General features: G+C 37.1%; 1 protein-coding gene and 4 pseudogenes across 1 annotated transcript; all 5 read right to left on the bottom strand.

Annotated features, from left to right (window-relative positions):
• Nucleotides 1–3,984, bottom strand: part of LOC125095219 (olfactory receptor 5H2-like) — a 13,548-nt pseudogene extending 9,564 nt beyond the window's left edge.
• Nucleotides 3,985–19,516: 15,532 nt separating this feature from the next.
• On the bottom strand, nt 19,517–20,446 carry LOC125096042 (olfactory receptor 5K1-like). Its single transcript, XM_047722675.1, has one exon. It carries the CDS (start codon nt 20,444–20,446, stop codon nt 19,517–19,519), a length of 930 nt encoding a protein of 309 aa, XP_047578631.1.
• Nucleotides 20,447–29,572: 9,126 nt separating this feature from the next.
• On the bottom strand, nt 29,573–32,684 carry LOC125095171 (olfactory receptor 186-like; annotated as a pseudogene).
• Nucleotides 32,685–46,029: 13,345 nt separating this feature from the next.
• On the bottom strand, nt 46,030–47,004 carry LOC125095121 (olfactory receptor 5H8-like; annotated as a pseudogene).
• A 16,444-nt stretch (nt 47,005–63,448) lies between these two features.
• Nucleotides 63,449–64,378, bottom strand: LOC125109336 (olfactory receptor 5K3-like; annotated as a pseudogene).
• Between the last annotated feature and the right edge of the window lie 7,711 nt (nt 64,379–72,089).

Raw genomic sequence — 72,089 nt, 5'->3', positions numbered from 1 at the left:
TTTGGCAATGTTTCTAGGAAGAAGTTGCTGCAGCAGAGGTCGAAGAGGTTGCTGCCTGTGTTCTCAAGGATTTTAATGGATTCCTGTCTCACATTGAGTTGTTCATCCATTTTTGAGTCTATTTTTGTGTGTGGTGTAAGGAAATGGTCCAGTTTCATAGTTCTGCATGTGGCTGTCCAATATCCCAACACCATTTGTTGAAGAGGCTTCCTTTTTTCCATTGGATATTCCTTCTGGCTTTGTCAAAGATTAGTTGACCAGAGAATTGAGGGTCCAATTCTGGGCTCTGCATTCTGTTCCATTGATCTATGTGTCTGTTTTTATGCCAGTAGCATACTGTCTTGATGATTACAGCTTTGTAATAGAGCTTGAAGTATGTAACTGTGATACCATCAACACTGATTTTCTTTTCAACATTCCTCTGGCTATTTGGGGTCTTTTCTGGTTCCATATAAATTTTAGGATTATTTGTTCCATTTCTTTGGGGGGGGGGGAAGGTGGTATTTTGATAGGGATTGCATTATATGTGTAGATTGCTTTAGGTACCATAGTCCTTTTCACAATATTTGTCCTTGCAATCCATGAGAATGGAATGGTTTTCCATTTCTTTGTGTCTTGCTCAATTTCTTTCATGAGTAATTTATAGAACAAGAAAGGTCTCAAGTACACAACCTAACACTACACCTGAAGGAGCTGGAGAAAGAACAGCAGTACACAACCTAACCCTACATTTGAAGGAGCTGGAGAAAGAACAGCAAAGAAAGCCTCAACCCAACAGCAAAGAAAGCCTCAACCTAAACCAGAAGTAATTAAGATCAGAGTAGAAATCAATGAAATAGAAATCAAAAGAACAATAGAACAAATCAATGAAACTAGGAGCTGGTTCTTTGAAGGAATTGAAAGATTGATAACCCCCTGGCCAGACTTATCAAAAAGAAAAGAGAAAGGACCCAAATAAATAAAGTCATGAATGAAAGAGGAAAGAGCACAACCAACACCAAAGAAATATAAACAATTATAAGAGCATATTATGCGCAACTATACACCAGAAAATTTGACAATCTGGAAGAAATGGATGCATACCTAGAGACATAAACTACCAAAACTGAACCAGAAAGAAATAGAAAACCTGAACAGACCCATAACCAGGAAGGAGATGGAAGCAGTCAACCAAAATCTCCCAACAAACAAGAGACCAGGGCCAGACGGTTTCCCAAGGGAATTCTACCAAAGATTTAAAGAAGAATTAATAGCTATTATCCTGAGTCTGTTCCAAACAATAGAAATGGAGGGGAAACTTCCAAACTCATTTTATGAGGCCAGCATTACCTTGATCCCAAAACCAGACAAAGACCCTGCCAAAAAGAGAATTACAGACTAATATCCTTGAGGAACACAGATGTGAAAATTCTCACTAAAACTCTATCCAATAGGATCCAACAGCACATTTAAAGGATTACTCACCACGATCAAGTGGAATTTACTCCTGGACTGCAAGTTTGGTTCAGCATCCACAAATCAGTGTGATATAATACATTAATAAAAGAAAGAACAAGAACCATATGATACTCTCAATAGATGCTGAAAAATATTTGACAAAGTACAGAATTCTTTCTTGATCAAAACTCTTCACAGTGTAGTAATAGAGGGTACATACCACAATTTCAACAAAGCCATCCATGAAAATCCACAGTGAATATCATTCTCAATGGGGAAAAACTGAGAGCTTTCCCCCTAAGGTTAGGAACACAGCAGGGCTGTCCACTATCACCACTGCTACTCCACATAGTACTAGAAGTCCTAGCCTCAGCAATCAGACAACAAAAAGAAATAAAAGGCATCTGAGTTGGCAAAGAAGAAATCAAACTCTCAATCTTTGCAGATGATGTGATACTTCGTGTGGAAAACCCAAAAGACTCCACTCCAAAACTGCTAGAACTCATACAAGAATTCAGGAAAGTGTCAGGAAATAAAATCAATGCACAGAAATCAGTTGCATTTCTATACAGCAACAGCAAGACAGAAGAAAGAGAAATTAAGGAGCTAATACCATTTACAATTGACCCATAACTATAGGATAACTAGAAATAAACCTAACCAAAGCAGCAAAGAATCTGTACTCAAATAGTAAATTTAGATAAATAATAAATTCCTATATTTGAGATAAACATTTCAGTTACCTGAGTTCAGATGGGGATATCCGAAAAAAGTTGATTACAAGCTCTATATGGTCAAAGTTCGGGGCTTTGAAAAATGTTGATCCAGGGACACCTGGTTGGCTCAGTTGGTTAAGTGGCTGCCTTCGGCTCAGGTCATATCCCAGCGACCTGGGATGGAGTCCCACATCAGGCTCCTTGCTCAGCAGGGAGCCTGCTTCGCCCTCTGCCTCTGCCTGCCACTCTGTCCGCCTGTGCTTGCTCACTCTCTCTCTCTGACTAATAAATAAATGGAGTCTTTAAAAAAAAAAGAAAGAAAGAAAAATGTTAATCCAGTCTTCTGCGGTAGTAACAAAAGTATAGGTATCATACTAATGAAAATAGTAGGAATTATGTAGGGGTTGGGAGCACTGGCCCTTTCACACAGTCAAAAATCCACGTGGAGCTTTTGACTCCCCCAAAACATAACCATTAACAGCCTACTGTTGATCAGAAGCCTGACCAACAACATAAAACGGTCAATTGAGACATATTTTGTATGTTACAAGTATCATATGCTGTATTCTTACATAATGTAAGTTAGAGAAAAGAGAATGTTTACTAAGAAAATCATAAGGAATAGAATATACATTTACAGTACTGTTCTATTAAAATTCTGCATATATGTCAGCCTGTATACTTAAACCATGTTATTCAAGGTATTCAATTTTGTATTGCAAATATATAGGAAGAAGTTTATTATTGACAGAGTTTGGAGGAAAACTGGAAAAAAGACTTGTGTAGTTCCAAAAAGTAAAATGAGCCCTAGAAAATGAAATTTGGTTTAGAGTTGATATTAAGAAATTACTAATAATTAAAATAATGTAAAAATGGGAGGGGTTGGTTTGTAAGGTTATCATCTATCTTCCCATATTGTTGAGAAAATTATGGTAATTAAAGCTGCCATTTATTGAGTGCTGAGATCCTCTGCTTTATGCTTTATGCATATTCCTTCAAGGGTTTTTCATGATCAACATCATTTATTTCTTATTCCTGCTTTGAGATCTTATAAGGATATAGATTTATTTGTATGTGGAGCCAGAAGCTTTTGCTTCAAATGCTGGATCTACCACTTACTGTGTTACCTTGTACAAGTTATTTGTACCTCTTGCCTCAGTTCCCTCATTTATAAAATGTATAAATCCCTCATAGGCCTTTTGGGAGGATTAATATGCAAAGCATGTGCAAAACAGTGCCTGACACAGTGAGCCTCAGTAACTGTTAACTGTTTGTGTCATTTTACTTTTATTGGGTAGCATCTGAACAAAGTGTTTTAAAGAAGAATCCCCAATATTAAAGTATTCCTTTCTCACTTTTTTAAAAAAATGTTTTAAAATTAATTTTAGAGAGAGAGAGAGAGAATGAGAGAGATAGCATAAGCTGGGGGGAGGGGCAGAGGAAGAAAGAGAGAGAATCTTAAGCAGATTAAGAGAATCCCCACTGAGCATGGAACCCAGCACAGGGCTCTTTCTCAAGACCCCGAGATCACCACCTGCGCAGAAACCGAGAGTGAGATGCTCAACCAACTGCACCATCAAGGGGCTCTTCCTTTCCTTTCTCACTTTTTGAGAAAAGATCAAATTAGTCCATGAAACTGTCATTGTGAAAAAACTGTCTGAAATTGTGATGATATATCTTTCTTTTCCCGTTTCTCAAAATCAGATCTTCGGCCTTGCCTGTTTCTTTCACCTTTTTTGTCCAGATTTGATGTACTTTGGGGCTGTGATTGGATTTTAATGCTTGCATTTGCCGGAGTTAGTATCCCACCATTGCCACAGGCATTCTCCATCTCCTTACAGGTGAGTCTTGTCATTATACTTACTTTTTATCTTCTTCCTGTTTTCATAGAGACAAAGAGTCATAATTCTTAAACATTCACATATTGTTGCCCTGTCGTGTTGCCTGAAAAGCTCTTACTATGCTCTTACCTAGTTATGTTTTGTTTTCCTCCAAGGTCTGTGTACACTGGGCTCACTGAGTTGTTATGTTGCTGGAACTGAGCTACTCCACCAGAAGCTAGAGCTGCCTGAGAACATGTCTGGTGAATTTGGATGGTTCTTCTGCCTGGCTTGTGTCTCAGCTCGCTTACAGTTCATGGCTTCTGCTCTCTCATCTGGGCTGCTCATACCAAGAGGACAGAGTAACCTTAATGAAAGCATATCATGTGGGATGGGTGGGAAGCTGCCTGCTTTGCAATTGCCATTTTTGTTATCTCTCAATATTAATATTTCCCCTTGTCTCCCCCCCCATTGTTTTTAATTTACTTTTTTTCTTTGTGGATATTCCATTTTATCCTGAAAATCCATTCTATTTATTCACAGACATTTGTTTCTTAATACCACTAAAACTTATATGGATTATTCTGAATGAGTCCATCTTTTAAACAAACTAATCTAGGTTTAGAGTCCAGACAGCAAGAAATGGGTAGACACTTGCTACATATTTGTGAAAGAAAACTGATAGTGGGAAATTAATCCAAAAACATCTACTGAAGTCTGTTGGGCTTTTCAGTAAATAACTATCTGTTGAACTAGAAACTCTTTAGTGTCTCTGAGAAACCTCTCATTGTTGTCAGAACCTATGGTCACTTTGCCATTGTAGATAGCAAGTCAGCCAGAGCATTAATGCACTTTTCAAAGACTTAAGTGATATAAAATAAGGAGATTATCTAAGGTCCTTTTCCCCAAATATGGGCATACAGCTTTATTCAAGGTGAGGTATGGCAGCTGTTTACCCAAACTGTGTCTGTCTACAAGAATGGAAGTGAAAAATACACTGTTTACTTGAAATTTTAACTTTGTAAGCTGTAAGTATTCTAATTCAGCCAGATGAAAGGATTAACCTTATTTTACTTCACCTTTTTTTAAGCTTTCCTTAATGTCAGTAGAATTTTCAGTTTTTCAGTGCAGCCAAACCATTTTGGATTTTTGCTCCTTGCCTCCTCAAACATCAGGCTTATTAAGAATGCTTTCTTTCTAACATTACTTTGGGGTCACAGAGTAAAATTTTCCAACTCCTATCTTATTTATTTATATCTTATTTATTTCAGCTCAGTACCATGAAGAAGTTTCCTCCATAATGACCCTCTGGAGCAAGGAAAACTACCACAAGACCTAAAGTTTGGGTGGTCATTAACTTTCAACTAAGGTTTTTGTTTTTGTTTTTGTTTTCTGAATTTGTATCCCAACTCTTTTTTTTTTCTTTTCAGCATAACAGAATTCATTGTTTTTAGGTTTTTATTTCTTGTGGTGAAATAAAGTGCCTTCCTTGTCTAAATCCCTTCCTGGGGTGTATCGATGTTATTTAACATCTATTTCAGTCATTTTTTAAAATAAATATGTCTATAAACATTGAACTTTTAAAAATCTTATTTATTTATTCCATTACTGTAGACATGACAGATTTTTAAAAATGTAACTTAGTAATTTCTTTGTGTAACCTAAATCTGTCTTTTTAAAAAATATATAATAAAAAATGAGAAGAAACTCAATTGTGTATCATTTCTGAGTTTATTTAAATCTCAATATTTTAGGTTAAAGAAGTACAGGATTCTGAACGAGTATCTCTGTGGTTCTTCAGAAAATGCCTTGTTTCTGGTGTCTGTTTTATCTTCCAAAAAATATGGGAACTCCTTGCCCCATTGGAAAATAAGAGCCTCTTTATTCATTATGTTTCAGAGTTTTAAGAACATGTTTTCAGAGTATTTTTGTGACCCTGTGTGTCCTATTTAATGTTGCTAGATTTTTCAAGTCATATAAAGGAGTGAGTATTTGTGTTCTATAGCACAGCAATAGTCAAGTCTGCTTCTGACTTACAGCAGAGCCAGTACTACTCTGCAGCTGATTATTACCTATGCAGTTGCTGCTTACTCACTTTTCTACCTCTTCCTCACACTTCAAGTATCATGCCTTTCAGCACTTTCGTGGAAGGCAGAAAACCTAAACAAAGATGCAAAGCACTTGGACATGGGGTTTTTAAAAAAATTACTGACTAACATGGTATTTTTGTATTAGGAAGTTGTTTATTTAGGACAATGTCCCTGCCTCTTGTCAGCCCAAAGCTGTCTGTGAAGGTCAGTCCAATGTCAGTCTTTAATATGCACTGTGGAAAGTCAGGCACAATTGGACTTTGTGAGTTATAGCCTTACTGGTAGCATCCTGAAGCATGGAAACGCGGCACCGTAAGTCGTGGTGTTGAATATATGTTGTGGTTGGTACTTCAAACACATTTCACAATTGCTGAGGTCATCCTCTCTTGCAAAGACTTTATTTGTTAGAAACAGAGGCTGGGGGCGCCTGGGTGGCTCAGTGGGTTAAGCCGCTGCCTTCGGCTCAGGTCATGATCTCAGGGTCCTGGGATCGAGTCCCGCATCAGGCTCTCTGCTCAGCAGGGAGCCTGCTTCCCTCTCTCTCTATCTCTGCCTGCCTCTCCATCTACTTGTGATCTCTCTCTGTCAAATAAATAAATAAAATCTTTAAAAAAAAAAAAGAAACAGAGGCTGGTTTGTTTCGTTTGATGTGAAAATTAGTTTTCCAGCTATCTCTTGCTTCTAATTAGGTAGAACCATCTGAAATTGCTGATATTTGACTATTTTTGATTAAAACTAATAGTAGAAAATCAGTTTCAAATCAAATTTTGTTAATCTCTTTTCACCTAATCTTGATAGCAACCCCCAAAGTTAAAACATAATTTTCAGATATTTCTTTTTTTTTTAATTTTTTTTTTCAGCATAACAGTATTCATTATTTTTGCACCACACCCAGTGCTCCATGCAATCTGTGCCCTCTACAATACCCACCACCTGGTGCCCCCAACCTCCCACCCCCCACCCCTTCAAAATTCTCAGATCGTTTTTCAGAGTCCATAGTCTCTCATGGTTCACCTCCCCTTCCAATTTCCCTCAACTCCCTTCTCCTCTCCATCTCCCCTTGTCCTCCATGCTATTTGTTATGTTCCACAAATAAGTGAAACCATATGATAATTGACTCTCTCTGCTTGACTTATTTCACTCAGCATAATCTCTTCCAGTCCCGTCCATGTTGCTACAAAACTTGGGTATTCATCCTTTCTTTCTTTCTTTCTTTCTTTCTTTCTTTCTTTCTTTCTTTCTTTCTTTCTTTTTTACAGCTTTATAAACATATATTTTTATCCCCAGGGGTACAGGTCTGCGAATCGCCAGGTTTACACACTTCACAACACTCACCATAGCACATACCCTCCCCAATATCCATAACCCCTCTCCCAACCCCCTCCCCCCATCAACCCTCAGATTGTTTTGTGAGATTAAGAGTCACTTATGGTTTGTCTCCCTCCCAATCCCATCTTGTTTCATTTACTCTTCTCCTACCCCCTCAACCCCCCATGCTGCATCTCCTCTCCCTCATATCAGGGAGATCATATGATAGTTGTCTTTCTCCGATTGACTTATTTCGCTAAGCATGATACCCTCTAGTTCCATCCACGTCGTCGCAAATGGCAAGATTTCATTTCTTTTGATGGCTGCATAGTATTCCATTGTGTATACATACCACATCTTCTTTATCCATTCGTCTGTTGATGGACATCTAGGTTCTTTCCATAGTTTGGCTATTGTAGACATTGCTGCTATAAACATTCGGGTGCATGTGCCCCTTCGGATCACTACGTTTGTATCTTTAGGGTAAATACCCAGCAGTGCAATTGCTGGGTCATAGGGTAGTTCTATTTTCAACATTTTGAGGAACCTCCATGCTGTTTTCCAGAGTGGTTGCACCAGCTTGCATTCCCACCAACAGTGTAGGAGGGTTCCCCTTTCTCCGCATCCTCGCCAGCATCTGTCATTTCCTGACTTGTTAATTTTAGCCATTCTGACTGGTGTGAGGTGATATCTCATGGTGGTTTTGATTTGTATTTCCCTGATGCCGAGTGATATGGAGCACTTTTTCATGTGTCTGTTGGCCATCTGGATGTCTTCTTTGCAGAAATGTCTGTTCATGTCCTCTGCCCATTTCTTGATTGGATTCTTTGTTCTTTGGTTGTTGAGTTTGCTAAGTTCTTTATAGATTTTGGACACTAGCCCTTTATCTGATATGTCATTTGCAAATATCTTCTCCCATTCTGTCAGTTGTCTTTTGGTTTTGTTCACTGTTTCCTTTGCTGTGCAAAAGCTTTTGATCTTGATAAAATCCCAAAAGTTCATTTTTGCCCTTGCTTCCCTTGCCTTTGGTGATGTTCCTAGGAAGATGTTGCTGCGGCTGACGTCGAAGAGGTTGCTGCCTGTGTTCTCCTCGAGGATGTTGATGGATTCCTTTCTCACATTGAGATCCTTCATCCATTTTGAATCTATTTTTGTGTGTGGTGTAAGGAAATGATCCAATTTCATTTTTCTGCATGTGGCTGTCCAATTTTCCCAACACCATTTATTGAAGAGGCTGTCTTTGTTCCATTGGAGGCTCTCACTGCTAGGATAAATGAGGCAGAAGAAAGAATTAGCGATATAGAAGACCAAATGACAGAGAATAAAGAAGCTGAGCAAAAGAGGGACAAACAGCTACTGGACCACGAGGGGAGAATTCGAGAGATAAGTGACACCATAAGACGAAACAACATTAGAATAATTGGGATTCCAGAAGAAGAGGAAACAGAGAGGGGAGCAGAAGGTATATTGGAGAGAATTATTGGAGAGAATTTCCCCAATATGGCAAAGGGAACAAGCATCAAAATCCAGGAGGTTCAGAGAACCCCCCTCAAAATCAATAAGAATAGGTCCACACCCCGTCACCTAATAGTAAAATTGACAAGTCTTAGTGACAAAGAAAAGATTCTGAAAGCAGCCCGGGAAAAGAAGTCTGTAACGTACAATGGTAAAAATATTAGATTGGCAGCAGACTTATCTACAGAGACCTGGCAGGCCAGAAAGAGCTGGCATGATATATTCAGAGTACTAAATGAGAAAAACATGCAGCCAAGAATACTATATCCAGCTAGGCTATCATTGAAAATAGAAGGAGAGATTAAAAGCTTCCAGGACAAACAAAAACTGAAAGAATTTGCAAATACCAAACCAGCTCTACAGGAAATATTGAAAGGGGTCCTCTAAGCAAAGAGAGACCCTAAAAGTAGTAGATCAGAAAGAAACAGAGACAATATACAATAACAGGGGGCGCCTGGGTGGCTCAGTGGGTTAAGCCGCTGCCTTCGGCTCAGGTCATGATCTCAGGGTCCTGGGATCGAGACCCACATTGGGCTCTCTGCTCAGCAAGAAGCCTGCTTCCCTCTCTCTCTCTCTCTGCCTGCCTCTCCGTCTACTTGTGATCTCTCTCTGTCAAATAAATAAATAAAATCTTTAAAAAAAAAATATACAATAACAGTCACCTTACAGGCAATACAATGGCACTAAATTCATATCTCTCAATACTTACCCTGAATGTTAATGGGCTAAATGCCCCAATCAAAAGACACAGGGTATCAGAATGGATAAAAAAACAAAACCCATCTATATGTTGCCTACAAGAAACTCATCTTAAACCCGAAGACACCTCCAGGTTTAAAGTGAGGGGGTGGAAAAGAATTTACCATGCTAATGGACATCAGAAGAAAGCAGGAGTGGCAATCCTTATATCAGATCAATTAGATTTTAAGCCAAAGACTATAATAAGAGATGAGGAAGGACACTATATCATACTCAAAGGAACTGTCCAACAAGAAGATCTAACAATTTTAAATATCTATGCCCCTAACGTGGGAGCAGCCAACTATATAAACCAATTAATAACAAAATCAAAGAAACACATCGACAAGAATACAATAATAGTAGGGGATTTTAACACTCCCCTCACTGAAATGGACAGATCATCCAAGCAGAAGATCAACAAGGAAATCAAGGCCTTAAATGACACACTGGACCAGATGGACATCACAGATCTATTCAGAACATTTCATCCCAAAGCAACAGAATACACATTCTTCTCTAGTGCACATGGAACATTCTCCAGAATAGATCACATTCTTGGTCCTAAATCAAGTCTCAACCGGTATCAAAAGATTGGAATCATTCCCTGCATATTTTCAGACCACAATGCTCTGAAGCTAGAACTCAATCACAAGAGGAAATTTGGAAAGAACCCAAATACATGGAGACTAAACAGCATCCTTCTGAAGAATGAATGGGTCAACCAGGAAATTAAAGAAGAATTGAAAAAATTCATGGAAACAAATGATAATGAAAACACAACGGTTCAGAATCTGTGGGACACAACAAAGGCAGTCCTGAGAGGAAAATATATAGCGGTACAAGCCTTTCTCAAGAAACAAGAAAGGTCTCAGGTACACAACCTAACCCTACACCTAAAGGAGCTGGAGAAAGAACAAGAAAGAAACCCTAAACCCAGCAGGAGAAGAGAAATCCTAAAGATCAGAGCAGAAATCAATGAAATAGAAACCAAAAAAAAAAAAACAATAGAACAGATCAACGAAACTAGGAGCTGGTTCTTGGAAAGAATTAATAAGATTGATAAACCCCTGGCCAGACTTATCAAAAAGAAAAGAGAAAGGACCCAAATACATAAAATCATGAATGAAAGAAGAGAGATCACAACTAACACCAAAGAAATACAGACAATTATAAGAACATACTATGAGCAACTCTACGCCAGCAAATTTGACAATCTGGAAGAAATGGATGCATTCCGAGAGACATATAAACTACCACAACTGAACCAGGAAGAAATAGAAAGCCTGAACAGACCCATAACCAGTAAGGAGATTGAAACATTCATCAAAAATCTCCAAACAAACAAAGGCCCAGGCCCAGATGGCTTCCCAGGGGAATTCTACCAAACATTTAAAGAAGAACTAATTCCTATTCTCCTGAAACTGTTCCAAAAAAATGGAAATGGAAGGAAAACTTCCAAACTCATTTTATGAGGCCAGCATCACCTTGATCCCAAAACCAGACAACGATCCCATCAAAAAAGAGAACTACAGACCAATATGCTTGATGAACACAGATGCAAAAATTCTCACCCAAATACTAGCCAATAGGATTCAACAGTACATTAAAAGGATTATTCACCACGACCAAGTGGGATTTATTCCAGGGCTTCAAGGTTTGTTCAACATCCGCAAATCAATCCATGTGATACAACACATTAATAAAAGAAAGAACAAGAACCATATGATACTCTCCATAGATGCTGAAAAAGCATTTGACAAAGTACAGCATCCCTTCCTGATCAAAACTCTTCAAAGTGTAGGGATAGAGGGCACATACCTCAGTATTATCAAAGCCATCTATGAAAAACCCACCGCAAATATCATTCTCAATGGAGAAAAACTGAAAGCTTTTCCGCTAAGGTCAGGAACACGGCAGGGATGTCCGTTATCACCACTGCTATTCAACATAGAACTAGAAGTCCTAGCCTCAGCAATCAGACAACAAAAGGAAATTAAAGGCATCCAAATCGGCAAAGAAGAAGTCAAATTATCACTCTTCGCAGATGATATGATACTCTATGTGGAAAACCCAAAAGACTCCACTCCAAAACTGCTAGAACTTGTACAGGAATTCAGTAAAGTGTCAGGATATAAAATCAATGCACAGAAATCAGTTGCATTTCTCTACACCAACAACAAGACAGAAGAAAGAGAAATTAAGGAGTCCATCCCATTTACAATTGCACCCAAAACTATAAGATACCTAGGAATAAACCTAACCAAAGAGACTAAGAATCTATACTCAGAAAACTATAAAGTACTCATGAAAGAAATTGAGGAAGACACAAAGAAATGGAAAAATGTTCCATGCTCCTGGATTGGAAGAATAAATATTGTGAAAATGTCTATGCTACCTAAAGCAATCTACACATTTAATGCAATTCCTTTCAAAGTACCATCCATTTTTTTCAAAGAAATGGAACAAATAATCCTAAAATTTATATGGAACCAGAAAAGACCTCGAATAGCCAAAGGAATATTGAAAAAGAAAGCCAAAGTTGGTGGCATCACAATTCCGGACTTCAAGCTCTATTACAAAGCTGTCATCATCAAGACAGCATGGTACTGGCACAAAAACAGACACATAGATCAATGGAACAGAATAGAGAGCCCAGAAATGGACCCTCAACTCTATGGTCAACTCATCTTCGACAAAGCAGGAATTTTCAGATATTTGTAAAATGAGTTTTATGGTAATTAAAGAAACACGTTTGAAAATCTTAATTATATGGTTCCTAATCTTATTAAATAATGTGAATAAATATTTTATATCCTTTTGGGAAAGGATTCATTTCACTTTTAAAAATTTTTTTTATTATGTTCAGTTAGCGAGCATGTAGTACATCTTAAGTTATTGTTGTAGTATTCAATGATTCATTAGTCATGTAGAGCAACCGCCAAAGTGTTCTTCAAAGAAAGTGACTTTATTGGCAAAAGATGATTAGGTGGAGATTGGTGGAACCATTGGCGAAACATCTTGCTGGTATGCCTGGAAAAATGCAGGAGATAATAGGGAGGAGCTTGCCTCAATTTAGAAAGAGCCTCAAACATTATCCTCAAAAACCATGCTTCACAGGGGCTCAAATTTAATTGCTTATGAATGTAGAACAACTTATTTCCCAAGTCATTTGAGAGAGAGCGAGCGAGTGCTCATGCCATTGCTAGGAGTTAATGGGGCCTAACAGCTGGTTATGGTCAAAGAAAGATAGAAAAGGACCTATGATAAAACCATGGTCATCCCAAGGGACTGTGTGCACACTGTATCCTCTGAGGAGCAACCATCAGATTCTTTACCTTGCAGAGAAATCTCTCTCTCTCTCTCTCTCTCACACACACACACACACTCACACACAAAATATCCACCCAATTCCTAAACAAACAAACAGAGATATAACAAGACCCAAGGATGAATGAGTATCCAGAGTTCTACAATGTATTATCTTAAAGCCAAATTCTCAACAACAAAAAAGTCATGAGATAAAATTAGCAGAGAACTACAAACTGCCTGTTAAAGTAATAATATATTGGATTTAACAGAAAAAAAAACTTAAAAATTAAAAAAAACTTAAAAATAATCATGATAAATGTGTTCATAGAACTAAAGGAAACCAGGATTAAATAAAAGAAAGAAAGGTATGAATATAATGTCATATGAAATAGACTATCAATGTAGAGAAACTATAAAGAAACAAGTGGAAATTCTGTAATTGAAAAGTACAAATGAAATTTAAAAAGTCACTGTGGAAGCTCAACTGTAGATTTAAACTGATAGCAGGAAGATTGGTGAATTTGAAGTTATATCAACAGAGAGTATGCAGTCCAAAGGATGAAAGAAAAAAAGAATGAGAAGAAATGCACAGACCCACAGAGAAATAAAGCCAGCAGTAAGTGCATCAGCATGGGCTTTTGGGAGTCAGAAAAACACATTTCTGATAAAAGACTTGTATAAGAAGATCCAAGTTGTTTGTTGTTTGTTGATAAACGATGCACAGGAAGCACAGAAACAATCCATAAAAATTGGGCAAAGGCCTGAACAAGAATTTTACCAAAGAAGAAATACAGATGGTAAATAAGCATATGAAAATCTGCTCCATATTATTTGCCATAGGGAATTACAAATTAAAACAATTATGGCATAACATAAAATAAATCTAAAAAAATTTAAAAAGTACCAGTTGTTGGCAAGAATATGGAATGATAGGAGCACACACACATACCTTCCTTCTGCCAGCTGACAGGACCCAGAAGCAATGACATTGTAGAAACAATTAGCTTACCTATGGCCCAGATTTTGTTTCTTAATACCATTTTCCAGTCAAAGGAATTAAGTCTACTTGAAAAAATAGCTGATGTGGTGACTCAGGTAGGAAATAAATATGCAGGATGAGCCTGGAACATCTTGTAATGCCAGAAAATAGAAAAAAGAAGAGGAAAGAAAGAAGAAAGAAAGAAAGAAAGAAAGAAAGAAAGAAAGAAAGAAAGAAAGAAAGAAAGAAAGAAAGAAGAGAAAGACTGAGAAAGAAAGGAAAAAAAAAGAGAGGGAGGGAGGGAGCGAAGAAGAAAAAAATCAAAGCTAAAGAGCAAATAAACACAAAACGTCCCTGAGTACACAGTGATGGATGTATACCAAAGCGACACAGGAGCCCATGGAAACAGCTCCCTGTGGGCAAAGCTAGAATGATTTGAGCACCAAAATTAATGGAGTAGTTTTTAATTTTATCCAAGTATAAAATAAATATCCATGATTCTATACTGATGTATATAGAGGATTGAATGTATAAATAAGTGAGTTGAATAGACAAATCTTCCATGCAGAAGAATTCCATTTTATATAGATAATTTGCCCCATGGAGGTGGTCCATTTCACTCTTCTCTGTAAGTGTGGGCTGTGGATAGTGACTTCTTCCTTACACAACACAGTAAGAGAAGGTGGAGAAAGAGCAGTTCCACCATGGAGAAACCTGGCAAACTCTACCTCAACCAGGTGGTCAAGTTCAACATCAAAAGAGTTACAAATGATGAGGACAGTATTTGCCACCAGTAGGATGTAAAGAAAATTGTGATTTACCTCTGTGGCTTTTCTCCTAAAAAGCTATCCCCCCAGTCTAATCATGAGAAAACATCAGAAGAATCCCAGTTCAGGGACATTCTACAAAATGCCTGAATAGTGCTTCTCAAAACTTACCAAGGACATCAAAAACAAGGAATGTCTGAAAAAACTATCACAGACACCTGATGACTGAAGGGACGTGATGACCAAATATAAAGTGATATGCTGAATGGGATTCTGGATGAAAGGACACTAGGTTAAACTATGGAAATCTGAATCAAGTTTGAATTTGACTTCATCGCAATGCATCAATATTGGCTCATTCGTTATAACAAACGTACCATACTAATGTAGGATATTAATGACATGGGAAAATGGATGTGTCATATATGGGAATTCTCTATACTATCTTTATTATTTTCTATAAATCAAAATTGTTGGAAGAACTTTTAAAAATGTATTAAAATCTTTGAGGTAGAGTTTTTGTTTCTCAGAATGAACCCAGAGAACACTTGGGGTAAAACAATTATCAGATTTCTGCTTTCAATGATAATAACTGATTCAAAAAATTAAAGTCATCAGATGCTAAAATTGCTGATGAAAAATTATTATGAAATAAGAAATTCACATGGCCTCAATGTATCACCCCAAAGATTAGATTTTAATAGCAAGGAAATAGTTATCTTTATCATAGTGCTGAGGGTACCACCTCAATGAAGTAATCAGTGAACAGCATCAGTTAACAAGACAAGCTAATGTGATAGGCGTCATGATGGGAGAAGAAAACAGTACATCCTGATAGCTGAATTATTTAATTTAATCTAATCAGGAGGATACATTGCAAAAATAGAGATGGTGGGATACTTTAAATGATGTCTGACTCAAATATTTAAAAATTTTAATATGTCATGAAAAGAATAAAAAAGCAAGAAGTTTGTTCAAAATTACAGGAGATTACAAAATGACAATAAAGCAAATAATGGCCCTTAATTGAACTCTTGATGAAAAAATAAATTGCTAGGAAGGACATTTTGGGAAAATTGGGAACAATTTTAATATGAACATCATATTAGATGATGCTAAATTTCTTGGGGATAATAATGACATGATGGGGTGCCTGGATGGCTCAGTCAGTTAAGGTCTGCCTTCAGCTCAGGTCATGATCCTGGGATCATGGGAGTCCTGGGATCAAACCCCAAACCCCAAGCACCTGGGGTTCCTGCTTTTCCCCCTCCCACTTGTGCTCCCCCCCTCAAATAAATAAACAAAATCCTTAAAGAAATGATAGGACAATGTAGGAAATCTCTTTGTTCTTTTGAGATGTATGTTTGAGAATTAATGGATAAATTGTCATAATCTTATATATATGTATAGACATAAGTATGTATATTAAATATGTATATATACACATTTGCAGATGTGTTATTGGGCAAAGGTGGTGCAAGTTTAACAATTAATCATCTTGATTTAGAAAAATTCATGGACATTCTCTCAACTTTTTTGTAGGTTTGAAATTTTTAAGAATAAATCTGGAGGAAAATGTCACTGATTTACATTTTTCTAGACCCTCTGCCCTATTTTTCTATTCAGTTAACAGCTTAGTTTCTTGTAATTTTTCCTCTCTTGCTACTTTCACTTCTCTATGTTGTCTACAATATGACTTAGTGGTTAAGAACATGGATTTTGGATTTGATCTCTAAATTGATCCCTGAGCTTACCTTAATATTTCTGTGGACAAATTATGAAACCTCTTTGTTTCCCATTTTTTCAGTGGGGTTGTAGAAAATTAAAATATAGAAATAAAAGTAAAAAATGTAATAGATATGTTGAGTAGTTAAATGGATACCGATGAAAAGTTATTTGCAAATTAAAAGGGTGTCTGTGAATTAATTTAAAATAAAGCAAAAATGACAGATGAGGCAAGAGACATGAATGTGTCTGTTAATATTTATTCAATTGTAATAAAAGCATTTTTTAAACAAGTTTAATGGTAAGAAGATCTACTGGACTTTGAAATGAGAAGGGATGGTTAATTCCAGAGACCCTGGGTCTGCTTCTCTGTGATTCCCTCAGTTATGCCCTCATTAATGTGTTGACTTCATCTCCAGGCTGGTTTCTCTTTTGGTGGCAAAATGGTTCTGGACTGTGCCAGATTTCATATCCACACAGCATGACATTCAGAGGAAGAAAGACTACCTTTTCTTGTGGATCTCTTTTAAAATAAAGGAAACATATAACCCAGAAACTTTCACAAAATTACCTCTGTTGACTTCTTGAGCCCAAGTAAGCCACGGACACTTTCCTTAACAGACCTCTAGGCTTCAGTGTTGCTAAGGGTTGGAAGTAGGTGGTGCAGAAATACATAAACAGAATTTGTGGTACCCCTTGAAAAGGGAAAGGGACCAATGTATGTGAACCTGACAACCAAAAGTATCTCCTAAAATAGAGAGTGGATACAAAGGAACAGTATTCATTGAACTCAGGTTATCTGTATTCCTTTACACTTTAAAAAAATGTATTTAAGACCCTGTAGAGCTTTGTGTTTGTGGGTTATAGCTAAAAGTATTTACAATATTAGAAATTAAAACCAAGAAATTAAAAATATTCACTGACTTCTTTAAAAATAAAAATAACAGACATGTCATATGTTAAACTAAATGATTATATTAATACATATTAACAGAAATGGCTAATGAATGGTCAAATGTGTCAGGTACCTTTTCAAATATTAGTGGTAGGAAATCAGTCACAACCAGGTTGGTACTCACAGGAGAAAGAGAGGCCTTCATTTCATTATTGAGTAGTCACAGTTTACTATTTTTTCTTTAAAATGTGCTTATATCTGTGCCCTCCTCCCCTTTCATCCTCCGGTATCAGCTCTCATCATCTAATATATGAATTCTGGCAGTGAACCTCATTGCTTCTAGTTTCATTCCAATCAAATGCCAAATAGAGTCATATTATCTGGTTCTAAAAAGAATTCAGTGCTGATGCCTCTGAGATAAATTCAGATTCCTTAGGATGGCATTTAAGATTCTCAGTAACCTGATTCCCTTCCACCCTTATTTCCCATATTCCACAGCAGCTTTTAACGACAGTTTTGTCAGCTTTCTGACTCTGTCCATGGTTCACCTCCTTCATCCCAGTTCCCAGTGTCACACTTATTTCTATAAATATTGACTGTGGTCATACTCATTCCTTTTTTCCTCCAAACATCATTTTCTAAAAATCATTTTTAAGGTACATTTTACTTCTGATCCTGCATAAGGACTAAATATCCCATGTGACAAGGCCCTCCATTTCCTAAACTTCCAAGCAGCATGGATACAAATTTGAGCTCAATCTGAATCACCTGGTTGAACTTGAGCAAGCCACTCAGTGTTTCAAAGTATGAGGATTTTTATTGAAAATACATGAAAAATTAAATCTAATAAGTTGGTAGGTAATATCTATTTAAGGTGTAGCTTTGTGCCTAGCACAAAACATGTTTTCAGTAAATTACTTTTTCATTTATATTTGTAAATGAAAGTGATCAATAAATATTTATGTTTAGGTATTTAGAATTTTTACTATTTTGTGCCTCATTTATGCTTACAGCATCTCCAACTTTTTGTTAATGCTATTAATGTATCAGTAATATACATTGGAATAAGTACAGATGGGTGGAATTCCTAGTAATAAATATGATAAGTAATATCAAAGAGAGTAACACCTTCATTATGTATAATATATTCAAAATCGCACTTCATTTTTGATGGACACCTAATCAAACTATATAAAAATATCCAAATCTATATGGATTCCTGTATGAATACCAACTATTTCATCTAGAGATTGATAAATCACAAGTATATGGATACACTACTTCAGAAAACATGAGAGTTAAATTGACGAACACTAAAGATCAAAGTAGTCTTTTTTTATTATAAATCTTTAATAGTATTCTTTTCTTGTCTTTAATAATTTTAATTGTGGCAAAATATATATAACAAAATTTCCCCTTTTTAGGGTGAAAATATTCTTTTTTATTAGAAGAATTTATTTATTTATCTGACACAGAGAGAGAGAGATCATGAATAGGCAGAGAGGCAGGCAAAGATAGAGAGGGAAGCATGTGCCCTGTTGAACAGAGAACCTGATGCAGGGCTGGATCCCAGGACCCTAGGATTATGACCCAGGTCAAAGTCAGAGGCTTAACTGACTGAGCCACCCAGGTGACGAAAGGATGAAAATATTCTTCTTTTTGAGAATAGGTATACCATGTGAATTAATATTCAAATATAGACTCTTGAAAAAACTTAAAGAAAATTGGGAATCCAATACATACAGTGTACATCTGATAGATGGTGTTGTTTAAGAACCTGGAATGTGCCAGACTTTGTAAGATTATGCTTTGGAATTCCAGAAAATTGTCAACAATATTAAATGGAGGTGATCTCTACATATGCTGACATGTATTCCTAGTATTTGTTGTATTTGTTGAAAATTGTAACTCATTACTCTTTAAAACAATTAGTTAATAGTTTAGCTAATTTTTTGTGGCAGTTTGTGACCTCAATAATAATCATTTAATTCATTCTTGAGGGGAGCTAGTAGCTAAGATATTGGAAAACATTGTAGTAGAATCTCTCCTTGCAGAACTCATTTATTTGATTTCTATACTAACATGTATTAGGAATTGAATATTTTATGGACAAAGTGATCCTTTTCTACTTTCTCAATATTCCATCGTTTTGAAAAATATTTTTTTTCAAATTTAAATTAATTTTCCACAGGGGATGATATTTCTTTTAGAATTTTATAAAAATTTCATTATAATTTTTTTCATAGCATTTATTACTTCCTTATTTCTTAGACTATAAATAAAAGGGTTTAATAAAGGGATCACTAGAGCATAAAAAATAGCACCAGGTATTTCTTTGTCCTCTTCTTTAACTGACTGTGGTCGAATGTACACAAAGAGAAGAGAACCATAGAATATTGAGACAGAGAGAAAGTGGGATGCACAAGTAGATAAGGCTTTGCCTCTTCCCTCTTTGGATTTCATTTTGAAAATCATAAAAAGGATGCAGAGATAAGAGATTAGGACTATGATAACAGAGAAGACTAAAACTGCACCTGCAAAGATAAATATCATCAATTCATTGATATAAGGGTCAACACAGGAAAGTCTGTATAATGGAAAAACATCACAAAAAAAGTGATTAATTTGATTTGACCCACAGAAAGTTAACCTAAAGAGAAACCCTACATGAATCATGGGATGCAGGTTTCCAGCTATGTATGCCCCTGTGGTCATCTGAATGCACACTTTCTTTGACATCATGGTGTGGTACTGCAGAGGGCTACATATGGCCACATAGCGATCATAGGCCATTGCTGCCAGGACAAAGCAGTCTGTAGTTTCAGCAAGGCAGAGAAAATAAAATTGTGCCATGCATTCATAAAGGGAAATCATTCTGTCCTTTGAAAAGAGGTTCTCTAACATTTTGGGGGTAATGGCACAGGAACAACAGGAATCCATCAAAGCCAGGTTGCCCAGAAAGATGTACATTGGTGTGTGAAGACGATGCTCCATAAAAATCAATGTCACCAGGCCAAGATTCCCCACCATAGTGATCACATAGATAGTGAGAAACACCACAAACAGGAGGCTCTTCAACTCTGGGCGATCTGTAAATCCTATGAGGATAAATTCAGTGGTCAAGGAGTAGTTATCTTCAGTCATATCCACCTTCTCTGTTGAGATAGGAATTCTGGAGATATAAGATTCTAATTTAGAGTGTGTATAACTTTCCTTCCAACGTTTTCTTTTTACAACAAAGAGAAGAGCTTCTTAAAACTCCCCCTAGTATCTCTGGATACAGGCACACAAACCTCTAGGGATAGTCATTCCCCTAACATGTCATTTTATAACCTCAATTCTGAAAATCAACATTCCTGTGAATATTTTGTAATTGCAAGAAGAATGCTTACAATGGAAAATGTCTGTTTTCATGAATTCATGTACGAATACTATACAAATCTTGCATACTCATATTTGGTTCATAGTTGACAAATAATTTCAGTGCCAATTTTTGTATAAATGATCACCATCAATTTATAAAATAAATTCACCATCAATTTTCAAGTATACACATTTTTGTAACTGAGCACAAAGATTTCATACACTCTCCTGGTGGAGTGAATGCCTGAAAATAGCATTCAACAAGTATTAAATTTCTATCTTAGGAACTGTATGAAGATCACAAAGGTTTAAGAATAGGACCTTCATCTTTAAAGAAAATTACTTTGGCTATCCAAAGAAATAAATGTCTGTATATTTTCACCTCTTTCCTTACTTTCTCTGGGATTAGATCCATTTCCATAAAAACTGATTTTGTCCATCCCATCATTCCTGTTGATTTTTCCCAGATATCTCAGTCCTCTTCTTCTTTATGTAAAGCAAAGATTACATATAATGTTACTTAAGAAAGTTTTAAATAAATGCGCCAGAACACACTGATTTTTACTTCCTGCATTCTCAAGCATATCCTATATATGCAACACAATCTAGTATTGCTTCTATATAATCTACATGGCTTTTTTTCCTTTATGCATGCACAGTTTCCTTATTAGAATTGTAGACATTTGAGCTTAGTTATGACTTATGAGTTGTTTGTTTCCTCTATAGAGGAAAAAGGTACTGATTCCAGTCCTAGCTTCAAACACCTGAGACAGGTGAACTTGTCAGTATATTACCACTGATCCTTAATGATCTCTTTGCTTTCTGCAAATTGAGACTGCTAATTTTGAACAAGAGCCTACAATGGAAATTCTTGGAAATCTATCATTAAAAAATTTTTGTATCCTTTTTTTATCTGAATTGACCCATCTACTATTTTCTTGCTTCCTAAGAAACTTATATAAGATTTTCTGATGTATATCACAGTAGTTTGAAATCCAGTAAAATAAGCTTGCCTGTATATTTTAGTTTTGTACTACTTAGAAAAAGAGAAAAAAATCTTAACATGATTTTTGAGATGGGGCTCCTGGGTGGCTAAGATGGTTAAGTGTTCCCCTTTGGTTCAGGTCATGATCTCCAGGTCCTCCAACTGAGCCCCATGTCTGGCTCCCAGCTCAGCAGGGAGTCTGCTTCTTGCTTCCCCTTCCCCTCTCCCCCAGCGTGAGCTCTCTCTCTCTACCTCTCTCTCTCAAATGAATAAATAAAAAAAATTTTAAATATGATTTTCAAAACCAAATTTTGTTTTGCCTCAAAGTATATTTTTTATCATGATGTAGGGATCCATTAGGATATTTTGACCAATGTGTATAATTATGTAAATTCTCTGGTCAAAATGGGTTTATTTTTCCATAATGAAAACATCAAAATATAGGCACAGGTGGAACGTTTTATTTTCTTGTTTTAAAGTACTAAAGATAAGCCATTTAATTATTCAGCTAGGTTAGATTAACTTTCAATGTACTTGCCTGAATTATTTAACAGAATTAAGCTGCATTCTTACCTGTATGTTTCGAAGATACACCTTATAATCAGAAAAGGTCAGCATGAACTGAGTTTAAATCTCGTGCTAATTTGCCATAGCCTTCAGTTGTGAGAAGAGCTAGAAAAGTGAGAAGTTGAAATCTGAGAACAATGTAAAAAGAATAACTAATTCAGATAAATCAATACTCATGGATACTAATAGCAAAGGTAAAGATAAATTTGAATATTTCCTTTACCTGAGTGCTCTGAAAAGAGTCTTACAACATCAGGTTGCTTTTTTTTAATGGTGGTATGTCTTGTAAAATTTCAGGATATAAATTATGGTCTCAAAAACATTTGGGATTAAAAGAATGAAAATCTAGGAGACTACTAAGAGGTCAGTGTCAATAATTACGTTCCTTACAAGTGCAAAGTTAAACTTTCCCATCAAAAGCTTATGGGACTTCCCTATGATGATGTCAGTGTATTTCTATGGGGAGATTCAGCTCCCAAAACATATTAACTCTGTGACATAAATTAAAGATGACCTGTGAGACAATGAGGTTAAAGTAAATGACCTTCACTAAAGTCACTAAGTCATTTGATGATCATCATCTTGCTGGTTCTTATGTAACTGACATCATTTTTAGAATTGTGTTCATTATCCTGTGCATAAAATGTAAAATGAGCCAAAGAGAGTCTTAGGTCAGTTTGGACGGTTACTGGAGAGATTAATATGGTTTATAAAAGATGATTAGCATTTAGAGAGGGGAACAAAGGTGTGGGAGGTTTAGCTAGGCTCATCAACTCCTTCACTCTGAGTTGAATTTGTTCCATGTATTGCAAAACCCTCATGGAGACTGCTGTTACCATTTAGCCATATATATGATTTACTGAGTTGTGCTCTGTTCTTTTCAGTTCAGCCCAGTTACATTATCCTTCTTGCCCTGATTTCCCACTTCACACCACTAATCATATAAATATATTGTATCTTTAATAAAATTTAATTTAATATAAGTACTATACATAGATTATATATAATATAGACAACATAGAGTTGTCTCTAATCCATCACTTGTTGCCTGCAGCTACAATTAGCTATTATGCTCATTCCTACATTTCTAACACCATGAAAGATGATATTTTGTGGTGCTTAAAAAATATTTGTTGGATGATTAAAAAAATGAAGCCTACTGCTCAGGAATTTGCAATGATCTATTTTTAGTGTTAAAATCAAATCCATTTTTTTATTTGTTTTTGTTTTTGTCTTAGATTTTACTTATTTATTTGAGAGAGAGAGAGAGAATGAGAGAGGGGAGAGGAGCAGAGGAAATAGAAAGAGAGAGAGAAGCTGACTCCCTGCTGAGCAGAGAGATGGACATGGGACCCTGGGCCTTGGTCCCAGTACTCCAGGATCATAACCTGAGTCAAAGGCAGAAGCTTAACTGACTGAGCCATGCTGACATTCCCAAATCCATTTTTCTTATTTTGGTATTCCTGAGTTTTCTTCTTTTGGTATTTCAGATTCTCCACAGTCAGCCAGTTTCCTATCCATCACTTTCCTTTCTTCCTATTATGTCAGGGCACTTGGCCATGTACATGCCTTCACTGTCCTTCTGTGCTTCAGCTAATTCACTGATAATGTTTACATCATCTAAAACTCCTTCTCTCTTTCCTTCTATCTCAATACTACTCATCCTTGAGCTCAAATCAGATCTCCTCCATGAGAACTTTCCTAGGTTTTAAAATAGATTTGATTTTTTTCTTTTCCTGATTTACATGATACTTAACTGATTTATAATGCATTCACCACTGTATCAGGTGTGACTCATATATGTCCTGATTGTAAAAGACTAAATATTAAGTCACCAGTCATGTCATGCATCTTTTTGAGAAATGATCAAGAGACTGAGCTAGATCCTCAATACCTACTGCACTAACTGCTAACATTTCCATTATTTTCAACTTTTATCAAGTACTTTCAGTATGCAGGGTATTGGAAAGGACAATGGGGATTGTGACACAGGATGTGAAAATGGTGGAGAAAAGTTCTTAGTTTTTATATATGGCTCTTAAAAGAAGCTCATCATCTAGTGGGGAGAAAGAAAGGCACTTACATTGCTAACTAGTGTCTAATTTAGGCCGTAATATAAAATAAAGTAGAAACATGTTATATACAAAAATATACTGAGGGAAAGGAATGGTGACCTGGAGGAAGAAAGAAAGGTTTTCCAGTGGGAGTATAATTTCAGATAACTTTATAGGATAAGCAGGGTAATAAATGGAGAAGAACATGAGGAAAACCAATAGGTTGAGGGAACCATGTATAAAAGCCTGGACTCGGAAAACAGCCAGACCTAATTTTAAAAACGGATGGTAAACTGGAGTGGCTGAAGCTTACTCATACATGATACAAGGAGACCCAACAGATAATATAAAAAGAAAAGGGAAATAGCCTGGAAATTGTCCTATTTGATTCCTTACCATTTATTTTCTCTGCTCTGCCAGTTTACAGAAACCTTGGTTTTTGTCTCCAAGGACGCAACCAACGTTAAATGCCAACTCCAAAGAATATCTAATTATTTTCCTAACCAACTGTAGTGTTTGGTACTATGAAAGTCTTCTCTGGCTTCTTATGGTAACGCTCTCTGCTTCTGTCCTTGATTGCTGCATCTCAGTGTGTTATACTAGCTCATGTTTCCCTCGTTGCCCTGAATGATGCTTCTTTCTGATTGTATCCTTGACCTCCCTCTAATTTCATTCTAGAATTTTCTCCATATTATCTCATCTACTCTTGTGTTTCCAACTACCTTTCATCTGCTGATGGCTTTGCTAGAGGAGATATTTCAAACCATTTTGGTGTACATTCATATAAATAAGATCTTTGGTAGTATGTTCTAAATATATATATTCTTACCTACAAATCGGATAGGTGTACCACTATACTAAAATATTATGCATTATAAAACATGAAAAGAAATTTAATAGCAGTTAGACTAAAGAAATGGTATTAAAATTTTTAATTTTATGTATTAATAATATTAAAACATTGTTTACTCTCCACTACCACTATTATTAATTAATCATCCTGGTCAGAAAAATGTGATATATGGTTTATTATTTAAATTGTAACTTAGAGGAGTTAAGATGGTGGAGAAGTAGCAGGCTGAGGCTACATCAGGTAGCAGGAGATCAGCTAGATAGCTTATCTAAACATTGCAAACCCCTACAAACCCAATGGGAGATCGAAGAGAAGAAGAACAGCAATTCTAGAAACAGAAAATCAACCACTTGCTGGAAGGTAGGACTGGCGGAGAAGTGAATCCAAAGCAATGGGAAGATAGACCGCAGAGTAGGGGCTGGCTCCCGGCAGGTGGCGGAGCAACGGAGCACAAAATCGGGACATTTAAAAGTCTGTTCTGCTGAGGGACATCGCTCCAGAGGCTAAACCGGGGTGAAGCCCACGCGGGGTCAGCGTGGGCCCCGGTCCCACAGGGTCACAGAAGGATCGGGAGTGTCTGAGTGTCACAGAGCTTGCAGGTATTAGAACCGGGAAGCTGGTTACAGAGACAGAGCTGAGGAGTGAGCTCCCAGCTTGGGGTTACCTTGAACTGGTCACAGCCTGGGTGAGCTCAGAGCATGGCCGGAGGTCAGGGAGACGGGAGTTATTGGGCGCTATTCTCTGAGGGCACACTAAGGAGTGGGGCCCCAAACTCTCGGCTCCTCTGGGCCAGAGACTGGGAGGCTGCCATTTTTTTTCCCATCCTCCGGAACTCTACAGAAAGCATTCTGGGAACAAAAGCTCTCAAAAGCGAACGAGAGCAGATTACTCAGCCCGGCCCCTGGTAAGGGTGGTGTAATTCCACCTGGGGCAAAGACACTTGAGAATCAATACAACAGGCCCCTCCCCCGGAAGAACAACAAGAAATCCAGCGAGGACCAAGTTCACCTACCAAGGAGTGCAGGTTCAATACCAAGGAGAGCATCGGAATTCCAGAGGAGGAAAAAGCAAAGCACTGAACTCATGGCTTTCTCCCCATGATTCATTAGTCTTGCAGTTAATTTAATTTGTTTTTTTTTTCAATTTTTTTCTTCTGCTGCTAATTTTTTTAACTTTTACCCTTTTCTTTGTTAACATTTTTAACTAAATTATCTAATATATTTTTTTTTCTTTTTTATATTTTTTCTTTATTCGTTTTCTTTTTTAAATTATTTCTTTTTTTTTTTCTGAACCTCTTTTTATCCTCGTTCTCCCCCCCATGATTTGGAGTCTCTTCTGATTTGGTTAAAGCATATTTTCCTGGGGTCTTTGCCACCCTTTTAGTATTTTACTTGCTCCTTCATATATTCTTATCTGGACAAAATGACAAGGCGGAAAAATTCACCACAAAAAAAAAGAACAAGAGGCAGTACTGAAGGCTAGGGACCTAATCAATACAGACATTGGTAATATCTAGATTCCAACTACCTTTCATCTGCTGATGGCTTTGCTAGAGGAGATATTTCAAACCATTTGATATTTCAAACCGTAGATAACTAACAGATCTAGAGTTCGGAAAGACGATTCTCAAGGTTCTAGGCAGGCTCGAAAAAGGCATGGAAGTTATTAGAGAAACCCTCTCGGGAGATATAAAAGCCCTTTCTGGAAAAATAAAAGAACCAAAATCTAACCAACTTGAAATCAAAAAAGCTATTAATGAGGTGCAATAAAAGTGGAGGCTCTCACTGCTAGGATAAAGGAGGCAGAAGAAAGAATTAGTGATATAGAAGACCAAATGACAGAGAATAAAGAAGCTGAGCAAAAGAGGGACAAACAGCTACTGGACCACAAGGGGAGAATTTGAGAGATGAGTGACACCATAAGATGAAATAACATTAGAATAATTGGGATTCCAGAAGAAGAAGAAAGAGAGAGAGGGGAGCACAAGGTATATTGGAGAGAATTTCCCCAATATGGCAAAGGGAACAAGCATCAAAATCCAGGAGGTGCAGAGAACCCCGCTCAAAATCAACAAGAATAGGTCCACACCTCATCATCTAATAGTAAAATTTACAAGTCTTAGTGACAAAGAGAAAATCCTGAAAGCAGCCCGGGAAAAGAAGTCTGTAACATACAATGGTAAAAATATTCGATTGGCAGCAGACTTATCCACAGAGACCTGGCAGGCCAGAAAGAACTGGCATGATATACTCAGAGCACTAAACGATAAAAACATGAAGGCAAGAATACTATATCCAGCTAGGCTATCATTGAAAATAGAAGGAGAGATTAAAAGCTTCCAGGACAAACAAAATTGAAAGAATTTGCAAACACCAAACCAGCTCTACAGGAAATATTGAAAGGGGTCCTCTAAGCAAAGAGAGAGCCTAAAAGTAGTAGATCAGAAAGGAACAGAGACAATATACAGTAACAGTCACCTTACAGGCAATACAATGGCACTAAATTCATATCTCTCAATACTTACCCTGAATGTTAATGGGCTAAATGCCCCAATCAAAAGACACAGGGTATCAGAATGGATAAAAAAACAAAACCCATCTATATGTTGCATACAGAAAACTCATTTTAGACCCGAAGAAACCTACAGATTTAAAGTGAGGGGGTGGAAAACAATTTACCATGCTAATGGACATCAGAAGAAAGCAGGAGTGGCAATCCTTATATCAGATCAATTAGATTTTAAGCCAAATAATAAGAGATGAGGAAGGACACTATATCATACTCAAAGGATCTGTCCAACAAGAAGATCTAACAATTTTAAATATCTATGCCCCTAACGTGGGAGCAGCCAACTATATAAACCAATTAATAACAAAATCAAAGAAACACATCAACAATAATACAATAATAGTAGGGGACTTGAACACTCCCCTCACTGAAATGGACAGATCATCCAAGCAAAAGATCAACAAGGAAAGAAAGGCCTTAAATGACACACTGGACCAGATGGACATCACAGATATATTCAGAACATTTCATCCCAAAGCAACAGAATACACATTCTTCTCTAGTGCACATGGAACATTCTCCAGAATAGTTCACATTCTCGGTCCTAAATCAGGTCTCAACCATTATCAAAAGATTGGAGAAGAGATATGATTTAATCAGAGTTGTTTCTGAAGAATAACAAGATGGCTATGTTATGGAAGGAATAGTATAAGGATGTAAAAGATAAGTAACCAAAATTTTACAAAACACAGAAGCAGGGCAAAGGCTGCGGGAGAATCAGTAGTAAAGAGTGTGGAGTTTCAGTGTTGAGAAAGGCAGGGCAGGAATGGACCTGAAGATGGGTCACTCATTATACTTAGAGTATGCGGTACAAGAAAGCTAACATTTAAGAATTCTTAAGACAGAGAACATCCAAAATCTTTCTCATTTTCATGTCTTTACCAACCACCCACTAGGCACTCTGACATCATATTACCTTAACATTATTTTTGAATTTGAGAAATATACTTTTAAAGCCCTCATGTCATCAAGACATTTTAAAAATTACATGTTACTGTTGTACCTTACTAGCATCATTCTTTTTTTTTAAAGAAGTTTGATCATTTCCTTCCTATTCTGCTACTTCCCTTTTCTTCTCCATGACCACCCACTTAAAATTCTACACTCTCCTCTCTTAGCTTTCTGAATTAGTGAAGTTTTACAGATTAACCTACAACATACAAACACAGCTAGAAGAGGCATGTAGAAGGCATTGTAGACAATGAGAGGCAACCTTCCGCCTGCCTGGCTCCATCTCATTTCTCATACACACACATTGGGCTAAGACCATCTCTTACAATTTGGCTTGACCCTCACTGTTTTAACTCTCTGCTTATATTTTCCTAATCGCTCCTCCATTTCTTTTGGTTTCCCTCAGTGCCATGAGAGTTGTTGAATCCCCACATGAAGTGAAATTCACCATGCCACAAATAAAGTGGAATGAGAGACCTTTCAATGTTAGCAGATTTCTTGGGATTTGTTGCCATTCGTTCAAACATAAACCTTCCTCCACTATGGAGTTAAATGTGTGTGGCCCTCACTCTAGGCTATACAGCTATAAAATGATCAAAGACATCATAATCAATTCCTGTTCAGAGAAAATACACGCTATAATACTGAATGATTTTGTAAAAACTGCAAGAAATAATATGTAAGCATATAAAATGCTTTTATTTGTTTTATGCTTCAATTATTCTAGTATGAAATGAACACATGTAATAAATCATTAAACCCTAGGGAAATTCTAATCGGAAAATCTTTGCACTCTTACCAAACAGAACACATGTAACTGTGCATAATTTGTGATGCTTTTAATGCAAAAGAGAATGGGTAATAGCGTGAGATCTAAACGCTTCTCTTTAACATTTTTCTTAGTGAATCTATGACTTTTTTTTTATTTCTCAGGCTATATAGATCATTAGATTTAACAAAGGAATTATGACAGTGCAAAATAGAGAGTCCATCATATCTTGATCATCCCATTGTGCAGATCCAGGACACACATACCTGAAGAGAAGAAGGACATACCATAAAGACACAGACAAAATATGGGCTCCATAGGTGGAAAAGGCTTTTTTTATGCCTTGCAGAGACTTCTTCTTCAGATTGTAAAGAGAGTAAGTGTATAAGAGACCAGACAATCAGAATGGTAAGTACCTGTATTGACCCAGAGAAAATAAAAACCATCAGAACATTAAGTGAAGGGTCAGTACAGGAAATCTTAAACAATGGCATGATGTCACAGTAAAAGTGATATATTATGCAATAATTACAAAAGGTTAATCGAATAAGAACCCTATATGAATTAAAGAATGAACAAAGCCACCTACAAGTGATGAGAATAACAGTCAAGTGCAAAGTCTATAGGTCTTAATCACTGGATAAAGTAATGGTTTGCATATGGATACATATAGATCCTATGCCATTATTGCCCAGAGAAAACATGCTGTGATTCCCCCAGTGCAAAGGGAAAAAAAATGCATCATGTACTCAGAGAGAGAGAGATCATCTTACTCTAGGCTAGGAAGTTGACCAGCATATCTGTCAATATGGGCAGAATGCTCATGAGAATTGGCCGCATTGTGCAGCAATTCGGGTCCCGCGCTCTCCCGGTGTTTGCAGCCCGTTCTCCCTAGGTGCTTGTTGCGACCCTCGGGGACCATGGGACGGGCCCATGTGGCTCCCCTGAGGGGCCCCACTGAGTCAAGCTCCCCAGGGGCAGAGTTGAGCAAGGGGATCAGACTGAGCGACAGGCTTTGGGTTTGTGGCCTGGTGGCAGCCTAAGGTGGGGGTGGCCTCAGGGGGTATGTAGGTTTCTCCCACTCTGAGTGTTCTGCACAGCTCCAAAGGGCACAGATTCCTACTGGGTGGCAGATGGAGTCCTGGGGTTTGGCTCAAGAGTCACCAGTCTGGATGGCTTGGTGGTCAGGGCTCTGGGGATGGAAATCTGAAAACCCAACTTAGATTACGGTTAGAGCCTAGGGAATAGCAGGCCTGATCTGCCGGTGCTGAGGCAGATTCCTAGTTGGCAAAGTAGGGGGAAAGGGGCAGACAGGGCTTCAAATTCTGGGTTTCTACCCTGGGGGGGTACCCAACATGGGGTTGGCCTCCGGAAACATCTCCCACTCTGAGGGTTTTGCACAGCTCCAAAATGGCACAGTTTCCTCCTGGGTGGCAGGCAGAATCCTGGGGTATGGCTCAGGAGTCCCCAGTCTGGAGGGCTTGGGGCCAGGCCTCTGGGGATGGAAGCCTAAAACCCAACCTAGGGTTAGGGTTAGGGCCTAGGTGCATGACAAGGCAGATCTGCCAGCACTAAGGCAGGCTTTCCAGGGCTTGAATAGTGGGAGGGGTTGGATATGCATGGGCCTGGCATTTAGAGTGCTTTCTCACAGGGTTCTGGCCCCAACCACTCAGGACCATGGGCCAGGTACATGCAGTTCCCCTGAAGGCCTGCACCGAAAAAACTAGTTCAACAGGTGTTTCAGGCCAATACTCACGAACTTTCTGCCCCAAAAGATATCACTTGGGGCAGAAATCTCATGAGAATTGGCCAGTGATGTTCGGCAATTCAGGCTGTGTGCACACCAGGTGTTTGGAGTGCTTTCTCTCTAGGTGCATGTTGTACCATCTGGGAAGATGCACAGGGCCCACGTGGCTCCCCAAGGGCCCCCACTGAGGCAAGCATTCTGGGGTAGAGTTGAGGGAGGGGGTCAAGCTGGGTGTCAGGCTCCAGCATTGCGGCCCAGGTACCACCGGAAGTGATGGTGGCCTCAGGGGGACATGCAAGTTTTTACTGTTGTGACCTCCCCCAGGGTGCTCTGTGCTATTCCTTATATTCTACATATTAGTGAAAATGTATGATAACTTTGCTGCTACTTTTGAGTGTCATTACAAAAGGGAGGACTTACAAAAGGGGTGGGCTGCTATGCAAGCTGTGCTGGCACTTGGGTTACCCGATCCACCAAAAACAGTGTTGGTCCAATTGGCAATAGCACAGGGGGATGTTGTATGGAGTCCTGGGCTGCTATCTGTGGGTAAATCACAGCGCAGACCCTAAATTTCATGTTAAGCTCTGCCATCACTGTGGACATCTACTTTCCATTTGATAAAGAGCTATTGGTCTGTTGCTAGGCTTTGGTAGAGATTGAATGCTCAACCATGGGCCAGCAATTTCCCATGAAACCAGAGCTGCCTATCATGAACTGTGTATTGTATGACCCACCAAGACATAAATTTTGGAGTACATGGCCACAGCATCATCAAATGGATGTGATATACACATGATGTAGCCTGAGGAGGCCCTGAAGGTGTCAGTAAGTTACATGAAGAAGTGGTCCAAATGCCCATATTCCCCACGCCATTTAGCCTGGCTTCTCTATTCCAGCCATACTTATGGGCTCCTAATGAAGGGTTCTCTGTAGTCAGTAAAGAGAGGGAGCGATGACCTGGGCCTGGCTGATAATTCTGCAAGATATGCAGACACCTTTGAAAGTGAATAATTGCAGCACTACTGCGATGACCTGGGACATCCCTGAAGGACAATAGTGAGAGAAATTCCTTCCAGTGGTCAGAATTTTGAGTAGTGCACCTGGTTGTTCACCTGCCTACAAGGAGGAATAACCATGTGTTTGGTTATTTAATGATTCAAATGCTTTGAGAAGTGGTTTGGCTGGATGGTCAGGGAATCGGAAGGTTTATGACTGGAAAATGATGCAAGGAAATTTGTGGAAGAGGCAAGAAACATAGAAATATTTGTGTCCTATGTGATGCTCAGCAAAGGGAACCTTAGCAGTGGAGGATTTTAATAATCAAGTAGGAAGAATCACCAAATGGGCTCATGGAACAGGGGGCTATGGTAGCAGGAATGGAGGTTTATATATGAGCTCCACAACATGGACCTCTACTCACCATAGACAATCTGGCTACAGCCACTGTTGAATGTCCAGTCTGCCAGCAGCAGAGATTTGAATCTGGGTCCCTGACATGGCACCATTCATTGGAGTGATCAGCCATCTACCTCATGGTTGATCGATATTGGCCAGATTCCAATGTATGGAAAGGAAATGTTTTATTCTTATAAGAATAGACACGTATTCCAGATACATATTTTCAGTACTGCAAGCAATGGTCCTGACAAAACTTTATCTGTGGACTAACAGAATTCCTTGTCCACGGTCATGGTATCCCACGCCCATTGCTTCTAATTGAGCAATTTACTTCACAGTAAATATAGTCTGGTAATGGCCCCATGATAACAAATTACCTTGTCTTACTATTTTCCCCACCATCCTGATACACGGAGTTAGCTAGAATGATAGAATCATCTTTCAAAACTCAGTTATTGCACCTTCTGGGTGCCGTTATCAGGCATGGCTCAGCAAGGCTCTCCAGAAGCCTGTATATTTTCTCAGTCGGTGTCCAATACACAGAATAATTTCTTCCATAGCTAAAATTCACCAGCCCAGGAATGAAGTAGTGAAAATTTGAGTGATACCACTCACTATTAGCACCCGTTAATGACACACTAGTGTAATCTTTTCAAGTCTTCTTTTGCCTTTGTGCTCTGCTGACTAAAGGTCTTAGAACCAGAAGGAAGCATGTTTCCACCAGCACACACAACAATGATTCTGTTCATCAGGAAGTTACAACTGGCACTGGGCCACTTTGTGTTCTTCCTTCCTCTGTATCATTATGCAAAGAAGGGAGTTACCCAGTTAGTGAGACTACCAAGGAGAAATTGGACTAGTTCTCCACAATGGGGATGAGGCCAAGTATGTCAGAAATTCAAATCACTTGTTTTTTTTCTTTAGTAGTACCATTCTCTGAAGTTAAGGTCAATAGAAAACTCCAACAAACCGATTTAGGCAGGATTGCTAAGTCAGACCTTTAATAAGAAGGTAGAGAAACCTGACCAGTGAGTGGTTTACTACAGAATAAGGGATTGCGGAATGGGTACTGGAAGAAGAGGTAATTGTAAATAAGAGCTATGACCACATGACTAGTCTCGGAAATGAGGATTGTAATTGCCATAAATATTTAATCCTCAACTTGTTTAAGAACATTTATGTGTGTGTGTGTGTGTGTGTGTGTGTGTTTGTACTCATATTTCTATGTTTGTATATACATAACAAATGTCTTTTCTTTCCTTCCACTTCTATTCTCTTATCATGTAAAATAAAATGTAATGAATTTATGTCATGGTAACTAATTATTATTAATCTTACATCATAGTTTTTATGTTAGCAAATATCAAGGAAGCTCTCATCAGGTATATGGTATAAAATCACTCAAGGAGTTTAACTCATTATCTGGGGAAAGGTATAGTGCAATTTCAGCTTTACACAGCATAGTTGTATCATGTTAGGTGGGATTATGACCTTGCTATTGGCCTTACCTGGCACTTAAGTATGGTTTAAGGAATTGTGTATGGGTGCCAAGTTGGCAGTGGGTGGACTTGTGATGGTTCATTGTATATGCCAACTTGACTATTGCATAAGATGTCTAGATAATTGGTTAAATATTATTTCTTGTTGTATGTGTGAGGGTGTGTTCATAAGAAATTGGTATCATGTCAGTTGACTGAGTAAAGTAGAGGGCTTTCCCTGATGCTGGTGAGAATCATCCTAATCCATTGAGAGCCTGAATGGAACAAAAAGCCAGAGGAGGTTAAATGAACTCTGCCTGACTGGTTGATCTGTGACATTAATTTCCTGCCCTCAGTGCTCTGGATCCTCGGTCCTTTCTTCAGAGCCAATCGGTGGAATTTATACCTTTCATTGGCTCTCTTATTCTCACATTTTAGAATTACAAGATTATCTTTCTTGGGTCTCAGACCTTGCAGACTGCAGATCATCAGACTTCTCAGGCTCCCTGTTCAAATGAGCCAATATCTTATATGTGTGTGTGTATATATGTGTGTCATGTCATATATGTGTGTGTGTACATATACACACACATACATGCATATATATTCATATTTATATATAATATTATATATTTTTACATATCTTTAACTTATGGATTGGTATATATTATTGGTTCTGTATTCTGGACAACCTTGAGCTACACAAACTCTACCTGTACATTAGTGACTTATTCTTAATCTGAGAAAGAGACTGACATATGATGCAACTGTTAGCTATAGAACTGAACCCATTCTTAGAGGGTAAGTTTTATGAAGAGGTATCATTACATGTTACAACATGTGTATTATCTTGTATATAAAATTAATTTGAGAAAGATATTTCAAAAGTTGACCCAGCATGACATTAAATTTTCTAATGAACGGATAGCCTTGTCATTAACCTTTGAGACAGTGGGCTCTTAGTTGGCTATCATCATTGTTAATCATGTTTTCAAGAAAAAATTATAGAATCATACACAATACTTCATTGTTTGAAACATATGTTCCCTTGAAACCTTCATTGAGCTGCCCAAACAGAGAGAAATGTATTAAAGTCCTAGAGGACAGGAGAAGCCGTTGCCTTCAACCCTTCTCCTCTCTGTTAACCCTGCCTTTCACTTCTAAGGATCTGTGAGACTTCTCCTTGATGGTCCTTGCTCTCTTCCTTGCACAAGTCCCACTACTAACTGCTGCCCCTCCCTGGGGAGCTGGTGCTTTTTTTTTCAGTGGCAAGAATCAAAGATTCTGTCCCAGAGAAGGGAAAAGCTGAGATTGGAGAAGGGGCAGAAGCAGTGAAGGCAATGGTATAGTATGTTCATAAGGCGATGTTGTTTGGGGTCAGGCCCTAATTGTTGTCCTATCAGAGGAAAACAAGACAAGGGGAGCCAAAGAATGAACCACTAGAGCCAGAGGCAGGACCAGAGATAGAACTCCAGGGTTCCAGGGTAAACAGAGGGAGATCCAGGGATTAGACATGCTTCCTGGGGATGAGGGAATACAGTCCCATGTCCCCCACCCTTCTTCCACCCCAGCTCCAGCTCTGGCCTTTTCTTTTCATCCCTCTTCCTCATGACAAAAGCTGTGGCCCTAGCCATGTCCTTATGTTCCTGTGTCCCTTACATGTTCTCTACTCTTCCCTCCCTCTTTTTTTTCATGGATCCCATTACAAAAAATTTTAAATAAAAACCAATTTCTGGAAAAAAAAATGACAGTGGAAATCTTCACAATACTTGCAGAGTGCTATTTAAGTAAGGAATAGAGAACATGCAGAAACTGCATTTTAACAGGTCTAATATTATTTTTTTTAAGATTTTATTTATTTGTCTGACAGATAGAGATCACAAGTAGGCAAAGAGGCAGGCAGAGAGAGAGAGAGTAGGAAGCAGGTTTCCTGCTGAGCAGAGAGCCCGATGTGGGGCTCAATCCTAGGACCCTGGGATCATGACCCTGACCAAAGGCAGAGGCTTTAACCCACTGAGCCACCCAAGTGCCCCAACAGGTCTAACATTATTTAAAAAGTAGTTATCTAGTATGGTCCCAACCAAACAACATAAACTACTGAAGAAGAACTCTAGAGAAGGAACCCATCAATCTTTATTTCCACAAATGCTCCATGTGATTCTGAGGTCAACTAAAGTTTAAGAACCATTATTTTAAAAGAAGAACAATAACAAAAGAAGGCCTGGACTACAGAGGTGTTCACACATACTTAATATATACATACTGATAAGATTGTATCCTAGCTAGCTTACAACACAGGTTGTGAAAAACTGTTCAGGATTTGATTGGTATTTTTTTGAATTTTAAAGATAAGTTCCTTTATCTTATTTTATTATTTTGGGATTTTGTTTTCTTGGTTTGTTTTCTTTCTTTTTTTCCCTCTTCTTTTTTAATTTAAAGTTTCGATTTAAATTCCAGTTGGTTAACATACAATGTAATATTTTTTTCAAGTATAGAATTCAGTGATTCATCACTTACATACAACACGTAGTACTCATCACAAGTGCCCTCCTTAATACCCATCCCCCATTTAGCCCATCCCCTGCCCATCTCCCCTCTAGCAAGCCTCACTTTGTTCTCATAGTTAGGAGTCTCTTTTATGGTTTGCCTCTCTCTTTTGTTTCCCCCCATCTTCCTTTGTTCTGTTTCTTAAATTCCATATATGAGTGAAATCATATGGTATTTTTCTTTCTCTGACTTAGTCTAGTTCACCTACATCATTGCAAATGAGAAGATTTTATTCTTTTTTTACAGCTGGGTAATATTCCATTATATATATACAATGGAATATTAATTCCATTCCACATTCCACATATAATGGAATAATAATATTCCATATAATAATATATTCCATAATATTAATCCACATATATATTCCATGTGAGTGTGTGTGACTGTATATACATATATATATGTGTGTGTGTGTCTATGTATATATGTATATATATAATGATATATAATAATGTTATATATATTATATATTATATATATAATGATATATAATAATGTTATATATATTATATATATAATGAGCGTGTGTGTAAATATCTCAGCTTTTCTTTCTCTATTCTTCATTTAATGATTCAATGATCGTTTTGCATTTTTCCCACAATTTGGGTATTGTTGATGATGCTGCTGTCAATATTGGAGTACATGTATCCCTTAGAATTGGTATATTGGTATCCTTTGGGGAAATACCTTGTACTGAAATTGCTAGATCATAGGGTAGTTCTATTTTTAACATTTTTAGAAACCTCCATACTGTTTTCCAGAGTGGCTTCACAAGTTGGCATTGCCATCAACCACATCCTCACCAACATCTTCTGTTTCATTTATCGTTAATTTTAGCCATTCTGACAGGTGTGAGGTGATATCTCATTGTAGGTTTGATTTTTATTTCCCTGATGTTGAGTGATGTTGAACATCTTTCCATGTGTCTGTTAGCCATCTATATGTCTTCTGGAGAAAAATGTCCACCCTTCTTTTCTACCCATTTATTAACTGGGTTTCTTTTGTTTTTCAGTTGTTGAGTTTGATAAGTTCTTTACAGATTTTGGATATTAACCCTTTATCAGATATGTCACTTGCTAATATCATTTCCTATTCCAAAACTTGCCTTTTAGTTTTGTCAATTGTTTCCTTTGCTGTGCACAAAGCTATTCTCTGGGTGAGGTCCCAATACCTCACCTTTGCTTTTCTTCCCTTGCCTCCAGTGTCTAGTAGGAAGTTACTACAGACAATGGAGAGCCCAGGTGACTCATTTCATACATATTTTTATTTTTGAAAATATATCCCAACATTTTACTAACACTTTATCATAGCCACAGTAACATCTTATTTCCCATTCTTTTAAAAATTTTATTTAATATAATTTTTTCAGTGTTCCAAAATTCATTGTTTATGCACCACACCCAGTGCTTCATGCAATATGTGCCATCCATAATACCCACCAACAGGCTCACCCAAACCCTCATCCAAAACTCTCAGTTTGTTTCTCAGAGTCCACAGTCTCTCATGCTTTGTCTCCCCCTCCGATATCTCCCAACTCGCTTCTCCTCTCCATCTCCCCATGTCCTCATGTTATTTCTTATGCTCCGCAAGTAAGTGAAACCATATGATAATTGACTCTCTCTGCTGGACTTATTTCACTCAGCATAATCTCTTCCAGATCCAGCCATGTTAATACAAATGATGGACATTCATCCTTTCTGATGGAGGCATAATACTCCATTGTATATATGGAACATGTCTTCTTTATCCATTCATCCATTGGAGGGCATCTTGGCTCTTTCCACAGTTTGGCAACTATGGCCATTGCTGCTATGAACATTGGGGTACAGACAACCCTTCTTTTCACTACATCTGTATCTTTGGGCTAAATACCCAGTACTGCAATTGCAGGGTCATAAGGTAGCTCTCTTTTTAATTTCATAAGGACTCTCCACACTGTTTTCCAAAGAGGCTGCACCAACTTGCATTCCCAGCAAGAGTGTAAGAGGGTTCCCTTTCTCCACATCCTCTCCAAAACTTGTTGTTTACTGCCCCAGAAATGAACCTTCAACTCTATATGCTCAAGTAGCCAACTCTTGATTTTGGCTCAGGTCATGATCTCACAGCCCTAGGACTGAGTGCCATGTCAGGCTCCACATTCTGCAAGGAGTCAGATTGATGATTCCCTCTCTCCTTCAGTCCCTCTCCCTAGTCAATCTCTCTCTCTCTCACTTTCTCTCTCTCTCTTTCTCTGGAATAAAAAAAAAAAAAAAACAGAAGTTGCTACAGCTGATGTCAAAAAAGTCATTGTCTGTGTTCTCCTCTAGGATTTTGATGGTTCCCTGTTTCACATTTGGGGCTGCTACCTACTTTGAATTGTTTTGTGTGTATGCTATATGAAAATGGTCCAGTTTAATTTTTCTGCATGTTCCTGTCCAGTTTTCCTGAAAACTTTTTTGAAGAGACTGTCTTGTTTCCATTAGATATTCTTTCTTGTTTTGTTGAAGATTAGTTAACCATATAGTTTTGGATCCATTTCTGTGTTCTCTATTCTGTTCCATTGATCTATGTGTCCATTCTTGGGACAGTACCATACTAACTTGATCACTACTGCTCTATAATATAGCTTGAAGTCCAGAATCATGATGCCTACAGCTTTGCTTTTCTTTTTCAAGACCTCTTTGGCTATTTGGGGGTCTTTTTGTGGTTCCATACTAATTTTATAATTGTTTGTTTTAGTTCTGTGAAAAATGCTATTGGTACTTTCATAAGGATTGCATTAAATGAGTCAATTGTTTTGCATGGTAAAGACAATTTAACAATATTTGTTTATCCAGTCCATGAGCATGTAATGTTTTTTCATTTCCTTATGTTATCTTCAATTTCTTTCAGAATGTTTTAAGGTTTTCAGAGTACACTGTACCTCTTTGGTTAGTTTTGCTCTTAGGCATCCTATGGTTTTGATGCAGTTATAAATGGCATTGATTCCTTTACTTACACTGCTGCTGCTTAATTATCAGTTTATAGAAATTCAACATATTTCTGTATGTTGATTTTGTATTCTGTGACTTTGCTGAATTCATATACCGATTCTAGCCATTTTTTTGATGGAGTCTTACGGGTTCTCTACACAGAGTATCTTGTTGTCTGCAAAGAGTGAGTGTCTGACTTCTTCCCTGCTGGTTTGGAAGCCTTTTCTTTCTTTTAGTTGTCTAATCATTGACGCTAGGACTTCCAATACCATGTTAAACATTAGTGGTGAGATTGGACATCCCTGTCTTGCTCTTGACCTTAGAGGGAAAGTTCTCAGTTTTTCCCCAGTAAGGATGATGTTAGCTTGGGTTGTTCATATATGGCCTTTATGATATTAAGCCATATTCCCTACATCCCTACTTTGCTGAAAGTTTCTATTGAGAAAGGATGCTGTACCTTATCAAAAGCTTTTTCTGCATCTATTGAGAGGAGTGTATGGTTCTTGTTCTTTCTTTTACTAATGCGGTGTATCATGTTGATTGATTCATGAATATTGAACCACCCTTGTAACCCAGAAATAAATCCCATTTGATCGTGGCAAATGATCTGTTTAATCTACTGTTGGATTCGATTTGCTATTATGTTGTTGAGAATTGTTTGGACTCATGTTCACTAGGGATATTGATCTGTAATTCTCCTTTTTAGTGGTGTCTTTGGTTTGGGGATCAAGGTAATGCTGCCCTTATAGAATGAGTTCCAAAGTTTTCCTCGCATTTCTGTTTTCTGGAATAGCAGGGGAAGAATAGGTATTAACGCTTCTTCTTCTTTTTGTTGTTGTTGTTGTTGTTGTGAATAAAAACATTTATTTTTTTGAAAGACTGGAATAACAAGCATGTTTCTTTGGCTTCATGAATGAAAAATATGAATGATTATTGTTTTGTTTTGTTTAATTTTTTTTTTCAGCATAACAGTATTCCATGTTTTTGCACCACACCCAGTGCTCCATGCAATCCATGCCCTCTCCAATACCCACCACCTGGTTCCCCCAACCTCCTGCCCCCACTTCTTTAAGTGTTTGGTAGAAATCCGCTGTAAAGCCATCTTCCCCAGGCTTTTGTGTGCTGGAAGATTTTTGATTGCTGAATCATTTTCTTTCCTGGTTATTGACCTGTTCCAGTATTCTATTTCTTCTGGTTTCAGTTTTGGTATTTATATGTTTCTAGAGATATATCCACATCTTCCAAATTGCCCAATTTCTTGGCATATAATTTTCCATAATATGCTCTTATAATTGTTTATATTTCTGTAGTGTTTGTGTTGGTTCCTCATCTCTCATTAGTGATTTTATTTACTAGGGTCCTTTCTCTTTTCTTTTTGTTAAGTCTGGCTAGAGGATTATCAATTTTATTAATTTTTTCATAGAACCATCTCCTGGTTTCATTGATCTGTTCTACTAAGTTGTTTTGTTTTTATATCATTTATTTCTGCTCACATCTTTATTATTTCCTTCTTCCACTGGCTTTGGATTCATTGATGGTTCTTTTTCCAGCATCTTTAGGTTTAGGGTTAGGTTGTGTACTTGAGATTTTTCTTATTTCCTGATGTAGGCATGCATTGCTATATACGTCCCTTTTATGACCTCTTTTTCTGCTTCCCAAAGGTTTTGGATCATTGTGTTTTCATTTTTCATGGTTTCAATGCACTTTTTAATTTCTTCCTTTATTTCTTGGTTGATGCATTCATTCTTTAGTAGGATGTTCTTTATCCTCCATTTATTTGTGGCCTGTCCAAATTTTTTCTTGAGATTGACTTCAAGTTTCATAGCTGTCAATAGGCATGTATGATCACAGTCTTTTTCAGTTATTGAGCCTGATATGGGACCTGATATGTAATCTATTATGGGGAATGCACCTTGTGTACTTAAAAAGAATGTGTATTCTGCTGTTTTAGAATGAAATGTCCTGAATATATCTGGTAAGTTGATCTTGTCCACTGTGTCATTTAATGCCATTGTTTCCTTGATGATTTTCTACTTAGATGATCTGCCCATTCCTGTAAGTGGGGTGTTAAAACCCCCTACTATTTTTAGTACCAATGAGTTCCTTTATGTTTGTCATTAACTATTTTATACACTTGGGTGCTTCCAAATTTGAGGCATAAATATTTGCATTTGTTAGATCTTCCTGTTGGATAGATCCCTTTATTATGACACAGTCACCTTCTTCATCTCTTTTTACAGTCTGTTTTAAAATCTAGTTTGCCTGGTAAAGTATGGCTATTCTAGCTTTCTTTAGTCATCCTTTTGTGTTCTAAACATTTCTCTGTCCCCTCACTGTCAATCAGCAGGTATCTTTAGGTCTAAAATGAGTCTCTTGTAGGCAACATATAGATGGATCTTTTTAAATCCATGCTGATACCTTATGTCTACTTTTTTTGTTTTATTCAAATTCAAGTTAGTTAACATGTAATGTATTATTAATTGTGGGGTAGAATTTAGTGATTCATCAGTTGCATATAACGCCCAGGGCTCATTACATCAAGTGCTCTTCTTAATGTCCATGACCTATTTACCCCACCCCCCTGGTAACACCCCCTTCCCCAGGAAAACCTCTGTTTGTTATCAGTAGTTAAAAGTCTCTTATGGTCTGTCTCTCTCTCTGTTTTTAATCTTATTTTATTTTTTCCTTCCCTTCCCGTATGTTGGAATTAGAGTGTATTATGCTAAGCAAAATAAGTCAGTCAGAGAAAGACAAGGTATGATTTCACTCATGTGGAATTTAAGAAACAAAACTTATCTCTTTTGATTGGTACATTTAGTCCATTTACATTGAGAGTAATTATTGATAGAAATTTTCTGCCATTTCATCACTTTTTTTTTTTTTTTTTGGTCATCATTTCTGGAGATTTTCTTTTCTTTACTAGCCTTTGTTGCTTTTGGTTTTTCTCTTCTCCTCACAGTTCCCTTTAATATTCCTTGCAGGGCTGGTTTAGTGGTCATGAGCTCCTTTAATTTTGTCACTTTTAGTTCTGAATGATAGCCTTGCTAGATAAAGCATTCTTACCTCCATATTTTTCTCATTCAGAAGAGTGAATACATCCTACCACTCTTCTGGCTTGTCAAGTTTCTGTGGAGACATCTGCTGTTAACCTTATTTCTTTTCCCTTGTAAGTTAGAGACTTCTTTTGTCCTGCTGCTTTTAGGATTTTTTTCCTTTATCTCTATATTTTGCAAATTTAACTGGTAGGTGCTAGTGTTGGCCTGTTTTTGTTGGTGTTGTGGGGATTCTATGTGACCCCTGGATTTGAATGTCTGTTTTCTTCCCTTGATTATGGAAGTTCTCAGGTAGAATTTGCTCAAATTGCACTTGGATGGGAGGGGGGTGGGAGGTTGGGTGAGCCTGCTTGTGAGTATTAGGGAGGGCACATATTGTATGGGGCACTGGGTGTGGTGCATAAACAATGAATTCTGGAACACTGAAAAGAAATTTTTAAAAAAAGACTACTTGAGGAAAAAAAAAAACAAAAAGAAAATCATAAGGAACATTGGGATACATATGGCCCTTCTTCTCAGTAAATCTGTGTCTTTGGACAAACCATGAGAGACTGTGGACTCTAAGAAACTGAGGGTTTTAAGGGGAGAGGGTTGGGAGGATGTTGAGCCTGGTGGTGAGTATTAAGGAAGGCATGTACTGCATGGAGCACTGGGTGTGGTATATAAGCAATGAATCTTGGAACACAAAAAATAAAATTTTAAAAAATAAAATTACATAAGTAAAAAAATCAAAAGGAAAATGCATCTGTAGTACGGTATGTAGTTATTGAAAAAATCCACATATAAGTGGAACTCTGCAATTCAAACCTGTATTGTTCAAGAGTGAACTGTACAGCAGTTCTACATAAATATTGGTTGAGGTCTGCTCTTGGTGGGGAGGTGTGTCCTCAGTTCCCTGCCTATTCTGACCTCACCTGAAGGAGGACAGAATGGGCTCTGGTGGCCAAAGAGAAAACAGGTTCTGCTAGTTGGAAATCTAAAATATTTCCATGAGGGAATATATGTACTTTGTTTTCTTCTTTTTTTCTTCTGGAACTCCTGTGATATAATGTTATTATGCTTTATGGAGTCACTGAAGTCTCTAAATTTACTTTTGTGATCCAGGACTTCCCTTTTCCTCTTCTGTGAAGTTGCGTGATTTTCTATCATTTAACTCTACACCACTTATCTTCCTCTGCTTCTTTCAAAAATGTAGATAATTTAAGAAAAAAATCGGCACAGTGGCAATGTTATATAGCAATAGGAATTAAACCACAGACTGATGCAATAACATGGATTCTCTTGTGAAAAGTAGTAACGATGTCTGGACTTTGCTGTATTCACTCCCTTTCCCTGGACTTGAAGGTATTGCTCAGAGAAACAAACACATAGCAGTTGACCTGTTCTAATCTCATGATCAGAAACACCAGAAATACATATTAATATTTGTTTTAAATGTTTTCCTGTTTTGTATCTTTAAACAAACACTTAATTGAAGAGCTTCTCCCTGAAGTTGTGCTGTACTCTGTCCCTGAAGCTGATCCTCATGATAAGAAGAATAAGAATAATTCACTTTAAGTGGATGATACTCGTGATTGTCCTGGAAGAAGTTCAAGAAGGTGAACTGGCGTGTCCCAGGCACTCCAGGCCTAGTAATCACCCAAGACTTATTACAGTATGAGAATGAGTGGTGCATTCTCACTTCATTTGAAATATTTGTGCTGGCAGTTTCATTTTCAATTTACATATGTTTTGTAAATAGTTATGTACTAACTCATGGGTTTCAGCCACTGTGCTAAGCACCGCAAAAGATTGGAAGAGTACTAGGACTTCTAAAGTGTAATCTAAGGAAGTTTATAAGCTAAAAATAAGTATTACACAAGAGCATTAGTGACCTAAAAGAATAAAGGAAATATACAATGCCTCAACCAATACCTCTTTGAGGTAATCTGGAAATACATCAAGGAAGCTGTAACATTTAAGATAGATCTTGAAGATAGGATCCATTTCAATTATAAGTTATAACCTTCAATTAAGTGAAGAAAGAAAGGATTCTTTGTAGAAAGACCTGTATCAACAAAATAGTGTACCTAAGAAAGAGTCCAGAAGAATTTCAGTAACTCATATCAGCATAACACAGAATCCATTAGGCGTGTTTTAGGAGACTTCAGAGTGAATTCAAGGTTTGGGGGGGATGAACCTCAAGTATTGCCAGGGAGAACAATTGTATATGTCCACACACATACACAGATATTAAAGATGTGAATAAAAAGACTTTAGGACTGAAGTCACTAACACTAGAGCAATTATAACTGCAAAAAATTGTTTAAAACTAGTCAACACAGGGGTGTGAAAGTGGCTCAGTCAGTTGGGTTTCTGACTCTTGATCTCACCTGATCTCCACCAGGCGTGGAGCCTACTTTAAGACAACAACAACATCAACAACAACAGTGGCATCTGGGTGGCTCAGTTGGTTAAGCTCATTTGAGTCTGCCATCAGCTCAGATCATGATCCCAGAGTCCTGGAATATAGTCCTGCATTGGGCTCCCTGCTGAGTGGAGGGTCCACTTCTCCCTCTGCTCATCTCCCCCACTCCTGTGTGCTCTCTCTTCCTCAAATAAATAAGTAAAATCTTTAAAATTCATGTATAATAACAACATACTAATCAACACATAGCAAATATATAATTTTCCAAGAATATATACAATCTATATAATATGTATGTAGATATCTTTGTATATCATTCATTTTGTACATGTACATGTATGAATAAAATATGCATATGCATATATAGAGTTCTAGTTATATATGTCATATATAATAATCTGGTAGATATGACAATCCATAAAAAGTTGCTAAGTGGGATATTATTTAGTCAATGTTTTGGAAGAAAAAATATTAACAGGATGTAGAAGTAACAGGATTACAGCAAATGGCAGAAATGAGCAGTCTTAGTATGAAGACCTCAATCATAATAGTAGAATGGTGTAGGTAATCAGTGGTGAGAGAAGAAGGGCAAAGGTGAACCTGAAGTCTGATCACTCATTATACATTTTGATCTCTGTTCACTCAAATACAACCCTGACTCCAATGTGGAATGAATGTAATGTGAGTCTTTGGGGTGCATAGCTATATGCTTGTCAGATATATCATATTCAAATTCTTTTTTAAAGAAATTGCCCGATTTCAATGCTTAATGCATTTATGAGGCCACATTGACACATGCAAACATGTGAAATATTTTGTTTCCTTTTAAATTATTTTTATGTCATGAACACTTGATTAAAATTACCTCTATGATTTGACTACATATACATATATTTGTTTTGTAATCTCACCTTAAGTCATTTAAACATTAGGACAATTATTACTGCAAAAACTGAACCCTAATCAACACCTAGCAAGTATGTAATCTGTACAGTTTGTCATTCTAGTGATACAAGAACAGATAATGTGAATTCTATGAATTTCTCTTCAATATTTTCCTCAATGAATCTATGACTTCCTTATTTCTCAAACTGTAGATAATTGGATTTAACAAAGGAATTATGATAGTGTAAAATAGTCCATCATATCTTGGTCTTCTGATTGTGTAGATACGGGGCACACATACATGAAGACAAGAGCACCGTAGTATAAGAAGACAGATAAGAGATGGGCTCTACAGGTAGAAAAGGCTTTCTTTATGCCTTGTAGAGACTTCTTTTTTAATACTGTAGAAGACAACTAGTTTGTAGGAGACAATAACTATCAGAGTGGTGAACATCTGCATTGACCCTGCAAAAACAAATAGTATCAGATAATTGATAGAAGGGTCGATGCAAGAAATCTTAAGCAATGGTATAATGTCATAGTAAAAGTGATGTACTATGATGGAATTGCAGAACGTTAATCTGAATAAGAAAGAACTATGAATTATGGCATGAAGAAGGCCACCTAAGAGTGACAAAACTAACAAGCAGATGCACTGTGTATTTGACATAATCACTGGATAATGTAATGGTTTGCAAACAGCCACATAGTGATCATATGCCATTGTTGCCAGCAGAAAGCATTCCACTGTTATACTCACTGCAAAGGAAAAAAATTATATCATGCATTCTGAAAGAGTTATCATTTTGGTCTTGGCAAAAATGTTGACCAGCATCTTGGGGGACACTGTGGATGATATCCAAGCATCCACAAATGCCAAACTCCCAAGAAATAAGTACATGGGGATGTGAAGCTGAGAGTCATTCCATATGAGAGCAATTAGGCTAAGGTTCCCCACAATGGTGAGAAGATAGATAACCAAGAGCATTAGGAACAAGGGGATTTGCCACTGCAGTTCATATGTGAGTCCTCTGAGAGTCAAATCTGTCAGCAATGTTGCATTTCGAAGTCCTTTTCCATTTTCTTTTTCTATATCCTCACGGAGTGTTGCCTGAAATGACATTTAGGAAATTGGAAAAAAGTCACTCAATTTATAACATGAAAATATGGAAAGGAGAATTGAAATAAAATTATGCACATCAAAATACCATCTCAATTTTGTGTATTGCCTCTCTGTTGATTGGAATCTATTTTGAGGGCTTTGAAATGAGTGCAATTATTTCAATTTTTAAAACGTGCAGCAATGAACAGAATTGGAAAAATGAAAGACATTGTAGTACATCCTAAATCTATGGGATAGGATCTGCATAATTTGGAAATTTTATGTTTGGGATGTGGGTGTAGGGTATAGGGAAAAGGATCTTGAAGGGCCTCAGTAATAAAATGAGTTAAATGGCATGTGGAGGATCATGAACATTATTCATTAAGGAATAAGCAAGCACTGAAACTAAGAGAAAAGAACAGTAAATTCTTTTTAAAATGAATATATGGAGGTGTAGAAAATAGGCCACAAAGAGTTTGAAATTGGGTCAGGAATAACTTGTAAAAACGTTACTATATTCAGTGTTCTCAAAGCAGAACCTATAGTAAAATGTCAAATGTATATTTTGCATAAAATGTCCTCTAGATCACACATTCTGGGGAAAGTTTTATGAAAAATATAGATTTGAGGTTTTACTGTAGACATTGATTTAGTGAGTCAAGTATTAAGGCTAATAATCTGTATTCTCTTTGAACTATAGGTGACCCAAACACATGTGACATGGCTAATCTATATGTGAAATGACATTGAGATTGGTGGGAAGATGAGGAGACAGATGGAAAGTTTTCAGAAGGCAGATGCAGTGCCTCTGACATTGCAGGCTTAGTCAGTGAAGAATGGAATCATCACTTGGCATCACTTGGCATCCCTTGGCAACTTTCATAGATTCTCATCAAAATTTGGTTGAGAACTCAGGTGCAGTGGTCAGTTTGTGGACATCCAGTGCATGTGTACTTCGTAGTCTGAGTCTGCTGCAGATCATGAATTGAAAATCATTGGGTAGACTGAAGGCATAGTTATGTATGACCTATCTATTGGAGAATACATAAAGTGAAGAGAATGGTAAATAACTAAACTGACAACGTATATTAAAGTGGAGTGAAGTTATATATCTCCTGTGGATAGCCAAACTGATCCTCCTTTCTACCACATAATTTTGATTCCAGCAAACTCTAACACCCATTGTAGTACCCAAAAGTGCTACGATTGACTTTCCTATCTCCCTGACATCTAGGGTGAGGGGACATGATGTAGGTTTGGCAACTCTACATCACTCACACTAGAGTTGAAATTTGGAATGAGGGAGGAAAAGGGACAAGGACAAAAGATAATCTGAATTGCAAAGGCAGCCAAGGCACAATATGAAGGTTCCAGCAAATGCACCCTGCATCCACACCAGTGACTCTGTCCATGAGAACAGTGACATTCTCACATAGCAGTGGTGACAACAGCCCCATGGAGTCAATGTTGGAATATAATTTTTGCTATTGGCAGATGACCATGCTTGCTTCTGTTCCTGCCCATTTTTTCTCATCAGAGTCCTTTAATTTCCCAGCATTTCCATGTTAGATTCCATTCCAAAAAATAATTTCTTGTTGAAACTAATAGTTCTGACTGGCAGCAAATAAAGACAGGGAGAGACCAGGAAAGGATACTGAGCAGAATGATCAAGATAAGTGTCAGGAACACAAAGAGAGGAAGATAGTCAAGAACTTCAAAGAAAATTATGGTACCAATCACTAAAATAAATGCTTTGGTAGGATAAGGAGTGAACAGGTGTGATTAAGCACGGAAACTAAGAGATGGCTTTCGTGAGAGCAATTTCTGTCCTGTGATGCAGTGGAGGCCAGAGCATAATGAGCAGTTAGTGGGAAACAATTGCACAACAGCGAGAAGGGAAGCAAGACTGAATATTCCAAGAGTGTGGACAACAGTTGTTATATGTCTACTGCGGGTGGACAAATAGAACACTTTTCCTTGATATTGCTTTATTAAAAATTTTCAAAAGAGAGAAATGGAGAGAAAGCCATAAAAAGAAGAAAGAAGACAGTATAAGAAGTTTGGGTGGGTGAAAATCACAAGATGCAAGAACAGAAATAGGCAGAGAATAATAGACGCATGGCTAGATGAGTGTGGGAAAGACAAGCAGAAAAGAAGGATTAAGAATCTATCAGGGGTGACTGTGTGGCTCAGTGGGTTAAGAGGCAGACTTTCGATTTCAGTTCAGGTCATGATCTCAGAGTCCTGGGATTAAGCCACACATTGGACTATGCACTCAGTAGGGCATCTGCTTGAGGATTCTCTCTCTCTCTCTCCCACTCTGCCCTTCTACTTGCTTTCTCTCTCTCTCTCTCTTTCTCTCTCTTTCTAAAATAAAGAAATAAATCTTTAAAAGAAAAAAACGAATGTATCAGAGAAAGACTATGGACAACAAAAAAGTAAAGGCTCAGGATTTAGGGATAAATGTTTATTTTAACCCTGGGTGTTGTTTAAAGTTGTCAATAGGAATATTTTCTTTCCCTATTTTATTCATATTTCCAAATTTATTTTTCCATGGAATATGTGTATGTAACAGATTTTCTGGTTAAATTTTACATCACAAACTTTGCTCAGAAATATATTAGCACTGCCTGAAAGTTTTTTCATATTTAAAAGTTGCTTTACATTTGCTATAACAGTTACTAGGACTCACTTTTTCTAGAAATCCTTATGGTTTTACTTGAGAACATCTTTTCTTTACCAGTGTTTTTGCAGAATTAAATTGAGGCAGAATGGAGTGGAATACAGGTGATATAAATAAGAAAGCTACCAATCTCACATGATAAAGCATTTTTATTGGAAAAAAAACTCCTTTCTAGGCAATTCCAAATCACTATATAATGAAAAAATCTCAAATTCAGTTTGTGTTCATTTTATTAAGCTATAAATGCTGGAAAGAGAAATAAAGGAGCACCTACTCCCCATTTCCTACTACATGTATATAATCAATGAAATGCTTGTCAAAAATGGGAGATAGGAAAGAGTAACTACACAATTGACTCACCTTAAAAGTCTGAATCAGAATATGTGATCAGTTAAACACAATGGAGCTTTTAATCAGAATAAGCAGAAAGATTACTTATGTAGGAATCACTATGAAATGATATTTAATATAGTTTAAATTGTTTAACACTCTAGTTCATGAACATTTATAAATTCCTTAGAGATATGTTAAGAAATAATAAAATATTGTTAAAGGGAGTAATTCAGTCTTACAGCTATTTTGCTTACTAAAGGATAGTAATTAAAATTTAATAAGTAAATTATTCACTATTTGTTTTCCATTACTCACCTGGCTTTTAGGCTTTTGTAAACCCAATGTAAAATTATTATATAAGAGTATATCAAATTTATATATAAAAATAATGAATTTTATAGTAATCATTTCTCTCTTACCCATGTCAAATAAGAAATTGAGAAAATTCTTTTGAAGTATTAGGTTTTCTAAAGGAGATAAGAAATAAAGTAGCACTGAAATTACCATAACATGTGTAGTAACTTCTCGCACACTGATTCACTTTGGAGGCTTCCTTTAACAAGCTCAGGAGAATGTTGTTTATACCAATTAGTTTCAAGCACAAGACTCAGTCAATTGTACAACTGTGGGCTTTTTGCCAGAATAGGAAGGAATGAAAAACTAAAATTCTCTCAATAGCACCTAAGGCTTCCCTTTAGGACAAAACTAAATTGTTCTTCTGGACAATGTAAACTTGAACATGTGTGAAATGTCCTGGTAACTCATAGGGCATTATAGACTCTGAAATCGTAAACATCAAGTCATCATAGATATTATATTTTATGCCCCTATTTTCCACTACTAATGACACCTCTGACATATTTATGCAAATTTCCATGTATAAATGTTGATGCTCTGAGTGCTTTGATTAGTATGATCACATCTGAGCCAATCGTACATGATTTTAATGAGGCCAAAGTTCTGCATTCCCTTCAGGGGAACCTCAAATACAGGTGTCCTTCTCATGCAAAGTGCAGCTCACATTTCAGAACTACACTGAACTTCGCACTTTAATTTGTAAACAGATGAGAAATGTTACTTCACAGAGGTCAAGGGAGGATGAAAGGGAAAAAAACAAAACAAAGGACCATAGTGGGAGGTGGCGTATACCAATGCTTCTCAAACATTAAGGCCTATGAATATCCTAGCAATTTTCTTAAATTGCAAATTCTCACTTGATAGGTAAGGGAGGATGTCTGAGAGTCTTAATTAATAAGGTGATGACCTGCACATTTGCCACCTTCAGGGCCTTCCATCCTTGGAGGGCCTAGATGATCTCAGAGCTAGATCATTGGAGAAGCACACAAAGAAAAGTGGTAAATGTAGCTGGCATCCAAAGAGAAGCAAGAGGAGCCAGATGGGATGAGAAAGACCAACATGGTTGGGCTCACATGGGGTCTGGAAGCTAGGTCAGGCCCATTGTTCTTGTTCCCACTTTTAAGGACAACTAGTGAGATTTTTTTTTTTAATTAATTTTTTATTTTTTCAGCATAACAGTATTCATTATTTTTGCACCACACCCAGTGCTCCATGCAATCCGTGCCCTCTACAATACCCACCACCTGGTGCCCCCAACCTCCCACCCCCCACCCCTTCAAAATTCTCAGATTGTTTTTCAGAGTCCATAGTCTCTCATGGTTCACCTCCCCTTCCAATTTCCCTCAACTCCCTTCTCCTCTCCATCACCCCTTGTCCTCCATGTTATTTGTTATAATTCTTAAAAAATCACATATTGTTGCCCTGTCATGTTGCCTGAAATCTCTTACTATGCTCTTACCTAGTTATGTTTTGTTTTCCTCCAAGGTCTGTGTACACTGGGCTCACTGAGTTGTTATGTTGCTGGAACTGAGCTACTCCACCAGAAGCTAGAGCTGCCTGAGAACGTGTCTGGTGAATTTGGATGGTTCTTCTGCCTGGCTTGTGTCTCAGCTCCCTTACAGTTCATGGCTTCTGCTCTCTCATCTGGGCTGCTCATACCAACTGGAAAGAGTACACCTTAATGAAAGCATATCGTGTGGAATGGGTGGGAAGCTGTCTGCTTTGCAATTGCCATTTTTGTTATTTCTCAATATTAATATTTCCCCTTGTCTCCCCCCCATTGTTTTTAATTTACTTTTTTTCTTTGTGGATATTCCATTTTATCCTGAAAATCCATTCTATTTATTCACAGACATTTGTTTCTTAATACCACTAAAACTTATATGGATTATTCTGAATTTGAATCCATCTTTTAAACAAACTAATCTGGGTTTAGAGTCCAGACAGCAAGAAATGGGTAGACACTTGCCACACATTTGTGAAAGAAAACTGATAGTGGGAAATTGATCCAAAAACATCTACTGAAGTCTGTTAGACTTTTCAGTAAATAACTCTCTGTTGAACTAGAAACTCTTTAGTGTCTCTGAGAAACCTCTCATTGTTGTCAGAACCTATGGTCACTTTGCCATTGTAGATAGCCAGTCAGCCAGAGCATTAATGCTCTTTTCAAAGACTTAAGTGATATAAAATAAGGAGATTATCTAAGACCCTTTTCCCCAAATATGGGCACACAGCTTTATTCAAGGTGAGGTATGACAGCTGTTTAACCAAACTGTGTCTGTCTACAAGAATGGAAGTGAAAAATACAGTGTTTACCTGAAATTTTAACTTTGTAAACTGTAAGAATTCCAATTCAGCCAGACAAGAGGATTAACCTTATTTTACTTCACCTTTTCTGTTTTTGTTTTTTTTTTTGTTTCTTAGCTTTCCTTAACATCTGTAGGATTTTCAGTACAATCAAACCATTTTGGATTTTTGCTCCCTGCCTCCTCACACATCAGGCTTATTAAGAGTGCTTTCTTTCTAAAACTAATTTGGGGCCACGGAGTAAAATTTTCCAACTCATATCTTATTCATTGCAGCTCAGTACCATTAAGAAGTTTCCTCCATAATGACCTTCTGGAGCTTAGAAAACCTACCAAAAGACCTAAATTTTGGGTGCTCATTGATTTACAGCTAAGGTTTTTATTTCTTGTGGTGAAATGACATGCCTTCCTTGTCTAAATTCCTTCCTGGTGTGTATCAACATTATTTAATATCTTCTAATTCAGTCATTTTTAAAAATAAATATGTCTATAAACATTGAATTTTTAAAAATCTTATTTATTTATTCCATTACTGTAGACTTGACAGATTTTTAAAAAATGAAATTTAGTAATTTATTATAATATCCTAAATCTGTCCTTTTAAAAATAAAATTAAAAAAAATAAGAAGAAACTCAATAGTATATCGCATCTGAGTTGATTTAAATCTCAATATTTTAGGATAAAGAAGTACAGGATTCTGAACGAGTGTCTCTGTGGTTCTTCAGAAAATGCCTTGTTTCTAGAGTCTCTGTTTTATCTACCAAAAAATATGGGAACTCCTTGCCCCATTAGAAAATAAGAGCTGGGGCACCTGGGTGGCTCAGTGGGTTAAAGCCTCTGCCTTTGGCTCAGGGCATGATCCCAGGGTCCTGGGATTGAGCTCTGCTCAGCAGGGAGCCTGCTTCCTCCTCTCTCTCTGCTTGCCTCTCTGCCTACCTGTGATCTCTGTCTGTCAAATAAATTAATAAAATCTTTAAAAAAAAAAAAAGAAAAGAAAAAAAGAGCCTCTTTATCCCTTATGTTTCAGAGTGGTTTTTTTTTTTTTAAGATTTTATTTATTTGTCAGAGAGAGAGGAGAGCGAGCAAGCACAGGCAGGCAGAATGGCAGGCAGAGGCAGAGGGAGAAGCAGGCTCCCCGCCAAGCAAGGAGCCTGATGTGGGACTTGATCCCAGGACGCTGGGATCATGACCTGAGCCGAAGGCAGCTGCTTAACCAACTGAGCCACCCAGGCGTCCCTGTTTCAGAGTTTTAAAAACATGTTTTCAGGGGAGTTTTGTGACCCCGTGTGTCCTATTTAAAGTGGCTAGTTTTTTAAAAAGTCATATAAAGGCTATGGGTGTTTGTGTTCTATAGCACAGAAATAATAAAGTCTGCTTCTGACTTACAGCAGAGCCAGTACTACTCTGCAGCTGATAACTGCCTATGCAGTTGCTGCTTACTCACTTTTCTACCTCTTCCTCACTCTTCAAGTATTATGCCTTTCAGCACCTTTTGTGGAAGACAGAAAACCTAAACAAAGATGCAAACTACTTGGGCATTGGGGTTTTAAAATTATTGACTAACATGGCATTTTTGTATTAGGAAGTTATTTATTTAGGACAATGTCCCTACCCCTTGTAACCCCAAAGCTGTCTGTGAATGTCAGTCCAACATCACCTTTAATATGCACTGTGGAAAGTCAGGCACTATTGGACCTCGGGAGTTACAGCCTTACTGGTAGCATCCTGAAGCATGGAAAGCCTGCACCATAAACCCTCGTGTTGAATATATGTTGTGGTTGGTATTTCAAGCACATTTCACAATAGCTGAAGTCATCCTCTCTTGTGAAGACTTTATTTGTTACAACACATGGGCTGGGTTGTTTCGTTTGATGTGAAAATTAGTTTTCCAGCTGTCTCTTGCTTCTAATTAGCTAGAACCATATGAAATTGCTGATATTTGACTATATTTTATTAAAACTAATAGTAGAAAATAAGTTTCAAATCAAATTTTGTTAATCTCTTTTCACCTAATCTTTGATAGCAACCCCCAAAGTTAAAACATAATTTTCAGATTTTTCTAAAATGAGTTTTATGGTAATTTAAGAAACATGTTTGAAAATCTTAATTTTATGATTCCTTATCTCATAAAATAATGTGAATAAATATTTTTATATCTTTTTCAGAAGAGATTCATTTCTTTTTTTTTTAATTTTTTTATTATGTTGTTAGCCAGCATGTAGTACATCTTAAGTTATTGTTGTAGTGTTCAATGATTCATTAGTCATGTATAGCAACGGCCAAAAGTCCCTCAAAGAAAGTGACTTTATTGGCAAAAGATGATTAGGAGGAGATTGGTGGAATCATTGTTGAAACATCCTGCTGGTTTGCCTGGGAAAATTCAGGAGAAAATGGGAGGAGTTTGCTTCAATTTAGAAAGACTCTCAAACATTATCCTCACAAACCATGTTTCAAAGGGGCCCAAATTTAATTGCTTATGAATGTAGAACAACTTATTCCCCAAGTCATTTGAGAGAGAGCAAGAGAGTGCTCGTGCTATTGCTAGGAGTTAATGGGACCTAACAGCTTGTTGTGGTGAAAGAAAGATAGAAGAGGACTTATGATAAAACCATGGTCATCCCAAGGGACTGTGTGCATACTGCATCCTCTGAAGAGCAACATCAGAGTCTTTACACTGCAGAGAAATGGACTTCACACACACACACACACACACACAAACACATACACACACAAAAAAAAAATATATCTACCCAATTCCTAAACAAATAAACAAAGATATAACAAGATCCAAGAATGAATGAGTATCCAGAGTTCTACAGTGTATATTATCTTAAATGCCAAATTCTCAACAGCAACAAAAAAGTCACGAGATAGGGAAAAATTAGCAGAGAACATAAACTGCCTGTAAGGGTAATAATATATTGAATTGAACAGGAAAAAAAAAAAAAACTTAAAATGGGAATGCAAATTGGTGCAGCCACTTTGGAGAACAGTGTGGAGATTCCTTAAGAAATTAAAAATAGAGCTTCCCTATGACCCTGCAATTGCACTACTGGGTATTTACCCCAAAGATACAGATGTAGTGAAAAGAAGGGCTATCTGTACCCCAATGTTTATAGCAGCAATGGCCACGGTCGCCAAACTGTGGAAAGAACCAAGATGCCCTTCAACGGACAAATGGATAAGGAAGATGTGGTCCATATACACTATACAGTATTATGCCTCCATCAGAAAGGATGAATACCCAACTTTTGTAGCAACATGGATGGGACTGGAAGAGATTATGCTGAGTGAAATAAATCAAGCAGAAAGAGTCAATTATCATATGGTTTTACTTATTTGTAGAGCATAACAAATAACATGGAGGACATGGGGAGATGGAGAGGAGAAGGGAGTTGAGGGAAATTGGAAGGGGAGGTGAACCATGAGACACTATGGACTCTGAAAAACAATCTGAGGGTTTTGAAGGGGCGGGGGTGGGAGGTTGGGGGAGCCAGGTGGTGGGTATTACGGAAGACATGTATTGCATGGGGCACTGGGTGTTGTGCAAAAACAATGAATTCTGTTTTGCTGAAAAGAAATTTTTAAAAAATAAAAAAAAATCACGATAAATGTGTTCATAGAACTAAAGGAAATCAGGATTAAATAAAATAAGAAAGGTATGAATGCAATGTTATGTGAAATAGACTATGAAGGAAGAGAAAGTATAAAGAAACACGTGGAAATTCTGTAATTGAAAAGTACAAATAAAATTTTAAAAATATCACAGAAGCTCAACTGTAGATTTAAACTGATAGCAGGAAGATTGGTGAATTTGAAGTTATATCAACAGAGAGTATTCAATCCAAAGGATGAAGAAGAAAAAGAATGAGGAGAAATGTACAGACCTGCAGAGAAATAAAGCCAGCACTAAGTGCATCAGCATGGGCTTTTGGAAGTAACAGAAAAACACATTTCTGATAAAAGACTTGTATAAGAAGATCCAAGTTGTTTGTTGTTTGTTGATAAACAATGAACAGAAAGCACAGAAAGAATCCAATAAAAATTGGACAAAAGTCCTGAACAAGCATTTTACCAAAGAAGAAATACAGATGGTAAATAAGCATATGAAAATCTGCTCCACATTATTTGCCATAGGAAATTATGAATTAAAACTATTAGGACATAACATAAAAGAAATCTAAAATTAAAAAAATAGAAAAAATATACCAGTTGTTGGCAAGAATATGGAATGATAGGAACACACACACATACCCTAGCTCTGCCAGCTGACAGGACCCAGAAGCAGTGACACTGCAGAAACAATTAGCATACCTATGTCTCAGAATTTGGTTCTTAATACCATTTTCCAGTCAAAGGAATTAAGTCTACTTGAAGAAATAGCTGATGTGGTGACTAGGGTAGGAAATAAATATGCAGGATGAGCCTGGAACATCTTGTAATGCCAGAAAATAGAAAAAAGAAGATTAATGAAGAAGGAAAGAAAGAAAGAAAGAAAGAAAGAAAGAAAGAAAGAAAGAAAGAAAGAAAGAAAGAAAGAAAGAAAGAAAGAAAGAGAAAGAAATGAATAAAGAAAGAGAGGGAAGGAGGAAGAGAGAGGGAGGGAGAGAAAGAGAGGGAGAGAGAGGGATGGAGAGAGGGAGGGAGGGAGGGAGGGAAGAAGAAAAAAATCAAAGCTAAAGAACAAACACAAAACTTCCCTGCATACACAGCGATGGATGTATGCCAAAGGGACACAGGAGCCCATGGAAACAGCTCCCTGTGGCCAAAGCTAGAATGATTTGAACACCAAAATTAATGGAGTAGTATTTAATTTTATCGAAGTATAAAATAAATATCCATGATTCTATACTGATGTAAATAGAGGATTGAATGTATAAATAAGTGAGGTGATTACTAAAGGGACATGATGACTACATATAAAGTTATCAGATATGCTGAAGGGGATTCTCTATGCAAGGACACTAGATTAAACTATGGAAATCTGCCTCAAGTATGAACTTCACTTCATCACAATGTATCAATATTGGCTCATTAATTTTAACAAAAGTACCATACTAATGTAGGATGTTAATGACATGGGAAAGTGGATATGTCATATATGGGAATTCTCAATACTATATTATTTTTTATAAATCAATATTGCTTGAAGAACTTTTAAAAATGAATGAAAATCTTTGAGGTAAAGTTTTTGTTTCTCAGAATGAAGTCAGAAAACACCTGGGGAAAAACAATCACCAGTTTTCTTCTTCCAATGATAATAATTGATTCAAAAAATTAAAGTCATGAGATGCTAAAACTGTTGATGAAAAATTATTAGGGAATAAGAAATTCACATGACCTCAATGTATCACCCTAAAGATTATATTTTAATAGTAAGGAAATAGTTATCTTTATCCTAGTGCTGAGGGTGCCACCTAAATGAAGTAACCAGTGAACAGCATCAGTTAACAAGACAAGCTGATGTGATGGGCCTCATGATGGGAGAAGAAAAGAGTACACCCATGATTGCTGAATTATTTAATTTAATCTAATCATGAGGATACATCACAAAAATAGAGATGGTGGGATACTTTAAATGATGTCTGACACAAATACTTAAAAATTTTAAAATGTCATGAAAGGATAAAAAAGCAAGAAGTTTGTTCTACATTACAGGAGATTAAAGAATGATAATAAAGCAGGGGCGCCTGGGTGGCTCAGTGGGTTAAGCCGCTGCCTTCGGCTCAGGTCATGATCCCAGGTCCTGGATTCGAGCCCCACATCGGGCTTTCTGCTCAGCGGGGAGCCTGCTTCCTCCTCTCTCTCTGCCTGCCTCTCTGCTTACTTGTGATTTCTCTCTGTCAAATAAATAAATAAAAATCTTTATAAAAAAAAGAATTATATAAAGCAAATAATGGCCCTTAATTGAATTCTTGATGAAAAAATAAATTGCTAGGAAGGACAATTTTGGGAAAATTGGGAACAATTTCAATATGAACTTCATATTAGATGATGCTAAATTTCTTGAGGATAATAATGATATGATGCGGTGCCTGGATGGCTCAGTCAGTTAAGGTCTGCTTTCAGCTCAGGTCATGATCCTGGAGTCCTGGAATCAAACTCCAAGCACCTAGGGTTCCTGCTTCTCCCCCTCCCACTTGTGCTCCCTTTCTCTTTCTCTTTCCCTCCCAAATAAATGAACAAAATCCTTAAAAACATGATAGGACAATGTAGGAAATCTCTTAGTTCTTTTGAGATGTATGTTTGAGAATTAATGGATAAATTGTCATAATCTTGTATATAATGTATAGACATAAATATGTATATTAAATACATGTATATACACATTTGCAGATGTATTATTGGGCAAAGATGGTACATGTTTAACAATTAATCATCTTGATTTAGAAAAATTCATGTACACTCTCTCAACTTTTCTGTAGGTTTGAAATTTTTCAAAAAAAATCTGGAAGAAAATGTCACTGATTCACATTTTTCTGGATCCTCTGCCCTATTTCTCTATCCACTTAACAGCTTAGTTTCTTGTAATTTTTCCTCTCTTGCTACTTTCACTTCGCTATGTTGTGTATAACATGACTTAGTGGTTAACAACATGGATTTTGGATTTGATCTCTAAATTGATCCCTGAGCTTGCCTTAATATTTCTGTGGGAAAATTATGAAACCTCTTTGTTCTCCATTTTCCTGTGGGGTTGTAGAAAATTAAAATATAGAAATAAAAGTAAAAAATATAATAGATATGTTGAGTAGTTAAATGGATACTGATGAAAAGTTATCTGCAAGTTAAAAGGGTGTCTGTGAATTAATTTAAAATAAAGCAAAAATGACAGATGAGGCAAGAGACATGAATGTGTCTGTTAATATTTATTCAATTGTAATAAAAGCATTTTTTAAACAAGTTTAATGGTATGAAGATCTACTGGACTTTGAAATGAGAAGGGATGGTTAATTCCAGAGACCCTGGGTCTGCTTCTCTGTGATTCCCTCAGTTATGCCCTCATTAGTATGTTGACTTCATCGCCAGGCTGGTTTCTCTTTCGATGGCAAAATGGTTCTGGACTGTGCCAGATTTCATATCCACAAAACATGGCATTCAGAGGAAGAAAGACTACCTTTTCTTGTGGATCTCTTTTAAAATAAAGGAAACATATAACCCAGAAACTTTCACAAAATTACCTCTTTTGACTCACTGGGCCCAAGTAAGCCATGGACACTTCCCTTAACAGACCTCTAGGCTTCAGTGTTGGTAAGGGTTGGAAGCAGGTGGTGCAGAAATACATAAACAGAATTTGTGGTACCCCTTGAAAAGGGAAAGGGACCAATGAATGTACATCTGACAACCAAAAGTATCTTCTAAAATAGAGCGTGGATACAAAGGAACAACATTCATTGAACTCAGGTATCTGGATTCCTTTAAAGCTTTTTAAAAATGTATTTAAGACCCTGTAGAGCTTTGTGTTTGTGGGTTACAGCTAAAAGTATTTATAATATTAGAAATTAAAACCAAGAAATTAAAAATATTCACTGACTTCTTTAAAAATAAAAATAACAAACATGTCATATATTAAATTAACTGATTATATTAAAATATATCATCACTAGCCATCAGGGAGATTCAAATTAAAACCACATTGAGATACCACCTTACGCCAGTTAGAATGGCCAAAATTAGCAAGACAGGAAACAACATGTGTTGGAGGGGATGTGGAGAAAGGGGAACCCTCTTCCACTGTTGGTGGGAATGCAAGTTGGTGCAGCCACTTTGGAGAACAGTGTGGAGATTCCTTAAGAAATTAAAAATAGAGCTTCCCTATGACCCTGCAATTACACTACTGGGTATTTACCCCAAAGATAACAGATGTAGTGAAAAGAAGGGCCATCTGTACCCCAATGTTTATAGCAGCAATGGCCACGGTCGCCAAACTGTGGAAAGAACCAAGATGCCCTTCTACAGACGAATGGATAAGGAAGATGTGGTCCATATACACTATGGAGTATTATGCCTCCATCAGAAAGGATGAATATCCAACTTTTGTAGCAACATGGACGGGACTGGAAGAGATTATGCTGAGTGAAATAAGTCAAGCAGAGAGAGTCAATTATCATATGGTTTCACTGATTTGTGGAGCATAACAGATAGCATGGAGGACAAGGGGAGTTAGAGAGGAGAAGGGAGTTGAGGGAAATTGGAAGGGGAGGTGAACCATGAAAGACTATGGACTCTGAAAAACAATCTGAGGGTTTTGAAGGGGCGGGGGGTGGGAGGTTGGGGGAACCAGGTGGTGGGTATTGGAGAGGGCACGGATTGCATGGAGCACTGGGTGTTGGGCAAAAACAATGAATACTGTTATGCTGAAAATAAATTTAAAATTAAATATATATATATATATATATATATATATATATATATATATATATATATAAACAGAAATAGCTAATGAATGGCCAAATGCATCAGGTATCTTTTCAAGTATTAGAGATAGAAAATCAGTCACAACTAGGTTGGTACTCACAGAAAGAAGACAGGCCTTCATTTTATTATTGGGTAGTCACAGTTCACTATTTTTTCTTTAAAATGTTGCTTATATCTGTGCCCTTCTCCCCTTTCATCCTCCAGTGTCAGCTCTCATCATCTAATAAATGAATTCCGGCAGTTAGCCTCATTGTTTCTAGCCTCCTTCCAATCGATTGCCAGATTCGTTTTCTGGAAAAATAGAGTCATATTATCTGGTTCTAGGAAGAATTCAGTGCTGATGCCTCTGAGATAAATTCAGATTCCTTAGGGTGGCATTTAAGATTCTCAGTAAACTGATTCCCTTCCACCCTTATTTCCCATATTCCACAACACATTTTAAGGATAGTTTTCTCAGCTTTCTGACTCTGTCCATGGTTCAGTTCCTTCATCCCAGTTGCCAGTGTCACGCTTATTTCCATAAATATTGACTGTGGTCATACTCGTTCCTTTTTTCCTCCAAACATCATTTTCTAAAAATCAATTTTAAGGCACATCTTACTTCTGATCCTGCATAAGGACTAAATATCCCATGTGACAAGGCTCTCCATTTCCTAAACTTCCAAGCAGTATGGATACAAATTTGAGCTCAATCTGAATCAGCTGGTTGAACTTGAGCAAGCCACTCAATGTTTCAAAATATGAGGATTTTTATTGAGAAAATTCATGAAAAAATATATCTAACAAGTTGGTAGGTAATATCTATTTAAGGTGTAGCTTTGTGCCTAGCACAAAACATGTTTTCAGTAAATTACTTTTTCATTTATATTTGTAAATGAAAGTGATCAATAAATATTTATGTTTAGATATTTAGAATTTTTACTATTTTGTGCCTCATTTATGCTTACAGCATCTCCAACTTTTTGTTAATGTTATTAATGTATCAGTAATTTACATTGGAATAAGTACAGGTGGGTGGAATTCCTAGTAACAAACATGATAAGTAATATCAAAGAAAATAACACCTTCATTATGTATAATGTATTCAAAATTTAATACTTCATTTTTGATGGACACCTAATCAAACTATATAAAAATATCCAAATCTATATGGATTTCTATATGAATACCATCTATTTCATCTAGAGATTGATAAATCACAAGTATACAGATACACTACTTCAGAAAACATGAGAGTAAAATTGACAAACATTAAAGATCAAAGTACTCTTTTTTAATTATAAATCTTTAAGAGTATTCTTTTCTTGTCTTTAATAAATTTAACTTTGGCTAATGATGTATAACAAAATATCCCCTTTTGAGGGTGAAAATATTCTTTTTTTTAAAGATTTTATTTATTTATCTGACAGAGAAAGAGAGAAAAAACAAGTAGGCAGAGAGGCAGGCAGAGAGAGAGAAGGAAGCAGAACGCCTGCTGAGCAGAGAACATGATGCGGGGCCCATCCCAGGACCCTGAGATTACGACCCAGGCCAAAGGCAGAGGCTTAACTGAAAGCCACCCAGGTGCCACAAGGATGAAAATAGTCTTCTTTTTCAGAATAGATATTCCATGTGAATTAATATTCAAGTAAAGTCTCATGAAAAAGACTCAAAGAAAATTGGGAATCAAATACATACAGTGTACATCTGACAGATGTAGTTTAAGAAGGGATGAATTCTTGAGAACATAGAATGTGCCAGACTTTGTAAGATTATGCTTTGGAATTCCAGAAATTTGTCAACAGTATTAAATGGAGGTGATCTTTACATATACTCACTTGTATTCCTAATATTTGTTGTATTTGTTGAAAATTATAACTTATTACTCTTTGAAACAATTAGTTAATAGTTTAGCTAACCTTTTTGTAGTACAGTTTGTGACCTCAAGAATAATTATTTAATTCATTCTTTTTTTTTAAGATTTTATTTATTTATTTGACAGAGAGAAATCACAAGTAGGCAGAGAGGCAGGCAGAGAGAGAGGAGGAAGCAGGCTCCCTGCTGAGCAGAAAGCCCGATGTGGGGCTCAAACCCAGGACCTGGGATCATGACCTGAGCCGAAGGCAGTGGCTTAACCCACTGAGCCACCCAGGCGCCCCTATTTAATTCATTCTTAAAGGGAGCTAGTAGCTAAGATTTTGGAATACAGTGTAGCAGAATCTCTCCTTGCAGATCTTATTTATTTGATTCCTATACTTACATGTATTAGTAATTGAATATTTTATGGACAAAGTGGTCCTTTTCTACTTTCACAATATTCCATGATTTTGAAAAACATTTTTTTCAAATTTAAATTAATTTTCCACAGAGGATGACTCTTCCTTTAAAATTTTATAAAATTTTATTTATAACTTTTTTCATAGCATTTATTACTTCCTTATTTCTTAGACTATAAATAAAAGGGTTTAACAAAGGGATCACTAGAGTATAAAAAACAGCACCAGGTATATCTTTATCCTCTTCTTTAACTGAATGAGGTCGAATGTACACAAAGAGAAGAGAACCATAGAATATTGAGACAGAGAAAAAGTGGGATGAACAAGTAGATAAGACTTTGCCTCTTCCCTCTTTGGATTTCATTGTGAAAATCATGAAAAGGATGCAGAGATAGGAGATTAGGACTATGATAACAGAGAAGACTAAAACTGCAACTGCAAAGATAAATATCATCAATTCATTGATATAAGGGTCAACACAGGAAAGTCTGTATAATGGAAAAACATCACAAAAAAAGTGATTAATTTGATTTGACCCACAGAAAGTTAACCTAAAGAGAAACCCTACATGAATCATGGGATGCAGGTTTCCAGCTATGTAGGCCCCTGTGATCATCTGAATGCACACTTTCTTTGACATCATGGTGTGGTACTGCAGAGGGCTACATATGGCCACATAGTGATCATAGGCGATTGCTGCCAGGAGAAAGCAGTCTGTAGTTTCAGCAAGGTAAAGAAAATAAAATTGTGCCATGCATTCATAAAGGGAAATTGTTTTGTCCTTTGAAAAGAAGTTCTCTAACATTCTGGGGGTAATGGCACAGGAACAACAGGAATCCATCAGAGCCAGATTGCCCAGGAAGATCTACATTGGTGTGTGAAGACGATGCTCCATAAAAATCAATGTCACCAGGCTCAGATTCCCCACCATAGTGATCACATAGATAGTGAGAAACACCACAAACGGGAGGCTCTTCAACTCTGGGCGATCTGTAAATCCTATGAGGATAAATTCAGTGGTCAAGGAATAGTTATCTTCAGTCATATCCACCTTCTCTGTTGAGATAGGAATTCCAGAGATATAAGATTCTAATTTAGAGTGTATATAACTTTATTTCCAAATTTTTCTTTTTACAACAAAGAGAGAAGCTTCTCCAAACTCCCCTTAGTATCTCTGGATACAGGCACACAAACCTCTAGGGGATAGTCATTCCCCTAACATGTCATTTTATAACCTCAATTCTGAAAATCAACATTCCCATGAATATTTTTTGTAATTGCAAGAAGAATGCTTACAATGGAAATGGTTTGTCTTCATGAATTCATGTATGAGTAGTGTACAAATCTTGCATATTGTTCACTGTTGACAAAGAATTTCAGTGTCAATTTTTGTATTAAGGATCCTTAAAATAAATTTACCATCAATTTTCATGTATACACATTTTTGTAATTGAGCACAAAGATTCCATATACTCTCCTGATGGAGTGAATGCCTGAAAATAACATTCAACAAGTATTAAATTTCTATTTTAGGAATTATATGAAGATCACAAAAGTTTAAGACTAAGACTTTCATCCTTTAAGAAAATTACTTTGGCTATCCAAGGAAGTAAATATCTGTATATTTTCACCTCTTTCATTACTTTCTCTGGGGTTAGATCCATTTCCATAAAAACTGATTTTGTCCATCCCATCATTCCTGTCGATTTTTGTCAGATATCTCAGCCCTGTTCTTCTTTATGTAAAGCAAAGTTTACATACAATGTTACTTAAGAAAGTTTTAACTAAATGCGCCAGACCATACTGATTTTTACATCCTGCATTCTCAAGCATTACCTATATACACAACACAATCTAGAATTGCTTCTGAATTAAGCTGCATTCTTACCTGTATGTTTTGAAGATATACCTTATAATCAGGAAAAGTCAGCATGAACTTAGTTTAAATGTCATGCTAATAGCCTTCAAAGGTGAGAAGTTGAAATCAGAGAACAATGTATATAGACTAACTAATTCAGATAAATCAATACTTATGGATGCTAATAGTAAAGATAAAGATAAATTTGAATACTTCCTTTACCGGAGTACTCTGAGAAGAGTCTTACAATATCAGGTTGCTTTTAATGGTGGTATGTCTTGAGAATTTCAAGATATATAGTCTCAAAAACACTCAGAATTAAAAGAATGAAAATCTAGGAGACTAAGAAGTCAATGTCAATAATTATGTTCCTTACAATGCAAAATTAAACTTTCCCATCAAATGCTTATGGGACTTCACTACGATGATGTCAGTGAATTTCTATGGGGAGATTCAGCTCCCAAAACATATTAACTCTGTGACATAAAGATGACCTGTGAGACAATGAGGTTAAAGTAAATGATCTTTGCTAAAGTCACTAAGTCATTTGATGATCATCTTGCTGATTCTTATGTAACTGATATCATGTTTAGAACTGTGTTCATTATCCTGTGCATAAAATGTAAAATAAGCCAAAGAGAGTCTTGGGTCAGTTTGGACAGTTATTGAAGAGATTAATATGGTTTATAAAGATGATTAGCATTTAGAGAGGAGAACAAAGGTGTGGGCGGTTTAGCTAGGCTCATCAACTCCTTCACATCAATCCTTCACTCTGTGTTGAATTGGTTCCATGTATTGTCACCAATCATGTCATGCACCTTTTTGAGAAACTATCAACAAATTGAGTTAGATCTTCAATATCTGCTGCACTAACTGCTAACATTTCCATTCTGTTCAACTTTTATCAAGTACTTTCAGTATGCAGGGTATTGGAAAAGACAATGGGGACTGTGGCACAGGATGTGAAAATGGTAGAGGTAAGTTCTTAGTTTTTATATAGGGCTCCTACTAGAAGCTCATCATCTAGTGGGGAGAAAGAAAGGCACTTACATTGATAACTAGTATGCAATTTAGGCTATAATACTAAAAAAAGTGTAAACATGTTATATAAAAATGTACTGAGGGAAGGGAATGGAGGCCAGGAGGAAGAAAGAAAGGTTTTCCAGTGGAAGTATAATTCCAGATAACTTTATAGGATAAGCAGGATAATAATTGGAGAAGAACATGAGGAAAACCAATAGGTTGAGGGAACCATGTATAAAAGCCTGGACTCCAAAAACAGTCAGACCTAATTTTTAAAAAGGATGGTAAACGGGAGTGACTGAAGCTTTCTCATACAGGATACATGGAGACCCAACAGGTAATATAAAAAGAAAAGGAAAATAGACTGGAAATTGTCCTATTTGATTCTTTCCATTTATTTTCTCTGCTCTGCCAATTTACTAAAACCCTCTCCAAGGACACAACCAACTTTAAATGCCAACCCCAAAGAATATCTAATTATTTTCCTAACCAACTGTAGTGTTTGGTACTATTAAAGTCTTCTTTAGCTTCTTACGGTAACGCTCTCTGCTTCTGTCCTTGATTGATGCATCTCAGTGTTTTACACTAGGACAGGTTTCCCTCTTTGCCCTGAAGATGCTTCTTTCTAATTGTATCCTGGACGTCCCTCTTCTTTCATTCTAGACTTTTCTCCATATTAGCTCATCTGCTCTTGTGTTTTCAGCTACCTTTCATCTGCTGATGGCTTCACTGGAGGAGATATTTCAAACCATTTTGGTGTACATTGATACTAATAAGATCATTGGTAGTAGGTCCTAAATATATATACTTTTACCTACAAATTAGATAGGTACACCACTATACTAAAATATTATGCATTATAAAACATGAAAAGAGAAATTTGCAAAGAATTAGACTAAAAAAATAGTATTAAAATTTTTTTTAATTTTTATTTTTTATAAACATAATATATTTTTATCCCCAGGGGTACAGGTCTGTGAATCACCATATTTACACACTTCACAGCTCTCACCATAGCACATACCCTCCCTAATGTCCATAACCCAACCTCCCCTCTCAACCCCCCTCCCTCCAGCAACCCTCAGTTTGTTTTGTGAGATTGAGTCACTTATAGTTTGTCTCCCTCCCAATCCCATCTTGTTTCAATTATTATTCTCCTACCCCCTTAACCCCCCGTGTTGCATCTCCACTTCCTCATATCATGGAGATCATATAATAGTTGTCTTTCTCCGATTGACTTATTTCGCTAAGCATGATACCCTCTAGTTCTATCCACGTCTTCGCAAGTGGCAAGATTTCATTTCTTTTGATGGCTGCATAGTATTCCATTGTGTATATATACCACCTCTTCTTTATCCATTCATCTGTTGATGGACATCTAGGTTCTTTCCATAGTTTGGCTATTGTAGACATTGCTATTATAAACATTCGGGTGCACGTGCCCCTTGGGATCACTACGTTTGTATCTTTAGGGTAAATACCCAGTAGTGCAATTGCTGGGTCATAGGGTAGTTCTATTTTCAACATTTTGAGGAACCTCCATGCTGTTTTCCAGAGTGGTTGCACCAGCTTTCATTCCCAACAACAATGTAGGAGGGTTCCCCTTTCTCTGCATCCTCACCAGCATCTGTCATTTCCTGACCTGTTAATTTTAGCCATTCTGACTGGTGTGAGGTGATATCTCATTGTGGTTTTGATCTGTATTTCCCTGATGCTGAGTGATGTGGAGCACCTTTTCATGTGTCTGGAGGCAATCTGGATGTCTTCTTTGCAGAAATGTCTGTTCGTGTCTTCTGCCCACTTTTGATTGGATTATCTGTTCTTTGGGTGTTGAGTTTGCTAACTTCTTTATAGATTTTGGACACTAGCCCTTTATCTGATATGTCATTTGCAAATATCTTCTCCCTTTCTGTCAGTTGTCTTTTGATTTGTTAACTGTTTCCTTTCCTGTGCAAAAGCTTTTGATCTTGATGAAATCCCAATAGTTCATTTTTGCCCTTGCTTCCTTTGCCTTTGGCGATGTTCCTAGGAAGATATTGCTGCAGCTGAGGTCGAAGAGGTTGCTGCTGTGTTCTCCTCAAGGACTTTGATGGATTCCTTTCTCACACTGAGGTCCTTCATCCATTTTGAGTCTATTTTCATGTGTGGTGTAAGGAAATGGTCCAATTTCATTTTTCTGCATGTGGCCGTCCAATTTTCCCAACACCATTTATTGAAGAGGCTGTCTTTTTTCCATTGGACATTCTTTCCTGCTTTGTCGAAGATTAGTTGACCATAGATTTGGGGGTCTATTTCTGGGTTCTCTATTCTGTTCCATTGATCTATGTGTCTGTTTTTGTGCCAATACCATGCTGTCTTGATGATGACAACTTTGTAATAGAGCTTGAAGTCCGGAATTGTGATGCCACCAACTTTGGCTTTCTTTTTCAATATTCCTTTGGCTATTCGAGGTCTTTTCTGGTTCCATATAAATTTTAGGATTATTTGTTCCATTTCTTTGAAAAAAATGGGTGGTACTTTGATAGGAATTGCATTAAATGTGTAGATTGCTTTAGGTAGCATAGACATTTTCACAATATTTATTCTTCCAATCCAGGAGCATGAACATTTTTCCATTTCTTTGTGTCTTCCTCAATTTTTTTCATGAGTACTTTATAGTTTTCTGAATGTAGATTCTTAGCCTCTTTGGTTAGGTTTATTCCTAGGTATCTTATAGTTTTGGGTGCAATTGTAAAAGGGATTGACTCCTTAATTTCTCTTTCTTCTGTCTTGTTGTTGGTGTAGAGAAATGCAACTGATTTCTGTGCATTGATTTTATATCCTGACACTTTACTGAATTCCTGTACAAGTTCTAGCAGTTTTGGAGTGGAGTCTTTTGGGTTTACCACATATAGTATCATATCATCTGTGAAGAGTGATAGTTTAACTTCTTCTTTGCCGATTTGGATGCCTTTAATTTCATTTTGAACCATTGTGTTTTCATCATCATTTGTTTCCATGAATTTTTTCAATTCTTCTTTAATTTCCTGGTTGACCCATTCATTCTTTAGAAGGATGCTGTTTAGTCTCCATGTATTTGGGTTCTTTCCAAATTTCCTCTTGTGACTGAGTTCTAGCTTCAGAGCATTGTGGTCTGAAAATATGCAGGGAGTGATCCCAATCTTTTGATACCGGTTGAGACCTGATTTAGGACCCAGGATATGATCTATTCTGTAGAATGTTCCATGTGCACTAGAGAAGAATGTGTATTCTGTTGCTTTGGGATGGAATGTTCTGAATATATCTGTGATGTCCATCTGGTCCAGTGTGTCATTTAAGGCCTTTATTTCCTTGTTGATCTTTTGCTTGGGTGATCTGTCCATTTCAGTGAGGGGAGTGTTCAAGTCCCCTACTATTATTGTATTATTGTTGATGTGTTTCTTTGATTTTGTTATTAATTGGTTTATATAGTTGGCTGCTCCCATGTTAGGGGCATAGATATTTAAAATTGTTAGATCTTCTTGTTGGACAGATCCTTTGAGTATGATATAGTGTCCTTCCTTATCTCTTATTATAGTCTTTGGCTTAAAATCTAATTGATCTGATATAAGGATTGCCACTCCTGCTTTATTCTGATGTCCATTAGCATGGTAAATTGTTTTCCACCCCCCTCACTTTAAATCTGGAGGTGTCTTCAGGTTTAAAATGAGTTTCTTGTAGGCAACATAGAGATGGGTTTTGTTTTTTTATCCATTCTGATACCCTGTGTCTTTTGATTGGGGCATTTAGCCCATTAACATTCAGGGTAACTATTGAGAGATATGAATTTAGTGCCATTGTATTGCCTGTAAGGTGACTGTTACTGTATATTGTCTCTGTTCCTTTCTGATCTACTACTTTAGGCTCTCTTTTGCCTGAAGTAGTCTCAGCCTGCTACTTCTCCGCCATCTTGACTCATCCCTATCCAGAATCTGCATTTTAAAAAGTTCTCTCTCTACGATATTTGCAGGCATTAAAATTAACAAGACACTAAACAACAAGTGTTAGAGGATGAGGAGAAAGGGGAATCCTCTTACACTGTTGGTGGGAATGCCAGTTGGTGCAGCCACATTGGAAAACAGTGTGGAGATTCCTTAAGAAATTAAAAACAGAGCTCCCCTATGACCCTGCAATTGCACTACTGGGTATTTACCCCAAAGATACAGGTGTGGTGAAAAGAAAGGCCATCTGTACCCCAATGTTCATAGCAGCAATGGCCACAGTCACCAAACTGTGTAAAGAACCAAGATGCCCTTCAATGGACGAATGGATAAGGAAGATGTGGTCCATATATAGTATGGTGTATTATGCCTCTATCAGAAAGGATGAATACCCAACTTTTGCATCAACATGGATCGGACTGTAGGAGATTATGCTATGTGATATAAGTCAAGCAGAGAGAGTCAATTATCATATGGTTTTGCTTATTTGTGGAGCATAAAGAATAACAAGGAGGATATAGGGAGATCGAGAGAAGGGAGTTGGGGAAATTGAAGGGGTGTGCCAACCATCAGAGACTGTGGACTCTGAGGAACTAACTGAGTGTTTGGAGGGGAGAGGTGTGGGAGGTTAGGTGAACCTGGTGGTGAGTATTGTGGAGGGCACATATTGCATGGAGCACTGGGTGTGATGCATAAACAGTGAATTCTGGAACACTGAAAAGAAATTTTAAAAAATTAAAAAAAATTGAGAAGCACTGAGCTATGGCATGTCTCACTGTAGTGCTTTATCATTATTTCCTTTGCACTTCCCCTGACCTTTGGTTACTGATATTTCTCATCAAATTTCAGCTTAAAGTGTGGAGTCAGGTCTAGTTTGTGAGCTGCAGTTTGCATGAGGACAACTCTCCTTGGGGATGGCTCCTGAAGGGACCCTAGTACTCTGGCCTCAATAAAATCATGTATGATTAGCTCAGACAAGAGCATATTAATCAAAGTCCTCAAAGCAATACCAATTCATAGATAAACTGGTTTGCCTAAACATGCCAGGAGTGTTCTTAGTGGTGGAAAGCAGCAGCGCAGTGTGCAATTTCAACGGTTGCAACTAGAACTGTATATGTGACATGATGTTCTCAGTCTGTAAAGCCTATTGCGACACCTGGACTTCTCATACAGATTCTAATCTGCAATGCCCAGAAGAACAGTTTAGTTCCCTTTGTCCTAAAGGGAACCCTTGGGTGCTATTAGAAGAAATTTAGTTTTCTAGTCCTTCCTTTTTTTTTGGCAAAAGCATGTAGCTTTCTGAGGATTGGTTGACTCTTGCATTTAAAGCAAATTTATATAAACAACATTCTGCTGATTTTGGCAAATGAAGCCTCCAAAATGAATCAGTGTGTAAAGAGTTGCTGCCTTATGGCCATTGCAGAGCTATTGTATTTTTTTCTTTTTTTCTTTTTTTTTTTTAAAGATTTTTATTTATTTGAGAGAGAGACAGTGAGAGAGAGCATGAGCGAGGAGAAGGTCAGAGGGAGAAGCAGATTCCCCATGGAGCTGGGAGCCCAATGCGGGACTCGATCCCGGGACTCCAGGATCATGACCTGAGCCGAAGGCAGTCATCCAACCAACTGAGCCACCCAGGCATCCCTTCTTTCTTGTTTTGAAAGCCTAACACTTTGAAATGATTTCCTCAGATTTCTTGTAAGATATGGGTAAGACAGAAATGATTTCTATAATATTCATTATTCTTTATATATAAATTGGAAATATTGTTACAGTTATAATAGTTTCATATTGGGATTACAGTTACCAAAAAACAGATGAATAATGTAAAGCAAATGGTGAATAATCTATATATTTTTGTCGATAGCCATAATCTAGATAAGCAAAATAACTCTGAGATTGAATTACTCTCTTTAAAA

The sequence above is a fragment of the Lutra lutra genome, chromosome 1 (assembly GCF_902655055.1).
Source record: "Lutra lutra chromosome 1, mLutLut1.2, whole genome shotgun sequence".
In the NCBI taxonomy this organism is placed as follows: domain Eukaryota; kingdom Metazoa; phylum Chordata; class Mammalia; order Carnivora; family Mustelidae; genus Lutra; species Lutra lutra.
The sequence above is the reverse complement of the archived record's forward strand: the minus strand, read 5'-3'. Positions and strand labels throughout refer to the sequence as shown.

Bases quoted from the DNA above. Each gene is read 5' to 3' on its own strand.
- LOC125096042 (XM_047722675.1), bottom strand. From the start codon at position 20,446: ATGACTGAAGATAACTACTCCTTGACCACTGAATTTATCCTCATAGGA.